Genomic DNA, 72,089 nt, shown 5'->3' on the forward strand with positions numbered 1-72,089 from the left:
AACAGGCTGTGCCTGTGCACCATCGTTCATACATTCATTTTGTCCCCCCACACCAATGGCGATAATGATACGCAGGTAAAAATATCAAAACAAACTCTGATCCAATTATATTAATTTGGGGAGAGGTCGAAAGGCATTAAACATTTATAGCAATTTAGCTAGCTAGTTTGCACTTGCTAGCTAATTTGTCCTATTTAGCTAGCTTGCTGTTGCTAGCTAATTTGTCCTGGGATATAAACATTGAGTTGTTATTTTACCTGAAATGCACAAGGTCCTCTACTCCGCCAATTAATCCACACAAAACGGTCAACCGCATCGTTTCTAGTCATCTCTCCTCCTTCCAGGCTTTTTGTCCTCTTGACTTTATATTGCGATTGGCAACTTTCATAAATTACGTGCATTACCGCCACTGACCTCATTCTTCTTTCAGTCACCCACGTGGGTATAAGCAATGAGGAAATGGCACGTGGGTACCTGCTTCTAAAAACCAATGAGGAGATGGAAGAGGCAGGACTTGCAGCACGATCTGCATCACAAATAGAAGTGACTTCTATTTTAGCCCTTGGCAACGCAGACGCTCGTTGGCACGAGCGAGCAGTGGGGATGCAATAATTAAATGATATAGATTTCTAAATGTATTTTGCAACGCTCACGCACGCAATGCGAACGGTGTGTTCAGCCTGTAATTAACTTATCTTCTGCAGCAGAGGTATCGCTGGGTCTTCCCTTCCTGTGATGGTCCTCATGAGAGCCAGTTCCTGCATAGAGCTTGACGGTTTTTGCGACTGCACTTGACGAAACTTTCAAAGTTCTTAATATTTTCTGTATTGACATGTCTTAAAGTAATGATGGACTGTCGTTTTCTTTTGCTTATTTGAGCTGTTCTTTCCAAAATTTGGACTTGGTCTTTTACCAAATAGGGCTATCTTCTGTATACCACACCTACCTTGTCACAACACAACTGATTGGCTCAAATGCATTAAGAAGGAATGAAATTACACAAATAACATTTTAGGAAAGCACACATGTTAATTGAAATGCATTCCAGGTGACTAAAGCTGGTTGAGAGAATGCCAAGAGTGTGAAAAGCAGTCATCAAGGCAAAGGGTGGAACAATCTCAAATGTAAAATATGTTTTGATTTGTTTAACACTTTGTTGGTTACTATATGATTCCATGTGTTGTTTCATAGTTTTGATGTCTTCACTATTATTCTACAATGTATAAAACAGTAAAAACAAAGAAAAACCCTTGAATGAGGAGTATGTAAACTTTTGACTGGTACTGTATATATACATATATAAATATATATATATGAATATATGTATTTTTTTTTTACTGCAACCGCCAATGACAGGAGCACGAAGGAACCCGCTCTCAGTGTAGACAGTCTGCTGCTGCTGCTTGCTGCTAATCATTATAACATATACGGCAGGAGTCAGAAAGCAGGTGCAGAAGGTGAGTTTTAATACTGAACAAATACAAAAGCACAAACACAGGGCGCGTACTGAACGTGAGAGGAAAAACAATAACACCTAAGGACTGATGACAACAGAGGGCTAAATAAGGGAGAATAAATCAGGGATGTGATTAAGTCCAGGTGTACCTACTGATGAGGCGGAGGTGTGCGTAATGAAGGTTGCCTGGTGTGCGTAATGAAGGTTGCCTGGTGTGCGTAATGATTGGTTGCCAGGACCGGTGGTTAGTAGACCAGAGACGTCAAGCATCAGAGAGGGGGAGTGGGAGTAGACCTGACAATCGTAAGATTGGGGGAGGAGAAGAGGTAGGGTAACCACGTGGGTAACTGGGGGACAATGCCTTGATGGATAACTGATTAAGAAAAAATAAACAAATCAACTGCATAATAAATAAATGTTACTGGCCAGTTGTGTGAGTCAGGTGCTGGGCCCAAGCCCAAGAGGCAAAAACATATAATAAAAAGTATTTTTTATCCAACCACAGGAGCTCACTCTACATTTTCAAAATACACCAGAGAGCATCATTTAGCCACAGAGGATCAATAGTTTCAAAAAAGAACTGTGGAAGTTTACATTTTATCACAAGCAAATACAGGTAACTACATAATGTTGAGATGGAATTGTCAATCCGTAACGCAGAAGCCAAGGGGTTAATAAAACACATGGCAAGAGTTGTGGAACAAGGAGAGAAAGGGAAGACACCTGATGAGATCCAGGGAGAGAAAGGGAAGACACCTGGATGAGATCCAGGAACAGGAGAGAAAGGGGAAGACACCTGGATGAGATCCAGGGGAGAGAAAGGGAAGACACCTGGATGAGATCCAGGAACAGGGAGAAAAGGGAAGACACCTGGATGAGATCCAGGAACAGGGAGAGAAAGGGAAGACACCTGGATGAGATCCAGGAACAGGAGAGAAAGGGAAGACACCTGGATGAGATCCAGGAACAGGAGAGAAAGAAGACACCTGGATGAGATCCAGGAACAGGGAGAGAAAGGGAAGACACCTGATGAGATCCAGGAACAGGAGAGAAAGGGAAGACACCTGGATGAGATCCAGGAACAGGGAGAGAAAGGGAAGACACCTGGATGAGATCCAGGAACAGGGAGAGAAAGGGAAGACACCTGGATGAGATCCAGGAACAGGAGAGAAAGGGAAGACACCTGGATGAGATCCAGGAACAGGGAGAGAAAGGGAAGACACACCTGTATGAGATCCAGGAACAAGGAGAGAAAGGGAAGACACCTGGATGAGATCCAGGAACAGGGAGAGAAAGGGAAGACACCTGTATGAGATCCAGGAACAGGGAGAGAAAGGGAAGACACCTGGATGAGATCCAGGAACAGGGAGGGAGAAGAAGAGAAAGGGAAGACACCTGGATGAGATCCAGGAACAGGGAGAGAAAGGGAAGACACCTGGATGAGATCCAGGAACAGGGAGAGAAAGGGAAGACACCTGGATGAGATCCAGGAACAGGGGGAGAAGACAATGGAAGACACCTGGATGAGATCCAGGAACAGGGAGAGAAAGGGAAGACACCTGGATGAGATCCAGGAACAGGGAGAGAAAGGAAGACACCTGGATGAGATCCAGGAACAGGGAGAGAAAGGGAAGACACCTGATGAGATCCAGGAACAGGGAGACACCTGGATGAGATCCAGGAACAGGGAGAGAAAGGGAAGACACCTGGATGAGATCCAGGAACAGGGAGAGAAAGGGAAGACACCTGGATGAGATCCAGGAACAGGGGAGAAGAAAGGGAAGACACCTGGATGAGATCCAGGAACAGGGGAGAAAGGGAAGACACCTGTATGAGATCCAGGAACAGGGAGAGAAAGGGAAGACACCTGGATGAGTCCAGGAACAGGGAGAGAAAGGGAAGACACCTGGATGAGATCCAGGAACATGGAGAGAAAGGGAAGACACCTGTATGAGATCCAGGAACAGGGAGAGAAAGGGAAGACACCTGGATGAGATCCAGGAACAAGGAGAGAAAGGGAAGACACCTGTATGAGATCCAGGAAAAGGTGGGGGCAGGGAGGTCCTCAGGCTGAGAGAGAAGGGAGGAATGGTTGTCACAAGGCTGAGAAACACAAGGCTCAATAGTACATTGAAATTGGTTGGGAGACATCTGACTGGGAGGTGTGATCATTCCTAGAAATATGTGAGGGAAAGGGAGCGATTGTTATTAGTTTTGAGGAGTAATGGGGTTGATGAGCCAGGATTAAGTGAACTGCTGGAGAAATCTTCCTGGAGAAATCTTCAGGGGATGAAGAAGAAAAAAGAGAGCAAACTAGAAGCTATTAGGCCCTAAACAGAGTGGACACAGTGGCAGAATACCTGACCTCTGTGACTGACCCAGAATTAAGGAAATATTGTACTATGTACAGACTCAGTGAGCATAGCCTTGCCATTGAGAAAGTCCGCCGTCGGCAGACATGGCTCTCAAGAGAAGACAGGCTATGTGCACAATGCCCACAAAATAAGGTGGAAACTGAGCTGCACTTGCTAACTTCCTGCCAAATGTATGACCATATTAGAGACACATATTTCCCTTAGATTAAACAGACCCACAAAGAATTAGAAAACAAATACGATTTTGATAAACTCACATATCTATTAGGTGAAATGTCACAGTGTGTGCAATCGCAGCAGCAATGAAGAACAAACACCATTGTAAATACAACCTATATTTATGTTTATTTATTTTTTATGTTGTACTTTAACTATTTGCACATCAACACTGTATATAGACATAATATGACTTTTGAAATGTCTTCATTCAATTTGACCTTTTGTGAGTGTAATGTTTACTGTTCATTTTTTTATTGTTCATTTTCCTTTAGTTTATTATCTATTTTACTTGCTTTGGCAATGTAAACATATGTTTCTCATGCCAATAAAGCACCTTCAATTGAAATTGAGGGAGCGAGAGAGATAAAGAAAAGAGAGAGCGAGAGAGAGAGAGAGAGAGAGAGCAGGGTTGTGCACAGAAGTTAGATGGGAATGCAATACGTACATTCCAAAATGGTGACAAATACTGACATTTAATCCATTACAAATGATATGACCTTCCCCTGGACTGAATATAAAACACTAAACCCTCTCCCTGACTGAAATGGAAAAAGCATGACCCTCCCCCATTTCTTAAAGGAAATAGAGTAAGTACATACATTACATACATGCAACTATACATAAATATCGTACATTTCATTGCTCTTATGCCTAAAACAAATGCAATATAGACAAAAACAAATAATAATTAAATATCCATATAAATATGTATTAGTTTATTTTCCTCCATTAAAAACACTTACATATCTGTCTGGGTTGGAACTGTTGCTGTTAAAATACAATCAGTAATTTTCATTCTTAACTGGAATTGATCACATCACACAGATGAATAACAGAACACACACACACTGTACATATTACTGTAGAAATTAAAATGATCAGGCCTACTGTACATCTTACTGTAGAAATTAAAGTTATCAGGCCTACTGTGCATCTTATTGTAGAAATGCATTTACATTACATTTAAGTCATTTAGCAGACGCTCTTATCCAGAGCGACTTACAAATTGGAAATGATTGTTGAAAGAAAGTCTAGGTTGGAACTGTTGCTGTTAAAATACAATACATGTGTTTTTATTCTGACCTGGAATAAAGTGACTGATCACATCTGTAGACCAGAAAACCCCCACACAGTCCTAATGAGAGCAGGTCTATTCTGGGCTCTGTTTTTAACAGTGCAACACTGAGGTCAAGCTCAGCCTTGAAACTGTTTCTGTACATGTTTTATAAGTGTCAGAGTTGAGAACCCTGACTCACATAGGTATGTGGTGCCAAACTGGACCAGAACATCTACTGCTTTCTCAGTCAGGCAGGAGACCGCTTCCTACTGTACATGAACAACCCAGAACTGTGTGTTTGCCTCCAAAAGCATCTTGCTTCAATCAGTTCATTCCAGTTAAGAATAACCATTATTATTGTATTTTAACAGCAACAGTTCCAACCTAGACTAGTTTTCAACAAAACAAAAATCATTTTTCATCTTCGTCTGTACTGTTATTTAGGGTTACAGTATCAGTAGCTATCTTGTTTTGGCGAATGTGAGCTATTAGCCGTGTACAAGGCCAGGGGATTGTTTGAAAGAGAAACTCACATCTACTACTATGAGAGTTCCTGAAGCCTTCTACCCTGTTCTGAAAGAACTCCCTGGGTTTACCATCATCAGAACCTCATCGCTGTATATGCGTTTCATGACAATTGAGCTCAGTCAGAACCTATGGCTAGCATGAGTCCATTTGATGATGACGACGGCGAGTAGGAATGACAAGTCAGTGGCTGACAGCGCTTCATCTGCTGCCTGAACGACGGCACTGCGTCGTGTGTGTCGCGGAGTGATCTTCAAGAAAACTGCAGAAAAAGAGATCCGGTAAACCCGGAAGCACAAAAGGCATCTCTCACTCGCGCAGCTGCCAAACTGAGCAGAGACCGCTGCTTAATTAAGCAGAAAGCACAGATGCACTTGGCCAAATCAATAACAGTAATTAATGTAAAAATTATAAATATACACTGACACGCCGCGACCCACCATTAACAGGTCGCGACCCATACTGTAAACAAGGCGGCCCTAAAGTGTAATGGATTTATCCAATAGTCCAGTTGGGGGCGATAATGCAAAATATTGGTTGACACACAACTGAAGAAGAAAAAGCAGAACAATTTTGTCTTTACAAATATTTTCCTGTATGTGAGATAATTTCCTTGTTCTCTGTAATATCCTATAGATTTGGAATCGTGACATTATCTACGGTGGAGGAAAATATGCATGTTTCTCGACTCATACCCTGACTATGAGAAAGGGTTGAGTGACGATTCGTTTAGCAACCTTGTGACCCAGCATGACACCGTGAACAAGATTGGTCGACCGTCTGCTGGGTGAGGCGATATACGTTCCTCCATTCATTAACGAATGGGGTTCCTATATTCTAATTTCTTTAAATATCTCTACTATGAACTCTTAAATCGAGAAAGCTGTGTATTTTACTACTGCATGGCCAGTGTGAGTCAGAATACTAACTAGCCAGCCTGTTGTTCTTTCTAATGCGATGGTCAGTGGGTAAACTGGCTCTGAGTTGGACATATGTCAGAAAACGAACTAGTAGCCAGTTGTTGTTGCCCATGGTGGAATAATATCAAACCCACAGACTCCTGAAGCACATATGTCCCACACGAACTCCCGAGTCTAGTTAGCATTTCGCTACCTAGCTAGGCTATTTTATGACAAAACGGATGATCTGAATCAAACACTAACGTTAGTTAGCCATCCTCGGCGAGAATATTATTGTGGCGCAGGAATGTCAGATGTGTTTTAAGTTGAACTGGCATTGATGTTTTTGTTTACTACTGGTTTCAGATCCGAAGCAAGATACATTGTCGCCATGTTTTGTGTTTCGTTAAGGACTCAGAGTGGCCTTCCTGCGGAAGGAAATGTCGACTCCCGGAACACTTAAAACAAAGTAACTGTACTACTGTAGCCAACACACTTAGAAAATAAGACAAGCGAAGAAATGCATAGTTTCCACAATGGATCCGGTAAGTCTGATTTCCTTTTAACAGTATAGGCCAGATGTGCTATATAAAATGTCTAGGCCTAGTATTCATAATCTGTGATCCACCACATCCCTGTGGATTGTGTTAATGGATGGACAAAAACGACGGTAAAACTTGTTGGAATTTGTTTTCCTTCGGCAAAGTAACCTACTACTTTATCATGTTTAGGAATCTGTGTCTATTACTTAATTATCTCTCCTTCCTCCTGTTCACCTCCACTGATTTGAAAGTTTGATGATCCATTATGTGACCAGATACTCACTCTACGATGAAAAGACATCATCTTCTGTGGGGTTTATCGGCTATTGGCATCCAACGTTATGGTGCATTAGGCCACCTACTGTACTGTGGGCCAGCGACAGGGATCAAGGAACTAAATCCTATCTGCACCTGCCAGCCCTGTTTCTCTTAAAAAATACAAATATTTGTGACTATCTAATGATGTTCTACTCAGTATGCTTATCAAACTCAATTCCTGTATCCCGTTCTCCCTCATACTAGATCAGTCTCTCTTTCCCTATCATACTGCCCACACTGTATCAGTACATTCTCCACTGTCTCTGTTTCCCTATCATACTGCCCACACTGTATCAGTACATTCTCCACTGTCTCTGTTTCCCTATCATACTGCCCACACTGTATCAGTACATTCTCCACTGTCTCTGTTTCCCTATCATACTGCCCACACTGTATCAGTACATTCTCCACTGTCTCTGTTTCCCTATCATACTGCCCACACTGTATCAGTACATTCTCCACTGTCTCTGTTTCCCTATCATACTGCCCACACTGTATCAGTACATTCTCCACTGTCTCTGTTTCCCTATCATACTGCCCACACTGTATCAGTACATTCTCCACATTCTGCCCACACTGTATCAGTCTCTGTCTCTGTTTCCCTATCATACTGCCCACACTGTATCAGTACATTCTCCACTGTCTCTGTTTACTGCCCACCTATCATACTGTCTCTGGTTCCCACACTGTATCAGTACATTCTCCACTGTCTCTGTTTCCCTATCTATGCCCACACATACTGTCTCTGTTTCCCTATCATACTGCCCACACTGTATCAGTACATTCTCCACTGTCTCTGGTTCCCTATCATACTGACCACACTGTATCAGTACATTCTCCACTGTCTCTGTTTCCTGGCAGTAATCACATCTTCCTGTTGAATGATTTCCTATCACATTTAATCACTTATTCAGCTGGCTGTGTCCTACTCTTAGCCTTGTAAGGAAAGCCTCCTCTCTTCTGTCCATTACTACCATCCTCCACTACTTTACTCTGTACCTGGAATAGGGGTGGCAGGTAGCCTAGTGGTTTATAGCATTGGGCCAGTAACCTGAGCCGACTAGGTGAAAAATCAAATGTCAATGTACCTTTGAGCAACTTAACCCTAATTGCTCCTGTAAGTCGCTCTAGATAAGAGTTTCTGCTAAATGACTCAAATATAAACAATGAATAGAGAGAGGCCTGCCCTTATTGTCACTGTTCCACTGCTCCTGCCATCTCTGCATCACCACTGTGAATAGAGGCCTGCCCTTATTGTCACTGTTCCACTGCTCCTGCCATCTCTGCACCACCACTGTGAATAGAGGCGTGCCCTTATTGTCACTGTTCCACTGCTCCTGCCATCTCTGCACCACCACAGTGAATAGAGGCCTGCCCTTAGTGTCACTGTTCCACTGCTCCTGCCATCTCTGCACCACCACAGTGAATAGAGGCCTGCCCTTATTGTCACTGTTCCACTGCTCCTGCCATCTCTGCACCACCACTGTGAATAGAGGCCTGCCCTTAGTGTCACTGTTCCACTGCTCCTGCCATCTCTGCATCACCACAGTGAATAGAGGCCTGCCCTTAGTGTCACTGTTCCACTGCTCCTGCCATCTCTGCACCACCACAGTGAATAGAGGCCTGCCCTTAGTGTCACTGTTCCACTGCTCCTGCCATCTCTGCATCACCACAGTGAATAGAGGCCTGCCCTTAGTGTCACTGTTCCACTGCTCCTGCCATCTCTGCATCACCACAGTGAATAGAGGCCTGCCCTTATTGTCACTGTTCCACTGCTCCTGCCATCTCTGCATCACCACAGTGAATAGAGGCCTGCCCTTAGTGTCACTGTTCCACTGCTCCTGCCATCTCTACACCACCACTGTTAATAGAGGCCTGCCCTTAGTGTCACTGTTCCACTGCTCCTGCCATCTCTGCATCACCACTGTGAATAGAGGCCTGCCCTTAGTGTCACTGTTCCACTGCTCCTGCCATCTCTGCACCACCACTGTGAATAGAGGCCTGCCCTTATTGTCACTGTTCCACTGCTCCTGCCATCTCTACACCACCACTGTGAATAGAGGCCTGCTCTTATTGTCACTGTTCCACTGCTCCTGCCATCTCTGCATCACCACTGTGAATAGAGGCCTGCCCTTATTGTCACTGTTCCACTGCTCCTGCCATCTCTACACCACCACAGTGAATAGAGGCCTGCCCTTAGTGTCACTGTTCCACTGCTCCTGCCATCTCTGCACCACCACTGTGAATAGAGGCCTGCCCTTAGTGTCACTGTTCCACTGCTCCTGCCATCTCTACACCACCACAGTGAATAGAGGCCTGCCCTTAGTGTCACTGTTCCACTGCTCCTGCCATCTCTGCACCACCACTGTGAATAGAGGCCTGCCCTTATTGTCACTGTTCCACTGCTCTTGCCATCTCTGCACCACCACTGCCCATATCATTCCCTTAGCCTCTGCTTTGCTCATTGGCTCCTCCACCTCCTGTCTCCTAAGGACGTGTTTAACTAGCACATCTACTTCCTCATTCCCTTCCACCCCCACATGGGCTGGGACCCGAGCAAAGCTTATGTGGACACCCATCTGTCTCACCCGGGCATGAATTTGAATTCCCTCATGTAGTGCTCCTTGTCTGCTATGTGAGCTAAATGATTGTAGACTCATCAATGCAGCACATGAGTCAGAACATATAACTACACTGTCTGGTTTGACTTCTTCCGCCCACTGCAGTACGGCCATCAGCTCTGCCATGTACACAGCCAGGTGGTCTGTAATACGTCTCCTGACAGCCACCTCACTTTCCTGTTCAACAAAGGCTGGTCCAGTCTGACCTGTCCTTGGGTCTTTTGATCCATCTGTATTTATGGGCAAAATAATACTGATTTACAGTTTCCAGTCACCTTTTAAAGAACTGTCATGTATCAACCCCCTCCCTGTCTTTCTTTACTCTCTCCAACATGTGTAAATCAACTACTGGAGGTGGGAGGAGCCATGGTGGACTCAGTGATAGGTACTGTGGGGCTAAAGTCCCTGCAATACAATCCCATCTGCCTCTTCTGGTTCTCACCCACCCATCCAAAGCTTTTATTCTGTCCACATTCATTCTCCTAACTTGGTGGAAACTAGCCCATGCCTCCACCAACCCAATACTATTAGATTAGTGGGAAGTAGTGAACGATTGAACATTTTAGGAAAAGGAGTTATTCTAGGGATACACCCAAATCAATCAGAGTTGTAGACTAAATGAATCAAATATTTAGTTTAATAATTAACTATGATTAATATTTCTTGTGTCCAACAGGACAAAGCTATTCCGTTCCCCTCTACACTCCCGGAGTCCCCAGGTCAAACGTCTCCCGGGACCGCTTTACTGCTGGGTCTGGTTGACTGCAGGAAAACACCGGGGCAGAATGGAACTGAGAGAGGAGAAGATAAGGAAGATGGAGATTTCATTTCATTAAGTAAGAACCATGGTGTGTAGATTAGACTACAGTCTGCTTCTGAAACGATAGCGGAGGTGCATAAAGATGGCGGCCTGCATTACTTACCACAAATTACTCATTTTGCTGAGTTCACTGTATTCTACTTTGCTGTCCTTTACTGTTGGTATGGTCATTAGCACAGTAAACATGATCCCAATTTTAGCTTCAAGATGTCGGCAATTTGAAAAAACAAAAAAATAGATTGTTCCAATAAATCAACACAATGTTGCGCACCATTGTTTCAGAACTCAGTGGATAGTGCTAAAACAATGACGTCATATCAGAATTCTGCCATCTTTATGAACTTTAGTCATTAATTGAATAATTATATATTGATGAAAATGTCAGTCATTCCACCGATTTAATTTTGTATTTTTTTGAAGTGTACCTTGGTCCAAAAATATTTTTCACCTAATTTTAACATTCTGTCATGTACATTTCCCATTTCAAAACATTGAATTAAAATATTACTGTGCCTATGTGCCAAATAAAGTAACATGCTGACCACACTGCTCGCGTCACATGCACATAAATGTTGTTCAATCATTGCACCAACGCTGCTCGCGGGCGTCAGCGATCGTCAAATAGAATTGGTTCAATTTGTGACACTCAACTGCCTGCAAGTTCGGCATTTCCCATCTCCTCATTGGTTTTTAGGAGCATATCCCACGTGGGTGATTGAAAGATGAATTTAGTTCCACACTCCGGTAGGTTGTAGTAATGTTGTAAACTTGGTTGCCAACCGCCATATAAAGTTCAAATAAGAAAAAGAAGCCTCAAGGAAGGATGAAAGATGACGAGAAATGAATTCGGTTTACCATTTTATCTGTGGATTAATTGTCAGTTGCATTTCCGGTAAATAACCCAATGTTTATACAGTGGGGCAAAAAGCAGCAGCAAGCTAGCTAGCTAAATTGCCAAACATGTTTAATGCTTTATGACCTGTCCCCAAATTAATATAATTGGTTAATTTTGTTTTCATATTTCAACCTGCGTGTCCTGATCGCTTCTGGTGTGGGTGAACAAAATCAACGCACACGTGATGGAGCGCGCAGGTACACACGTGTCTGGTTTGGTCAGCATGTAACAGGGTTGCTTTGGTCAGCATGTAACAGGGTTGACCGTAACAGGGGACTACTGAAAACAACAAAACCAGCCGATTACATGGTTAAAATAGTGCTTTAAAGGATCCAGAAAAATGCATGTGACATGGGGAATGGAAGGTTGTTTTGTGCAACAGGGAGTGGCAATTGAATGCAATCTTCACAACAACAAAAAAATATGTTAAAACATTGGTAGCATGTCTGTCTGGATAGAGGGGTTGACTTGCTCAGTTCTCCAACACAAAACAGCAGTAAATTGACACAAAGTAGAACCAGCTCACCTGCTTTTACTCTGATTTTACTATTAATGTTCAATGTTTATTTTTTCTTTAAAAGGAATAGTTAAACCATATTAAAACGAGAGTTCAGTTCATGTAACAGGTTTGACCTTAAAATGAGGGTCACTAATCACATTGATAATAATCTCCAAAAAGGACTTTATCAAAGCAACAAAATAACTAGTGCTCCTACAATGAGTGTGTTTACATGCACACATCATTTGACATTCAACTAGTTATGGCAGTTGGCCCGAGTATGGCAATAGTCGTAAATATCTTAATTGGCTTACGGTCATAATCGAGGTAAGCATACGCCTTTAAAAACACCTGGTTTTCTGAGCAATCTTGAATTCATTAGGACATTAGGGCCTTCATCAGATTCATAGAGGAATATTTAATCTGTGCATGTGCTAGCACGAGCAGCGCACGTGTCATTATTTTGCACGAATTCACTGTCGTGACATGACTAATGTGTTGACTGCTATTTTATCAAAACAATTAACTATGTTTAATCATTATGTGATTAAATTAATCATGTAACAATTAACTCAGTAGTAACTTGGGGCACCACGGGAGAAGTTATTTAGCAAGTTACTACCTCCCGACTAAACTCTATAGATATAAATATCTTTTACCTCAATCACAGTCAATTATTAAGTCTTACCTCATCAGTTTCATTCTGAATTCAGTGATACACAAATTGGCTAATTTATTTACTAACTACCACATAGAAATACATACTCACACAGTATAGGTTGAATTAATTACTAACATCATGCAAGGAAAAGTCCCTAGTTGACTAACCCGATATGACGGCTTGTCACACAATGAAAGGAAGGGGCAAGATAAAGAGAGCGGGAGAGACCAAGAGTGTGGGCTGGTATATACATGTGGAAGCTATGCTCATGAGAATGAATACTTTGCACATGAATAACTGATCATTCGAAAATAATTGCAATGTATATATTTACACTTGTATGTCTTGGTCGTCTCTCTGTTGAAAACACACTGTTCGTCTAAATGGGGAGTAGTTCGATTGAAGTATCTGGTTGTCCACCAGAGGTCACAGTGTCCTTAGTTGTAGTCATAGGCTTCTTTGTTCTGGAAATGTGTTTTAGAATGGATACATCAGAGTACCACACGGTGGTGGGAGGGAAATGTTCTTCCCCTCTCGGCTTCAATAGACTGGATCCTTCAATAGCGGTGGTCCTCGGTCGAGTTTACTAAAGTACTTAAACAGCTGCAGACTGAATGTTCCGACGTTGTCTTTATGTTACCATTTTCTGGTCTTGTAGAGTCTTACCATTTGTGATGTCCAGCTCAACACTGTCCGTATACTGGTCTCAATGGTTGATTATTCAGGGTACAGCTACGACCACTCTCCACACCGGCAGCAACCCCGGCATGTTTTGGTCTCTTTTTAAATTGCAACCATTTCAACGTGTTTCACCGCTCCACATTGTCTGGTCTAATGTACATTTTGTTAGGAGTCCTTTTATGCACTCGCATTGGAGGGTGGTTCCATCACGTTGCCACAATGTCTGCTCACGTGGGCGTGGTTACAGACTTGGCAAAAGTTTATATGGGAACAATTATCTCATTTAGAAGGCTAAAATCGCATTTCACCTTCTCACAAATAGTTTAATATTTAATCATAAGTTTTACAGCATTTAGATGTAAACCTGACCCATTGAATGCGTACACATTCAGAGATACAGTTACAGTTGAAGTCGGAAGTTTACATACACTTAGGTTGGAGTCATTAAAACTCGTTTTTCAACCACTCCACAAATTTCTTGTTAACAATCTATTGTTTTGGCAAGTCTGTTGTGTCATGCACAAAGTAGATGTCCTAAGTCATTTTTCCAACAATTGTTTACAGACGGATTGTTTCACTTATAATTCACTGTATCACAATTCCAATGGGCCACAGGTTTACATACACTAAGTTGACTGTGCCTTTAAACAGCTTGGAAAATTCCAGAAAATGATGTCATGGCGTTAGAAGCTTCTGATAGGCTAATTGACATCATTTGAGTAAATTGGAGGTGTACCTGTGGATGTATTTCAAGGCCTACTTTCAAACTCAGTGCCTCTGCTTGACATCATCGGGGGGAAAAAAGAAATCAGTCAAGATCTCAAAGGAAAATGTAGACCTCCACGAGTCTGGTTCATCCTTGGGAGCAATTTCCAAACGCCTGAAGGTACCACGTTCATCTGTACAAACAATAGTATGTAAGTATAAACACCATGGAACCATGCAGCCGTCATACCGCTGAGGAAGGAGACACATTCTGTCTCCTATAGATGAACGTACTTTGGAGTGAAAAGTGCAAATCAATCTCAGAACAACAGCAAAGGACCTTGTGAAGATGCTGGAGGTACCAAGTATCTATATCCACAGTAAAACGAGTCCTATATCAACATAACCGCTCAGCAAGGAAGAAGCCACTGCTGCAAAACCGCATAAAAAATCCAGACTCTGGGGACAAAGGTTGTACTTTTTGGAGAAATGTCCTCTGGTCTGAGGAAACAAAAATAGAACTGTTTGGCCATAAAGACCATCTTATGTTTGGAGTAAAAAGGGGGAGGCTTGCAAGCCGAAGAACACCATCCCAACTGTGAAGCTCGGGGGTGGCAGCATCATGTCGTGGGGTGCTTTGCTGCAGGAGGGACTGGTGCACTTCACAAAATTGATGGCATCATGAGAAAGGAAAATTATGTGGATATATTGAAGCAAGACATCAGTCAGGAAGTTAAAGCTTGGTCGCAAATGGGTCTTCCAAATGGACAATGACCCCAAGCATACTTCCAAAGTTTTGGCAAAATGGCTTAAGGACAACAAAGTCAAGGTATTGGAGTGGCCAACACAAAGCCCTGACCTCAATCTTATTGAACATTTGTCGGCAGAACAGGAAAAAGCATGTGTGAGCAAGGAGGCCTACAAATCTGAATTCACCCAACTTATTGTGGGAAGCTTGTGGAAGGCTACCCAAAATGTTAAACAATTTAAAGGCAACGCTACCAAATACAAATTGAGTGTATGTATACTTCTGACCCACTGGGAGTGTGATGAAAGAAATAAAAGCTGAAATAAATCATTTTCTCTACTATTATTCTGACATTTCACATTCTTAAAATAAAGTGGTGATCCTAACTGATCTAAGACAGGGAATTTTTACTTGGATTAAATGTCAGGAATTGTGAAAAACTGAGTTTAAATGTGTTTGGGTAAGGTGTATGTAAACTTCAGACTTCAACTGTATTTAGTTATACGCAAAACAACTGTTGATATGATTATTGTTTGAATCCCCACCAACCATTTCCCACATTCTTTATGGGAGAAATATTGTTTCATTATCCACTTTTGGATGTTGGCGTTTTGGCGGCAAATTCTCTCTCTACACACAAAGGATTTTTGACTTCTCGATACTGCCGCGCACGAGAGAGAGAGAGTTTACGACCGGTCGTTAAAGTCCTAGAAACCCCCCTCCCTTCCTCTCGGGGGGGCACTCTTTGATCATCAACCAGGAGGGAAAGTCATGACAGCAGTGAGTTAGGAAAACTGAAAGTTTGAATCTTAGAAATAGTTTTCACATAATTCATGTCTGAATTTCAGAATCAAATATGCTAATCAAATAAGAAATGGTCGCACGCAATTTTCTGCATTTATCAAAGTCCCATTGGTTAACCTGCTATTCATTATCTTTGTTTCACAGCGGACAGCCCTAACCGTTGCTCTCTCAGTGGGAGGGGCTTATCATCTGGGGAGCCTCAACAACAACATGATGCTGACAAGACGTCTCTCCAGAAGAGTCTCTCCAGATCAGAACATCTTAGTAAACACCAGCAGAAACTTACAGGGAAGAAACCACACCACTGCTGTTCTGACTGTGGGAAGAGTTTTGCTAAACAGACAGAATTGATAATTCACCAGCGGATTCACACTGGGGAGAGGCCTTATAGCTGTGATCAGTGTGGGAAGAGCTTCAATCAATCAGGACACCTGACTACACACCAACGCATACACACAGGAGAGAAGCCTTATAGCTGTGATTGGTGTGGGAAGGGCTTCAATCAATCAGGAGCACTGACTACACACCAACGCATACACACAGGAGAGAAGCCTTATAGCTGTTATCATTGTGGGAAGAGCTTCAGGATGTCAGGAGATCTGACTGCACACCAGCACATACACACAGGACAGAAGCCTTATAGCTGTGATCAGTGTGGGAAGAACTTCAATCGTTCAGGACAACTGACTACACACCAGCGCATACACACAGGAGAGAGGCCTTATGGCTGTGTTCAGTGTGGGAAGAGCTTCAATCGTTCAGGACACCTGACTACACACCAGCGCATACACACAGGAGAGAAGCCTTATAGCTGTGATCAGTGTGGGAAGAGCTTCAATCATTCAGGATCCCTAATTACACACCAGCGCATACACACAGGAGAGAAGCCTTATAGCTGTGATCAGTGTGGGAAGAGCTTCATTCTTTCAGGATCCCTAATTACACACCAGCGCATACACACGGGAGAGAGGCCTTATGGCTGTGATCAGTGTGGGAAAAGCTTCAATCATTCAGGACACCTGACTACACACCAACGCATCACACACAGGAGAGAAGCCTTATAGCTGTGATCAGTGTGGGAAGAGCTTCAATCAATCAGGACACCTGACTATACACCAACGCTTACACACAGGAGAGAAGCCTTATAGCTGTGATCAGTGTGGGAAGAGCTTCAATCAATCAGGAGACCTAACTGCACACCAGCGCATACACACAGGCGAGAAGCCTTACAGCTGTGATCAGTGTGGGAAGAGCTTCAATCGTTCAGGAAACCTGACTGCACACCAGCGCATACACACAGGAGAGAAGCCTTATAGCTGTGATCAGTGTGGGAAGAGTTTCAATCATTCAGGAGCCCTGATTACACACCAGCGCATACACACAGGAGAGAAGCCTTATAGCTGTGATCAGTGTGGGAAGAGCTTCAATCGTTCAGGATACCTGACTATACACCAGCGCATACACACAGGCGAGAAACCTTATAGCTGTGATCAGTGTGGGAAGAGCTTCAGGAATTTAGGACACCTGACTATACACCAGCGCATCCACACAGGAGAGAGGCCTTATAGCTGTGATCAATGTGGAAAGAGTTTTGCTCGAGATTTCACCCTGACCAAACACCATCTCACACACACTGGAGAGAAACCTTATAGCTGTGATCAGTGTGGGAAGAGTTTCAGGACGTCAGAACACCTGACTAAACACCAACGCATACACACAGGAGAGAAGCCTTATAGCTGTGATCAGTGTGAGAAGAGTTTTTCTCAAGATTCCAGCCTGACTACACACCAGCTCACACACACTGGAGAGAAACCTTACTCTTGTCTATGTGGAAAGAGCTTTGCTTATTCAGGGTCATTGAAAAAACACCAGAAAGCTCAAACATGTTTTCTTTCATCTCCCTCCTCTCTGGCACCGGTTCCAGATCCCTAAAAGTTTAATAGAAAACATCTGTGAAGAGTCATCCAACTCCCATTCTCTAACTGTTTAAGTCTGATTACCATGGTAACGTGTAGATAATATGCAGCTCTGGATCCATATGTGTCAAGCGTCTCGGAGTAGGAGTGCCGTGTGTGGGGTGGGGGGGGGTTCAGAGCTGTATCTTATTTAATTAATTCCTATTATCCATTAAATAACTTTTATGTAGAATAATATTTCAACAATACCAGGTGTGTATTCATGTGTGGGGCAAATGTTGTCTGAAGAGAAATTGTTCATCTTGTCTTATACAATCATTGGTTCCTGTAGATGCTAGGTAGATAAGTGAGGAGGGAGATGGTCATGAACCCTCAGACCTTTTGGCCAGAAGAGGTTGTATAAGTTAAGATAGATGACGCCAGTCACATGCATGAACCAAATGTTAATGATGAATTCATGATGAATAATGTAAATCATGCAAATATAACTTGTCTGTGTAAGCAGTATATTAGAGAACTAACGGGACTGCCCCGAAAGAGCTCCTGACCGATGTGTACTCTGGTGCATTATGTTTGTTGCAATCTCTCCAGCTTGCTGATAATAAATAATTATTCATTAAAGTTTGACTGAGTTCCTGGTAGTAATTTCCACGATACATGTATTCAATACAAAAACACATTAAATCCTTTATCTTATGGGAAGGAGATGTCGCACTGCATGAGGACAATGGTCACACCATTCATGTGTGGGGTTGCTTCTCAGCCAAGGGAGTGGACTCACTCACAATTTTGCCTAAGAACACAGCCATGAGTAAAGAATGGGACCAACATATCCTCCGAGAGCAACTTCTCCCAACCATCCAGGGAACAGTTTGGTGACGAACAATGCCTTTTCCAGCATGATCCTGGAGCACCTTGCCTTAAGGAAAAGTGGCTCGGGGAACAAAACATCGATATATTGGGTCCATGGCCAGGAAACTCCCCAGACCTTAATCCCATTGAGAACTTGTGATCAATCCTCAAGAGGCGGGTGGACAAACAAAACCCCACAAATTCTGACAAACTCCAAGCATTGATTATGCAAGAATGGGCTGCCATCAGTCAGGATGTGGCCCAGAAGTTAATTGACAGCATGCCAGGGCGGATTGCAGAGGTCCTGAAAAAGAAGGGCCAACACTGCAAATATTGACTCTTTGCATCAACTTCATGTAACTGTCAATAAAAGCCTTTGACACTTATGAAATGCTTGTAATTATACTTCAGTATTCCATAGTAACATCTGACAAAAATATCTAAAGGCACTGAAGCAGCAAACTTTGTGGAAATTAATATTTGTGTCATTCTCAAAACTTTTGGCCACGACTCTATGTAAAAACTGCATCCAGAAGCCATGGATTACAGGCAACATCTGCACTGAACAAAAGGGTGGAGCTGCCGCTTTCAAGGAGCGAGACTCTAACCCGGAAGCTTATAAGAAATCCCGCTATGCCCTCTGATGAACCATCAAACAGGCAAAGCATCAATACAGGACTAAGATCGAATCGTACTACTCCGGCTCTGATGCTCATCGGATGTGGCAGGGCTTGAAAACTATTACGGACTACAAAGGGAAACCCAGCAGCGAACTGCCCTGTGACTTGAGCGTACCAGACGAGCTAAATGCCTTTTATGCTCGCTTTGAGGCAAGCAACACTGAAGCATGCATGAGAGCACATGTTGTTCCGGATGACTGTGTGATCACGCTCTCCGTAGCCAATTTGAGCAAGACCTTTAAACAGGTCAACATTCACAAAGCTGCTGGGCCAGACGGATTAGCAAGATGTGTACTCAAAGCGTGTGCGGACAAACTGGCAAGTGACTTCAGTGACATTTTCAATCTCTCCCTGACCGAGTCTGTAATACCTACATGTCTCAAACAGACAAGCATAGTCCCTGTGCCCAAGAAAGGTAACCTGCCTAAATGATTACCGCCCTGTAGTACTCACGCCGGTAGCCATGAAGTGCTTTGAAAGGCTAGTCATGGCTCACATCAACACCATCATGCCAGAAATCCTAGACCCACTCCAATTCGCATACCGCCCCAACAGATCCCCAAATGATGCAATCTCAATCGCATTCCACACTGCCCTTTTCCACCTGGACAAAATGAACAATTCCTATGTGAGAATGCTGTTCATTGACTATAGCTCAGCGTTCATCATCATTGTGCCCACAAAGCTCATCATGTAAGCTAATCACCCTGGGACTGGGCACCTCTCTCAGCAACTGGATCCTGGACATCCTGACGGGCTGCCCCCATGTGGTAATGGTAGGCAACAACACATCTGCCACGCTGATCCTCAACACTGGGGCCCCTCAGGGGTGCGTGCTTAGTCCCCTCCTGTACTCTGTTCACCCACGACTGTGTGGCCAAGCACGACTCCAACATCATCATTAAGTTTTCTGACGATACAACAGTGGTAGGCATGATCACCGACAATGAAGAGACAGCCTATATGGAGGTCAGAGACCTGGCAGTGTGGTGCCAGGACAACAACCTCTCCCTCAATGTGAGAAAGAGGAAGGAGCTGATCGGAGACTATAGGAAAAGAAGGGCTGAACAGGCCCCCATTAACATCAACAGTGCTGAAGTGGAGCGGGTCGAGAATTTCAAGTTCCTTGGTGTCCACATCACCAACAAACTATCATGGTCCAAACACACCAAGACCGTTGTGAAGAGGGCACGACAAAACCTTTTCCCCCTCACAACACTGAAAAGATTTGGCATGGGTCCCCAGATCCTCAAAACGTTTTACAGCAATTAATCAAATGGCCACCCAGACTATTTACATTGACCCCCCCTTCCTGTTTTTACACTGCTGCTATTCGCTGTTTATTATCTATGCATAGTCACTTTACAAATGACCTCAACTAACCTGTACCCCCGCACATTGACTCAGTACCGGTGTCCCTTGTATATAGCCTCATTATTATTATTTAAATTTCTTGTTACTTTTTTTTACATTAGTTTATTTAGTAAATCTTTTCTTAACTCTTTCTTGAATTGCATTGTTGGTAAGCATTTTACTGTAAGGTGTTGTATTCTGCGGATGTGACAAATACCATTTGATTTGAGTTAGGCAGGTTAGGATAATTAACGTGTCAGGTTAGGATAACTAACCTAGCAGGTTAAGAAAAGAGGTAGGCTTAGTTAAAATGCTACAAGGAAGCAGCAAGCAGTCACTTTAAACAGTCTTTGGTGGCAACCAATCTGCCAAATTAGCGGTTAGGATTCAATACACCCACTGCTGTTGAGCCTCCCACTTGTTTCAGAACGCCCACTTCCAGACACAGTCCACGAATGCAGTTACCCATGACTCTGTGTGTGTCTCTCTCCAACAGAGAGTGCGCCTGATCCTAACAGTGACACATACACCGCTCTGAGCATGAGGACCATGTCACCAGAGTACGACCCCACAGCAAGTCCCTTATGATGTAGGGAGTGAGTGACAAAGGGGCAGAGGAATCTGACACTGACCTGTAGCACCACCTGTACTCTGACAACTCCACCTACATCTGGTACACCAACTCAAAGTGACCTGTAGCACCACCTGTACTCTGACAACTCCACCTACATCTGGTACACCAACTCAAAGGGACCTGTAGCACCACCTGTACTCTGACAACTCCACCTACATCTGGTACACCAACTCAAAGGGACCTGTAGCACCACCTGTACTCTGACAACTCCACCTACATCTGGTACACCAACTCAAAGTGACCTGTAGCACCACCTGTACTCTGACAACTCCACCTACATCTGGTACACCAACTCAAAGGGACCTGTAGCACCACCTGTACTCTGACAACTCCACCTACATCTGGTACACCAACTCAAAGGGACCTGTAGCACCACCTGTACTCTGACAACTCCACCCACATCTGGTACACCAACTCAAAGTGACCTGTAGCAAGCACCACCTGTACTCTGACAACTCCACCTACATCTGGTACACCAACTCAAAGTGACCTGTAGCACCACCTGTACTCTGACAACTCCACCCACATCTGGTACACCAACTCAAAGTGACCTGTAGCACCACCTGTACTCTGACAACTCCACCTACATCTGGTACACCAACTCAAAGTGACCTGTAGCACCACCTATACTCTGACAACTCCACCTACATCTGGTACACCAACTCAAAGACCCAGTCAGCAGTGAGGATGCAGGCAGATACTCCTAAACAGTAGAAGGACCTGAATTTCTCCAGTCTCCTGGACAGGTGAGTCTGTTGGAGTCAGTTGACTGAGAGCTACAGTGGTCTGTGTGGAGATGGACTCAATGACTGTGGAATGACAACATCAGTGTAGCCTGGCGAAAGTAAACCCAGCACAGGACACAACTCATTTGGGTTTGTTCATTTTGTCAAAGCTTACATTTAAAATAGGATAATGTAAGGTGAAGTCACCATAAAGTAAAGTTCAGTCTAAATCACCATCAAGTGAAAAAAATCTGTTAGTAAAGTGCATAAAAACAATATGTACAATAAGTACAAAATGAACTGCAGAAAGAGTAGTGGCTCTGCTTTCAACAACAGAAATACAGAAAATACAAAGACCACAAAGTTCACAGTTAGAATGGACTTTCTAGCGTTTCAAATGTCTGAGTACAAGATTTCCATCAACAAAAAACTCAAATCCATTCTGTCATCAATTACAATAGGAATACTTACACGCTGTCCACGTGCTACCCTAACCCCATATGGAACAGTAGATCCTCATCTCTCCACAACGTGGTTCTGAGAGCCCTGGTATTCAGCTAGCAAGAAGCTAACATCCTCATGTCAATCTGAAAGTATCAACAGGATAACATGACCATCTGGCATTTAAATATTACAAAACAAACTCTTATACATTGCAGATGTAAAATATGAGATACCCATCCAAATTATTTACCCATCTCAAATCAAATGTTGTATAGGTCACATACACATATTTAGCAGATGTTATTGCAGGTGTAGCCAAATGCTTGTGTTCCTAGCTCCAACAGTGCAGTAGTATCTAACTAAATGCTTGTGTTCCTAGCTCCAACAGTGCAGTAGTATCTAACTAAATGCTTGTGTTCCTAGCTCCAACAGTGCAGTAGTATCTAACTAAATGCTTGTGTTCCTAGCTCCAACAGTGCAGTAGTATCTAACTAAATGCTTGTGTTCCTAGCTCCAACAGTGCAGTAGTATCTAACTAAATGCTTGTGTTCCTAGCTCCAACAGTGCAGTAGTATCTAACTAAATGCTTGTGTTCCTAGCTCCAACAGTGCAGTAGTATCTAACTAAATGCTTGTGTTCCTAGCTCCAACAGTGCAGTAGTATCTAACTAAATGCTTGTGTTCCTAGCTCCAACAGTGCCGTAGTATCTAACTAAATGCTTGTGTTTCTAGCTCCAACAGTGCCGTAGTATTTAACTAAATGCTTGTGTTCCTAGCTCCAACAGTGCCGTAGTATCTAACTAAATGCTTGTGTTCCTAGCTCCAACAGTGCAGTAGTATCTAACTAAATGCTTGTGTTCCTAGCTCCAACAGTGCAGTAGTATCTAACTAAATGCTTGTGTTCCTAGCTCCAACAGTGCCGTAGTATCTAACTAAATGCTTGTGTTTCTAGCTCCAACAGTGCAGTAGTATCTAACTAAATGCTTGTGTTCCTAGCTCCAACAGTGCAGTAGTATCTAACTAAATGCTTGTGTTCTTAGCTCCAACAGTGCAGTAGTATCTAACTAAATGCTTGTGTTCCTAGCTCCAACAGTGCAGTAGTATCTAACTAAATGCTTGTGTTCTTAGCTCCAACAGTGCAGTAGTATCTAACTAAATGCTTGTGTTCCTAGCTCCAACAGTGCAGTAGTATCTAACTAAATGCTTGTGTTCCTAGCTCCAACAGTGCAGTAGTATCTAACTAAATGCTTGTGTTCCTAGCTCCAACAGTGCAGTAGTATCTAACTAAATGCTTGTGTTCCTAGCTCCAACAGTGCAGTAGTATCTAACTAAATGCTTGTGTTCCTAGCTCCAACAGTGCAGTAGTATCTAACTAAATGCTTGTGTTCCTAGCTCCAACAGTGCAGTAGTATCTAACTAAATGCTTGTGTTCCTAGCTCCAACAGTGCAGTAGTATCTAACTAAATGCTTGTGTTCCTAGCTCCAACAGTGCAGTAGTATCTAACTAAATGCTTGTGTTCAGTGCAGTAGCTCCAACAGTGCAGTAGTATCTAACTAAATGCTTGTGTTCCTAGCTCCAACAGGGCAGTAGTATCTAACTAAATGCTTGTGTTCCTAGCTCCAACAGTGCAGTAGTATCTAACTAAATGCTTGTGTTCTTAGGTCCAACAGTGCAGTAGTATCTAACTAAATGCTTGTGTTTCTAGCTCCAACAGTGCAGTAGTATCTAACTAAATGCTTGTGTTCCTAGCTCCAACAGTGCAGTAGTATCTAACTAAATGCTTGTGTTCTTAGGTCCAACAGTGCAGTAGTATCTAACTAAATGCTTGTGTTTCTAGCTCCAACAGTGCAGTAGTATCTAACTAAATGCTTGTGTTCCTAGCTCCAACAGCGCAGTAGTATCTAACTAAATGCTTGTGTTCCTAGCTCCAACAGCGCTGTAGTATCTAACAATTCACAACAATACACAAATCTAAAAGTAAACGAATGGAATTAAATAATAAATAAATATTAGGACAAGCAATGTCGTAGTGGCATTGACTAAAATGCAGTGGAATAGAATACAGTATATACTGTTAGGTTCTAATTTTTCAGAGTAAATAACTCACCGACACTAGAGAAGCTTAACCAAGTTCAATTCTTCCCAAAGGGTCATTACAGCTGTAATTCAGACCCCCAAAAAATCTCACACAAGTACTGATATTTAACTCTTTCTCCTAGGCTGAGTCTCCTCCTCCACAACCGAACAGCCAATGCATCCCTGTTGCTCGACAGAACCTTAGTGATATCTGTTCTTCCTCACTTCGTCTAACCTGAACTCTACCCCAAACTCTACTCTACCCCACTATATACCTTCCTCCTATAACCCTTCACTTCTGGTGTAGAGCCTCTAAACCTCAGCACTCCATCAGTGACATGAATAACTAACATTTCATATTCTCAGAACCCAACAATACATATGAAATGAGTAAAGCAGTACAATATGTAAACAGTATTAAAGTGACTAGTTTTCCATTATTAAATTGACCAGTGATTCCATGTCTATATAGGGCAACAGCCTCTAAGGTGCAGGGTTGAGTAACCGGGTGGAGGCCAGCTAGTGATGGCTGACTAAAAGTCCACTCCGAATAACTCTTCTCCGCCAGCGACATCTTGGAGCAGCCTCTGGGATAAGTTCAATTGCCCTGGGGGGTACGAACAAAGGATCCAATTCGGGAAAGTTGTATTCCTGGTCATAATGCTGGTGAGTTACATTGGACCCATAATAAGTCATATTGGACCCATAATGGATTACAACAGCTCTCCAATGTAATTTCTTGCTCTCGCTCTTACACAATGTGCAGGCGCAATCCCATAACAGAATGTACACATTATTTACTGATCTCTTAAATGGACAGTTTCATCTAGTGGATAGAAATGAATACAGCAATGTGTTTTAACCACCTGGCTACATCAGGCCATGACCCCTACTGCAGCAAAGAGAGTGGACACAGGCGAGCAGGATGATGTTCACTACACAGGCGAGCAGGATGATGTTCACTACACAGGCGAGCAGGATGATGTTCACTACACAGGCGAGCAGGATGATGTTCACTACACAGGCGAGCAGGATGATGTTCACTACACAGGCGAGCAGGATGATGTTCACTACACAGGCATCCACCACAGAAACCAGGAAGTGCCTGTCTGTTGCAAAATAGACTGTTTTTGAGAAACATTGATGGCTGTTGTGTTGTTGAGATGCCAGTAGAGAGCGCTGTAGTACAGTCCACTGGAAACAACATGTTTTAGTGTAGCTGGTGAGACCTACAGAAGTGCAGAGAAACCACAGGCCTATTGATACGGTCCAATTATGTTCACATGTTGTTCATAAGCACTTCAGTGACGTGTTGGTTGTCAGGAAAAGGCATCATGGGTACAGGAAGCCAGCTGTGCATCAACATCTTAGACCTTCAGTACATCTGGTTGGTGTCAACCACAGAACTCACACTCTTCTGTTTCACACAGCCAGTATAAGGTCTCCTACCAAACTCCTCTCTTCACTCTGTAAGTACCTTTTACATTACCATTCTACTTGTTCTTGGTGGTTTGTTCTGCAGAATGAACACCTTCCTAATATTGAGTTGCACCCCCCCCCCCCCCATTTACGCTCAGAACAACCTCAATTCATCGGGGCATGGACTCTACAAGGTGCCGAAAGCCTTCCACAGGGATGCTGGCCCATGTTGACTCCAATGCTTCCCACAGTTGGCTGAATGTCCTTTGGGTGGTGGACTATTATTGATACACAAGATAAACTGTTGAGAGTGAAAAGCCCAGCAGTGTTGCCGTTGTTGACACAAACCAGTGCGCCTGGCACCTACTACCATACCCCGTTCAAAGGCACTTAATGAATATTTTGTCTTGCCCATTCAGCCCCTCTGAATGGCACACGTACACAGTCCATGTCTCAATTGTCTCAAGGCTTTAAAATCCTTCTTTAACCTGTCTCCTCCCCTTCATCTACACTGATTGAAGTGGATTTAACAAGTGACATCAATAAGGGATCATAGCTTCCCCTGGTCACCTGAGCAGGTGTTCCTAATGTTTTGTATACTCGGTGTAGACAGTCTTAAAAAGGAAGTATAGTTCTGTATCAGCTACTTGTGTCCTGACCCATGTTCCCTCTAATGTTTTGTATACTCGGTGTAGACGGTCTTAAAAAGGAAGTATAGTTCTGTATCAGCTACTTGTGTCCTGACCCATGTTCCCTCTAATGTTTTGTATACTCTGTGTAGACGGTCTTAAAAAGGAAGTATAGTTCTGTATCAGCGACTTGTGTCCTGACCCATGTTCCCTCTAATGTTTTGTATACTCGGTGTAGACGGTCTTAAAAAGGAAGTATAGTTCTGTATCAGCTACTTGTGTCCTGACCCATGTTCCCTCTAATGTTTTGGGGCACTGAGCAAATTTGAGGTCTTCTGAGTGGAAACTTGAACATTGTGAGAATTGTGGTGAACTTCCAGCACATTTACAGTGAACACTGAGGCTTTACCCTTACAGTTACAGACCAAGTCAAATATGAATGAATTCATGTCAAGCCTTTCATGAGGTAAAAACACATTTAAACGTCTCATGTAATGTAGGCCTGCATTGAACACCACATATAGCCTACTAGCCGGCTATTGTGGTTATTGGAGCATAAAGTAGGCCTACCAACAAAACCAATGGAGCAAATCCTATAACATTTTCACATGGAAATAGCTTTTAATTTCTATGATATAGCCTACAGTAGCCCGTTCAATGCAGGACTATATTGCATGAGACTTAAATTCTTCTTAATCTAACTGCACTGTCCAGTTTACAGTAACTATTACAGTGAAATAATACCATGGTATTGTTTGAGGAGAGTGCACAGTTATGAACTTGAGAATGTATGAATAAACCAATTTGGCACATTTGGGCAGTCTTGATACAAGACCCCCCCCCCCCCCCTCCCAGAAATGCATGCGTTTGTCTTTGTGTTGTCTTTTACCAGATCTTTACCATTTTACCAGATTCACATTTCCACAAGCTTCAAAGTGTTTCCTTTCAAATGGTATCAAGAATATGCAGAAACTTGCTTCAGGTCCTGAGCTACAGGCAAATAGATTTGGTATGTCATTTTAGGAGAAAATTGAAAAAAAGGGTCCGATCCTTACGAGGTTTTAAAGACCTCTTGAAGTGTATTCTACACGTTCTGAGAATAAAACAGATTCAGACCAATACATGAATAATCATGCTGTGTGTCACGTCGGCTCCTCTCCTTGTTCAGGCGGTGTTCGGCGTCACCGGCTTTCTAGCCATCACCGCTCCATTTTTCTTATTTCCATTTGTTTTGTCTTGTTCCATACACACCTGATCCCTAATCACATTGCATGTATTTAGTCCTCTGTTCCCCTCCATGTCTTTGTGTGAAATTGTTGTATGTTATGTGGGTATTTACTACGCGCCTGATTTTTTGTTCATGTTCCGTGTTTTGGGCACGTTTATTGTATTCTGTGCTGTCGTTTTGGATCGGAATAAAAGTGTGCCTGTTACTACACGCTACTCTCCTGCACCTGACTTCGCCTCCCTTACACACCCTTAACACTGTGTGCTAAGTATCAGGTGTAGTTATTTCACCAGTTATCAAGTGTTTTAGTTGTCTACCTTTGTCTAAGACTGCAGGGTGGGAGATGCAACAATGGCCTTGAGAACAGCAGGAAGTGTGTTGGTGGTCTTTCTCTGGTCTGTGGCAGGTATGGACTCATTCATTTCTTACCCTCTTTCTCTGTATTGTTCAATCTACATATAGTGCCTTCAGAAAGTCTTCACACCCCTTGACTTTTTTTCACATTTTGTTATCACAGCCTGAATTTAAGATTCATTGAGATTGAGATTTTGTGTCCTACATACAATACCCCATAATTTCAAAGTGGAATTATGTTTTAAGAAAGTTTTACAAATGAATAAAAAATGAAAAGCTGAAATGTCTTGTGTCAACAAGTATTCATTTGTTATGGAAAGCATAAATATGTTCAGGGGTAAAAATGTGCTTCAGTTGCATGGACTCACTCTGTGTGCAATAATAGTGTTTAACGTGATTTTTAGAATGACTACCTCATCTCTTTACCCCACACATACAATTCATTATCTGTAAGGTCCCTCAGTCGAACACGGAATTTCAAACACACTGAATTTCAAACACAGATTCAACTACAAAGACCAGGGAGGCTTTCCAATGCCTCGCAAAGAAGGGCGCCTATTGGTAGGTGGAAAAAAATACAAATCAATGGAATATCCCTTTGAGTGTGGTGAGGTTATTAATTATACTTTGGATGGTGTATCAATACACCCAGTCACTATAACGATATAGGCGTCCTTCCTAACTCAATTGCCGGAGAGGAAGGAAACCGCTCAGGGATTTCAACATGAGCTAATGGTGAGTATAATGGTTGTGATGGTTGTGATTGGAGAAAACCGAGGATGGATCAACAACATTGTAGTTCATCTACAATACTAACCTAAATGACAGAGTGACAAGAAGGAAGCCTGAAAGGAATAAAAAATATTCCAAAATGTGCATCTTGTTTGCAATAAGGCACTAAAGTAAAACTGCGAAACAAATGTGACAAAGAAATGTACTTTGTTCTGAATACAAAGTGTTATGTTTGGGGCAAATCCAACACAACACATCACTGAATACCACTTGTGGTGGAGTCTAGGGATATGGCTTTTGCTGTTCTGTTCAGTGACTTATATATATATATATTGTTTTACTTTTACCACTTTTTCTCCGCAATTGGTAGTTACAGTCTTGTCCCATTGCTACAACTTCCATACGGACTCCGGAGAGGCGAAGGTCGAGAGCCATGCGTCCCCCCGAAACACACACAACCCTGCCCAGCCGCACTGCTGCTTTCTTCAGGGACTTTCCAAGACCACTATGAGCCCGGTGACGTCGCGACCGGCTAAAAGGACCTGGGGAGAGGTGGCGCGAGTGAGTGCGTAGGCGGGTGTGTTGCAGAAGGAGAAGAACGATAACGAGTAGAGAAGAGCCGAATTCAGAAGGTAACATACATTGGAATAAGAGGACGTACTATATCTGGACGAGGATTGTTCCATACCCCAGAATGACTGTCATTTTCGCCTTTGGTTTTAACGTAAATTCAATCGATGGCGGTAGCTACCACTAAAGTTACCAGCCAGAGTGGTGTTAGCTCGTTACCCACCGGAGTGGGTAGCTACCGCCATCGATTGGCGTGATGGACATCACACTGCTGTTGTTTTTGTCGCACGGCTTTGTCTTGGCCAGGTCGCAGTTGTAAATTAGAACTTGTTCTCAACTGACCTACCTGGTTAAATAAAGGTCAAATAAAAATGATATTAAACAATCTGAGGGGCTGCTACAGTCGTTTTTTAAAATTGTTTTTACTTTTCACCCTATACTATTAGGAATGGTGCCACTACTATTAAGTACTGTGGTGAGGTTAAATGTGTTGGGCAACAGGGACACAGCTCTGTTTGTTACTCAACCTCCCAGGGCTGATCTGAGAGAGACTTGTTGTCTAGCAATAATGAACAAACTATTTGGCAGAGCTTGAAGATAAAAAAATATATATAATGGTCAAATTGTACAATCCAGGTGTGCTAAGCTCTTAGACTTACCCAGAAAGACTCACAGCTGTAATCACTGGCAAAGGTTCTGCAACAAAGTATTGACTCAGGGGTGTGAATACTTATGTAAATTAGATATTTCTGTATTTCATTTTCAATACATTTGCAAATATTTCTAAAAACGTGTTTTCACTTTCATTATGGGGTATTGTGTGTAGATGGGCGAGAAACAAATGTAGTTAATCCATTTATAATTTAGGCTGTAAAACAACAAAGTGGAATAAGTCAAGGGGTATGAATAGGTTCTGAAGGCCCTGTATATATCTACCTACAGTACGCTAGACTAACCAAGGCAAGGGGTATGAATAGTTTCTGAAGGCCCTGTATATATCCACCTACAGTACGCTAGACTAACCAAGGCAAGGGGTATGAATAGTTTCTGAAGGCCCTGTATATATCTACCTACAGTACGCTAGACTAACCAAGGCAAGGGGTATGAAATAGTATTCTAGACTAACCAAGGCAAAGGCCTGAAGGTATATATCTACCTACAGTACGCTAGACTAACCAAGGCAAGGGGTATGAATAGTTTCTGAAGGCCCTGTATATATCTACCTACAGTACGCTAGACTAACCAAGGCAAGGGGTATGAATAGTTTCTGAAGGCCCTGTATATATCTACCTACAGTACGCTAGACTAACCAAGGCAAGGGGTATGAATAGGTTCTGAAGGCCCTGTATATATCCACCTACAGTACGCTAGACTAACCAAGGCAAGGGGTATGAATAGTTTCTGAAGGCCCTGTATATATCCACCTACAGTACGCTAGACTAACCAAGGCAAGGGGTATGAATAGTTTCTGAAGGCCCTGTATATATCTACCTACAGTACGCTAGACTAACCAAGGCAAGGGGTATGAATAGTTTCTGAAGGCCCTGTATATATCTACCTACAGTACGCTAGACTAACCAAGGCAAGGGGTATGAATAGTTTCTGAAGGCCCTGTATATATCTACCTACAGTACGCTAGACTAACCAAGGCAAGGGGTATGAATAGTTTCTGAAGGCCCTGTATATATCTACCTACAGTACGCTAGACTAACCAAGGCAAGGGGTATGAATAGTTTCTGAAGGCCCTGTATATATCTACCTACAGTACGCTAGACTAACCAAGGCAAGGCAAGGGGTATGAATAGTTTCTGAAGGCCCTGTATATATCTACCTACAGTACGCTAGACTAACCAAGGCAAGGGGTATGAATAGTTTCTGAAGGCCCTGTATATATCTACCTACAGTACGCTAGACTAACCAAGGCAAGGGGTATGAATAGTTTCTGAAGGCCCTGTATATATCTACCTACAGTACGCTAGACTAACCAAGGCAAGGGGTATGAATAGTTTCTGAAGGCCCTGTATATATCTACCTACAGTACGCTAGACTAACCAAGGCAAGGGGTATGAATAGTTTCTGAAGGCCCTGTATATATCTACCTACAGTACGCTAGACTAACCAAGGCAAGGGGTATGAATAGGTTCTGAAGGCCCTGTATATATCTACCTACAGTACGCTAGACTAACCAAGGCAAGGGGTATGAATAGTTTCTGAAGGCACTGTATATATCTACCTACAGTACGCTAGACTAACCAAGGCAAGCTAGCTTTACCATAGACCTACATACACAATTCGAAAATGTCATTAAACAATTAAGGACTTTCACACCTCACTGAGTGACACTTCTCTATGGATTCTTATGACACTCAAATCAGCAACTACGGCAACAAAGTGTGGACAAAAAAGCCAAGTTATGGTGTCTCCCAGCAACGCAGTGTGGGGACAGAGGGTAACACTGACCTGTAGAACTACCTGTCCTCTGAGTGACAACCCCAACCCCACCTACATCTGGTACAGGAATGAACAACGTCTAGATGAACCCACCATTCAACAATACTCTGTTATCAGTTATTTTACACAGTTACTCCTGTGCTGTAAAAGGCCACGAGGATCTGCACTCTCCTGCAGTGTGTGAGTCTGTAACTACAGTATTTTTTGCAAAAGATTATTAGTATTATTCATATTTTTAAAATTAGCATCTTACCACGATTCTTACTATCACTGAAGTGTTATTGTTCAGTCCTGAATGAACTGATTTAAAGATAATTGACTAATTGATGAAACCGATGGGTTACTTTGGTATTTTAGGTGTTCTGGGAAAGAACTGTTTCAACGTGACTTTTACACCCATCAGAGTATCTGTGCCTTGAAGGGATCAACAGTGGAACTGCCCTGCACATATCAACATCCAAGTTATCGTGTAGTCTCAGAACCAAACTGGTATATCCAAGAGAAATATAATGAAGCGCCTAAAATCCTGAGCTCGGTGCCAGAGTATGCAGGTCGTGCTGAGTACCTTGGGAATAAAGAGAAAGACTGCACCCTGAGAATCACAGACCTGAGAGAGAGTGACTCAGCTGAGTACTGGTTCACATTCAAGACTCGGACGCAACTCGATTGGTATAATTTCCTTCAAAGAGAGGAGCGTGTCAGGCTGTCTGTCACAGGTACACCATTATGTGATGCCTAATCAGTTACATTCAAGTATGTTGACCTTAGTGGGAATGACAGTCTGTATAATATGAATGTTTTATATGAGTAGAGTTGTTGTGAAGGAACGTACTAGGGTATTGTTAATCCCAGGCCTGCAGGTGAAGGCGTCTTCTGCCATGGTGACCGAAGGAAAGGCGGTGATACTGACCTGTAGAACCACCTGTACTCTGACTGACAACCCAAACCGCACCTACATCTGGTACAAGAACGGACAACTCGTGAACACCCAAGATAACTACCTGTTCCTAGACCCAGTCAGCAGAGAGGATGCAGGCAGCTACTCCTGTATTGCAAAAGGATATGAGAATCTCCACTCTGCTGACGAGACTCTCACTGTCATTTGTAAGTATTTGTAAATAAATGACCGTTTTAAACTTCACTTGTACTGTGTGTGCTCTTGTATTGAGTTGAGTTCTTTTAAACTCCTGAACTTGAAATACCCCCAAACCGCACAATGAATTTGCTCGCTTTTTGGTGCTGCAGATGGTTAATAGATTAAGATCAATGTCACGTGTTTGCAAGAAAGAGGACCAGAGATCTAGTCTCATCGAATCTAATCTAATTGAATTTGCACCAAATACAACAGGTATTACCCAACAATGCCGTTCAAGAAATAGAGTTAAGAAAATATTTACTAAATTAACAAAGTCAAAAATAAAAGGTAACGCATAAAATGACATAACACTAATGAGGCTCAATAAAGGGGGTACCGGTACCGAGTCAATGTGCGGGGTACAGGTTAGTCAAGGTAAATTGTACGTGTAGGTAGGGATAAAGTGACTATGTATAGGTAATAAACAGCTAGTAGCTGTAAATAGTCCAGGTGGCCATTTGATTAATTGTTCAGCAGTCTTATGGCTTGGGGGAAGAAACTGTTAAGGAGCCTTCTGGACCTAGACTTGGCTCTCCGGTACCGCTTGCCGTGCAGTATCTGAGAAAACAGTCTATGACTTGGGTGACTGGGGTCTTTGCCAATTTTTGGGGCCTTCCTCTGACACCGCCTAGTATATAGGTTCTGGATGGCAGGAAGCTTGGCCCCAGTGATGTATTAGGCCGTACGCACTACCCTCTGTATCGCCTTATGGTTAGATGCCGAGCAGTTGCCAGACCAGGCGGTGATGCCACCGGTCAGGATGCTCTCGATGGTGCAGCTGTAGAACTTTTTGAGTATCTGGGGACCCATGCCAAATCTTTTCAGTCTCCCGAGGGGGAAAAAGTGTTGTTGTGCCCTCTTTAAGACTGTCTTGGTGTGGTTACGTCAGAACCTATTGTTGAAGTGGCAGCATGATGTTGACTGTGTACACTTACCCCTCTGTCTTCGTCAACACCAGATGCCCCCAAAAACACCTCAGTGTCAGTCAGTCCCTCTGGTGGAATAGTGGAGGGCAGTTCAGTGACTCTGACCTGCAGCAGTGATGCCAACCCACCTGTGGACAAATACACCTGGTACAAGAAGAATGTAACCACACCAAAAGCATCAGGACAGAGTTACAGCATCACTAACCTAATCTCTGAGGACAGAGGAGAATACTACTGTGAGGATGTGAATGAAGTTGGTGCCCAGAATTCTACATCTCAATTGATAATTATAGCAGGTCAAATATGGTTTAATCATTCAAATATTTCCGGCTACGCTATATGGTACACGTGTATTCATGTTGTCCATGTTGGTTTAGGGAAAGAAACATCTGTGAAGAATGCAGCTACAGGTATCACAGTGCTTGTTCTGGTTCTCATCCTCTGTCTCTCTGGACTCATGTGGTTCAGGTGAGCATCTTGTCATTTCACTTTATCATTCTGATATGTTACTATCTTAATTGTTGTTTATTCATTCGTTCTGTCAATTACTCCCACGTTCATGTGCGAAACAGGAAGAAGGCCTCCACATCCACCTCTGTCAGGAGGGACACAGCAGACAATGGACAGGTGAGTTAAGATCACATAATATTGTTTTGTTTTCTTTCAGATACTGCGCTTGATTAGGCTTCTCTAGCACAATGGAACAAATGGAATTTTGTTTCCCCATCAGGTAAACTCAAGTCTTGTTCATGTCAACGTCTCAGGCATGGCCATGACCCCTACTGCAGCACAGAGAGCAGACACAGACAGCCAGGATGATGTTCACTACGCCAGCATCTACTTCTCTGGCTCCAGTATCCATGAAGTGCCTCTGTACTCAACCATCCAACTGCCTCGACCCCAGAAAGAGGATGTCCTGTACGATGTTGTGAAATTCAACCGCGTCAGTGCTGCCACCCAGTGAGCCAGTCCAGCCATTACATCAAATCAGAAAATCTCATAATTAAATGGTCCTTGTACTTGACAGTTAGGAATGCATATAACACTTGTATGTTATGCAGACCAGAAGCTGCGTGGTTTAAATGTATTAAGATATACAATGATTTAAAAGTTGTTTATTTGAAATGTATTAGCATCTATACAGACTATACGGTGCCTGAGGAAGGCCCCCAGCATCATCAAGGACCCCACACACCCCAGCCACGAGCTGTTCACACCCTTACCGTCGGGCTGACGGTATCGGAGCATGAGGTCTGATACCAACAGGCTCAGAGACAGTTTCTATCTACAATCCATCAGAGTGCTTAACACTTGAACTGGACTGACCACTGTCACACGGTTTCTTTGCACACTGAGAATAATGGCGCCAGAGGGGATGGCTGCCATTTTACAGGCTCCTAACCGATTGTGCTATTTTGTGTGGGGGTTTTTTCACGCTGTTTGTAACTTATTTTGTACATAATGTTTCTGCCACCGTCTCTTATGACCGAAAAGAGCTTCTGGATATCTGAACAGCAATTACTCACCTCGAATTGGAAAAAGTTTTTTCGTTAATGAGTCTGACGCAAAGGATATACTGCTGCTGCCGGACCAGGACCAAATCCCGTCATTCGCATGAAGAGGAGACAGAGACAGGGGCCACAGATCCAGGTGCCTTGTGCGGGATGTCTAATATTAAAGAAGTCTCAAGGTTTTGCTCACCAGAGGTAGAGTACCTTATGATAAGCTGTAGACCCCCCTATCTACCAAGAATCGTTGTCTATATTTTTCATAGCTGTCTATTTACTGGCACTAATACCACACTCAGCGAGCTGTATAGGGCCATGAGCAAAAAAGAACATCCTCCTCCAGAAGCGGCGCGCCTAGTGGCCGGGGACTTTAATACAGCAATACTTAAATCAGTTTTTACCTCATTTCTACCAGCATGTCACATGTGTAACCAGAAGAAGAAAAAACCTGTTGACCACCTTTACTCCACACAGAGATGCGTACAAAGCTCTCTCTCGCCCTCCATTTGGCAGATCTGAGCCTAATTCTATCCTCCTCGTTTCTGCACTGTGGTAATTATTATTTGAACCTGCTGGTCATCTATGAACATTTGAACATCTTGGCCATGTTCTGTTATAATCTCCACCCAGCACAGCCAGAAGAGGACTAGCCACCCCTCATAGCCTGGTTCCTCTCTAGGTTTCTTTCTAGGTTCTGACCTTTCCAGAGAGATTTTCCTAGCCCCGTGCATCTACACCTGCATTGCTTGCTGTTTGGGGTTTTAGGCTGGGTTACTGTACAGCATTTTGTGACATCAGCTGATGTAAGAAGGGCTTTATAAATACATTTGATTTGATGATGATTTGCTTACAAGCAAAAACAAAAGCAGGAAGTACCAGTGAGTCGCTCAATACGGAGGTGGTCAGATAACATGGATGCTAAGCTACAGGACTGTTTTAATAGCACAGACTGGAATATGTTCCCAGATTCATCCGATGGCATTGAGGAGTACACCACCTCAGCCACTGGCTTCATCAATAAGTGCATTGCTGACGTCATCCCCACAGTGACTGTATGTACATATCCCAACCAGAATCCATGCATTACAGGCAACATCCGCACTGAGCTAAAGGCTAGAGCTGCCACTATCAAGGAGCAGGAAACCAATCCAGACGCTTATAAGAAATCCCTCTATGCCTTTGAACCATCAAACAGGAAAAGCGGCTCTGACGATCATTGGATGTGGAAGGGCTTGCAAACTATTAGACTACAAAGGGAAACACAGGCACGAACTGCCCAGGCAGGCTAAATGCCTTTTATCCTCGTTTCGAGGCAAGCAACACTGAAGCTTGCATGAGAGCACCAGCTGTTCTGGACAACTGTGTGATCACGCTCTCTGTAGCAGATGTGAGCAAGACCTTTAAACAGGTCAACATTCACAAGACCGCGGGGCCAGACGGAGTACCAGGATGTGTACTCACAGCATGCGCGGACCAACTGGCAAGTGTCTTCACTGACATTTTCAACCTCTCTGTAATACCTACATGTTTCAAGCAGACCACCATAGTCCCTGTGCCCAAGAATGCCAAGGTAACCTGTCTGTAGCACTCACCTCTGTAGCCATGAAGTGCTTTTAAAGGCTGGTCATGGCTCACACCAACACCATCATCCCGAAAACCCTAGACCCACTTCAATTTGCAAAAGGCACTCCTATGTGAGGATACAGCTCAGAGTTCAACACCATAGTGTCCACAAAACTCATCACTAAAGACCCTGGGACAAAACACCTCCCTCTGCAACTGGATCCTGGACTTCCTAACGGGCTGCCCCCAGGAGGTAAGGGTAGGCAACAACACATCTGCCGCTGATCCTCAACACTGGACCCCTCAAGGGTGCGTGCTTAGTCCTCTCGTGTACTCCCTGTTAACCCACGAATGCATGGCCAAGCATGACTCCAACACCATCATTACGTTTGCAGATGACACAACAGTGGTAGGCCTGATCACCGACAACACTGAGACAGCCTATAGGGAGGAGGTCAGGACAACAACCTCTCCCTCAATGTGAGTGAGACAAAGGAGCTGATTGTAGACTACAGGAAAAGGACGGCCGAACACGCCCCCATTCATATGAACATAGCTGTAGTTGAGTGTGTCGAAAGCTTCAAGTTCCTTGGTGTCCACATCACCAACAAACTATCATGGTCCAAACACACCAAGACAGTTGTGAAGAGGGCACGACCATGCCTATTCCCCCTCAGGAGACTAACAAGATTTAGCATGGGTCCCCAGATCCTCAAAAAGTTCTACAGCTGCACCATTGAGTGCATCTTGACAACTGCTCTGCATCTGACCGTAAGGTGCTAAAGAGGGTAGTGCGTACGGCCCAGTACATCACTGGGGCCAAGCTTCCTGTCATCCAGGACTATACTAGGCGCTGTCAGAGGAAGGCCCAAAACATTGTCAAAGACTCCAGCCACCCAAGTCATTGACTGTTGTCTCTGCTACTGCATGGCAAGTGGTACCGAACGCCAAGTCTAAGACCAAAAGGCTCCTTAACAGATTCTACCCCCAAGCCTTAAGACTGTTGAACAATTAAACAAATGGTTACCCGGACCATTTGCACTTTACCCCTACCTACAGTACATGTACATATTACCTCAATAACCTCGACTAACCTGTACCCCTGTATAGCCTCGTTATTGTTATTTTTATAGTTTTTTAAATTTTATTTTTTACTTTAGTTTATTTTTCTTCCTCTATTATACTTATGCTAAAATCTTTGTTCTATTTTTCTGAGACATTTACTTTCTGTTCGTATTGTTATCTGTTATTATGTCTTACTGTTGTTGCATTATTGAGAAGGAACCTGCCAGTAAGCATTTAGTTGGACAGTGTATACCACGTGTATCCTGTACATACGACTAATATAACTTGAAACAATGACTTTAAATGAGACCCCAGAAGTGAGGTTTGATGACAACATGTTGCCTCCTTTCTCATCAGACCTCTCTCACAGGAGGACCTCTCTGTGGTTTATAGCACTGTCAACACACCCGGAAGCAAGTTGACCTGAATGAAAGGAGACCTGAACACAACAAGAAGTGCTGAACACAAGATGACTCTGCTTGGGATTCAATTGAAAGCACATAGTCAACAAACATACTACACTTGAATTTTAAAGGTGATTTAAGCCAACATCCGCAGCATTTACCACAAATATGATCTCTGCAAACATCAGGAAAATTCTGGAAAAACTGCATTGTCAGCAGAAGACACTTTTTAGACATATTTACTTTATATGACTAAATATAGGGTCTACTATAGGGTTTAATATAGTATAATATAGGGTTCAATATAGTATACTATAGGGTTTAATATGGTATAATATAGGGTTTAATATAGTATAATATAGGGTTTAATAAAGTATAATATAGGGTCTAATATAGAGTTTAATATAGTATAATATAGCATCTTGGCCTATTTCTACATGTCTCATGGCTTGAGACTGAGCTTTGCTTTGTATAACTGAAAGGGGACAAGACAATACCAAACTTGTCATTAAGCAGTATTTCTTTAGCTCTTTGCGTGAGGTTTAGCGAGAGGAAAATGTTGCCCTTAATGCTTTAGGTCGTCATGGGTGGTGGCACAACAAATTGGGGAATAATTACTGTAGCTTCAGTACTGTTAACAATTAATGTACAAGACTGTACAACCACACTGTTATTCACTTCAGGCCCTATTCATACTGGAGATAATTTCACTTCACATGGACTTAAGTCACAATGTTGAGTCTACTCATCTCAAGTCTGAATCGGGCCCTTCAATCACATGTTGCTATTTAATATCTTTTTTTTTTTGTTCTTTGTAAAACGCTTTTATAAAATGCAATATCATTACTCAATTAGAATGACTTTGATTTAGGGTTGAACTATCCTCTTAAATAAAAGTATATGCTAAAACTGAGCTTGATTTCACTAAGTATGCTCCATGTATTAAATAAGACAACATTTAATGAGGCCTAATAATAAATGTACACAGTGATTTAAACATCCCATCCATACACCACACTAAACCTACACATAGTCTGTGTCTGGAAAGGCATCCTATTCCCTAACTACTGTGACACTGCAGACACAGCTATCCTCTCTTTAACAGTTAGGAGCCAAACGAATGTGGCCAAGAACTCTAAATGTAATTATGTCACTCTTGTGACTTGCTGATGCAATGATGTCACACACAAATCATCATCACCATGGTGATGCGCCATGACATAATTTCTTCAGACGGTTGAAATGCTGTTGTCGAGGGGGCGTGACCACACTACCCTGCAGGTGTCACGTGTTTAACCAAAGTCTTATAATCAGTGACATCATCATAGATGACATCATCATCGCCTTCTCCATGGCGACTACGTTGTCGCTCCTGGCAACGGCTCACGGTTTGGAGCACGGTCACTAGGCGACGGTCCAGGGCAGAGAGGTGCAGCTCTGAGAGGAGGGGGGCCACGGAGAATAGAGGATCATGGGAAAGGGAGTCCCTCATGACATCACTGAGACGGTACTGGGGCAGGGAGAGGAGACGCAGATGTAGGAGGGTGGAGCGACGGATCCTAGAGAGAGAGAGAGTGATGGAGTGAGAGCTATGAGACAGAAGAGGAATATATGATGATGCTGGGGTAGTGATGGGGGTTCTACTAAGATAACATACTAAATTGTTTTAAGATGGTCATTTAGGTATTTTATTTCGAATTTTAGGACCTCTTGGTATATATAAAATAAATTGTTACTATCCTACAGAACCACATTGAATAACAGATTCATACATGGAAAAACAATGCAGCAGAAGGAAGTTTGTTTTCAAGTGTCTCCTTTATCTGAGAGTTATGAGAAAGATACGGAATTATTCTATTGTTTTTTACACATGTTTAACCCCTTTGGTTAAAACACCATCGTGTTCCTGAGTCTTATCTTTCCATAGAGTGGTCACATTACTTTGTTAGAACACCATCGTGTTCCTGAGTCTTATCTTTCCATAGAGTGGTCACATTACTCTGTTAGAACACCATCGTGTTCCTGTTGAACACCATCGTGTCTTATCTTTCCATAGAGTGGTCACATTACTCTGTTAGAACACCATCGTGTTGCTGAGTCTTATCTTTCCATAGAGTGGTCACATTACTCTGTTAGAACACCATCGTGTTCCTGAGTCTTATCTTTCCATAGAGTGGTCACATTACTCTGTTAGAACACCATCGTGTTCCTGAGTCTTATCTTTCCATAGAGTGGTCACATTACGTTGTTAGAACACCATCGTGTTCCTGAGTCTTATCTTTCCATAGAGTGGTCACATTACTCTGTTAGAACACCATCGTGTTGCTGAGTCTTATCTTTCCATAGAGTGGTCACATTACTTTGTTAGAACACCTTATCTGTTCCTGTTAGTCATGTTTATCTTTCCATAGAGTGGTCACATTACTCTGTTAGAACACCATCGTGTTCCTGAGTCTTATCTTTCCATAGAGTGGTCACATTACTCTGTTAGAACACCATCGTGTTCCTGAGTCTTATCTTTCCATAGAGTGGTCACATTACTCTGTTAGAACACCATCATGTTCCTGAGTCTTATCTTTCCATAGAGTGGTCACATTACTCTGTTAGAACACCATCATGTTCCTGAGTCTTATCTTTCCATAGAGTGGTCACATTACTCTGTTAGAACACCATCGTGTTCCTGAGTCTTATCTTTCCACTCTGTTAGAACACCAGTGGTCACATTACTTTGTTAGAACACCATCATGTTCCTGAGTCTTATCTTTCCATAGAGTGGTCACATTACTCTGTTAGAACACCATCGTGTTCCTGAGTCTTATCTTTCCATAGAGTGGTCACATTACTCTGTTAGAACACCATCGTGTTCCTGAGTTTTATCTTTCCATAGAGTGGTCACATTACTTTGTTAGAACACCATCGTGTTCCTGAGTCTTATCTTTCCATAGAGTGGTCACATTACTTTGTTAGAACACCATCATGTTCCTGAGTCTTATCTTTCCATAGAGTGGTCACATTACTCTGTTAGAACACCATCGTGTTCCTGAGTTTTATCTTTCCATAGAGTGGTCACATTACTTTGTTAGAACACCATCATGTTCCTGAGTCTTATCTTTCCATAGAGTGGTCACATTACTTTGTTAGAACACCATCATGTTCCTGAGTCTTATCTTTCCATAGAGTGGTCACATTACTCTGTTAGAACACCATCGTGTTCCTGAGTCTTATCTTTCCATAGAGTGGTCACATTACTTTGTTAGAACACCATCATGTTCCTGAGTCTTATCTTTCCATAGAGTGGTCACATTACTCTTTTAGAACACCATCATGTTGCTGAGTCTTATCTTTCCATAGAGTGGTCACATTACTCTGTTAGAACACCATCGTGTTCCTGAGTCTTATCTTTCCATAGAGTGGTCACGTTACTCTGTTAGAACACCATCATGTTCCTGAGTCTTATCTTTCCATAGAGTGGTCACATTACTCTGTTAGAACACCATCGTGTTCCTGAGTCTTATCTTTCCATAGAGTGGTCACATTACGTTGTTAGAACACTATCGTGTTCCTGAGTCTTATCTTTCCATAGAGTGGTCACATTACGTTGTTAGAACACTATCGTGTTCCTGAGTCTTATCTTTCCATAGAGTGGTCACATTACTTTGTTAGAACACCATCATGTTCCTTAGTCTTATCTTTCCATAGAGTGGTCACATTACTCTGTTAGAACACCATCATGTTGCTGAGTCTTATCTTTCCATAGAGTGGTCACATTACTCTGTTAGAACACCATCGTGTTCCTGAGTTTTATCTTTCCATAGAGTGGTCACATTACTTTGTTAGAACACCATCATGTTCCTGAGTCTTATCTTTCCATAGAGTGGTCACATTACTCTGTTAGAACACCATCGTGTTCCTGAGTCTTATCTTTCCATAGAGTGGTCACATTACTCTGTTAGAACACCATCGTGTTCCTGAGTTTTATCTTTCCATAGAGTGGTCACATTACTTTGTTAGAACACCATCGTGTTCCTGAGTCTTATCTTTCCATAGAGTGGTCACATTACTTTGTTAGAACACCATCATGTTCCTGAGTCTTATCTTTCCATAGAGTGGTCACATTACTCTGTTAGAACACCATCGTGTTCCTGAGTTTTATCTTTCCATAGAGTGGTCACATTACTTTGTTAGAACACCATCATGATCCTGAGTCTTATCTTTCCATAGAGTGGTCACATTACTTTGTTAGAACACCATCATGTTCCTGAGTCTTATCTTTCCATAGAGTGGTCACATTACTCTGTTAGAACACCATCGTGTTCCTGAGTCTTATCTTTCCATAGAGTGGTCACATTACTTTGTTAGAACACCATCATGTTCCTGAGTCTTATCTTTCCATAGAGTGGTCACATTACTCTTTTAGAACACCATCATGTTGCTGAGTCTTATCTTTCCATAGAGTGGTCACATTACTCTGTTAGAACACCATCGTGTTCCTGAGTCTTATCTTTCCATAGAGTGGTCACGTTACTCTGTTAGAACACCATCATGTTCCTGAGTCTTATCTTTCCATAGAGTGGTCACATTACGTTGTTAGAACACTATCGTGTTCCTGAGTCTTATCTTTCCATAGAGTGGTCACATTACTCTGTTAGAACACCATCGTGTTGCTGAGTCTTATCTTTCCATAGAGTGGTCACATTACTTTGTTAGAACACCATCATGTTCCTGAGTCTTATCTTTCCATAGAGTGGTCACATTACTCTGTTAGAACACCATCGTGTTCCTGAGTCTTATCTTTCCATAGAGTGGTCACATTACTCTGTTAGAACACCATCGTGTTCCTGAGTCTTATCTTTCCATAGAGTGGTCACATTACTTTGTTAGAACACCATCATGTTCCTGAGTCTTATCTTTCCATAGAGTGGTCACATTACTCTGTTAGAACACCATCATGTTGCTGAGTCTTATCTTTCCATAGAGTGGTCACATTACTCTGTTAGAACACCATCGTGTTCCTGAGTCGTATCTTTCCATAGAGTGGTCACATTACTCTGTTAGAACACCATCATGTTCCTGAGTCTTATCTTTCCATAGAGTGGTCACATTACTCTGTTAAAACACAATCATGTTCCTGAGTCTTATCTTTCCATAGAGTGGTCACATTACTCTGTTAGAACACCATCGTGTTCCTGAGTCTTATCTTTCCATAGAGTGGTCACGTTACTCTGTTAGAACACCATCATGTTCCTGAGTCTTATCTTTCCATAGAGTGGTCACATTACGTTGTTAGAACACTATCGTGTTCCTGAGTCTTATCTTTCCATAGAGTGGTCACATTACTCTGTTAGAACACCATCGTGTTGCTGAGTCTTATCTTTCCATAGAGTGGTCACATTACTTTGTTAGAACACCATCATGTTCCTGAGTCTTATCTTTCCATAGAGTGGTCACATTACTCTGTTAGAACACCATCGTGTTCCTGAGTCTTATCTTTCCATAGAGTGGTCACATTACTCTGTTAGAACACCATCGTGTTCCTGAGTCTTATCTTTCCATAGAGTGGTCACATTACTTTGTTAGAACACCATCATGTTCCTGAGTCTTATCTTTCCATGGAGTGGTCACATTACTCTGTTAGAACACCATCATGTTCCTGAGTCTTATCTTTCCATAGAGTGGTCACATTACTCTGTTAGAACACCATCGTGTTCCTGAGTCTTATCTTTCCATAGAGTGGTCACATTACTCTGTTAGAACACCATCGTGTTCCTGAGTCTTATCTTTCCATAGAGTGGTCACATTACTTTGTTAGAACACCATCATGTTCCTGAGTCTTATCTTTCCATAGAGTGGTCACATTACTCTGTTAGAACACCATCATGTTGCTGAGTCTTATCTTTCCATAGAGTGGTCACATTACTCTGTTAGAACACCATCGTGTTCCTGAGTCGTATCTTTCCATAGAGTGGTCACATTACTCTGTTAGAACACCATCATGTTCCTGAGTCTTATCTTTCCATAGAGTGGTCACATTACTCTGTTAAAACACAATCATGTTCCTGAGTCTTATCTTTCCATAGAGTGGTCACATTACTCTGTTAGAACACCATCGTGTTCCTGAGTCTTATCTTTCCATAGAGTGGTCACGTTACTCTGTTAGAACACCATCATGTTCCTGAGTCTTATCTTTCCATAGAGTGGTCACATTACGTTGTTAGAACACTATCGTGTTCCTGAGTCTTATCTTTCCATAGAGTGGTCACATTACTCTGTTAGAACACCATCGTGTTGCTGAGTCTTATCTTTCCATAGAGTGGTCACATTACTTTGTTAGAACACCATCATGTTCCTGAGTCTTATCTTTCCATAGAGTGGTCACATTACTCTGTTAGAACACCATCGTGTTCCTGAGTCTTATCTTTCCATAGAGTGGTCACATTACTCTGTTAGAACACCATCGTGTTCCTGAGTCTTATCTTTCCATAGAGTGGTCACATTACTTTGTTAGAACACCATCATGTTCCTGAGTCTTATCTTTCCATGGAGTGGTCACATTACTCTGTTAGAACACCATCATGTTCCTGAGTCTTATCTTTCCATAGAGTGGTCACATTACTCTGTTAGAACACCATCATATTGCTGAGTCTTATCTTTCCATAGAGTGGTCACATTACTCTGTTAAAACACCATCGTGTTCCTGAGTCTTATCTTTCCATAGAGTGGTCACATTACTTTGTTAGAACACCATCGTGTTCCTGAGTCTTATCTTTCCATAGAGTGGTCACATTACTCTGTTAGAACATCATCGTGTTCCTGAGTCTTATCTTTCCATAGAGTGGTCACATTACTCTGTTAGAACACCATCGTGTAGATGAGGAAGGCCAACACCGCTGTGGCTCTGCCACCTCCCACTGTAGATGAGGAAGACCAACACCGGTGTGGCTCTGCCACCTCCCACTGTAGATGAGGAAGACCAACACCGGTGTGGCTCTGCCACCTCCCACTGTAGATGAGGAAGACCAACACCGGTGTGGCTCTGCCACCTCCCACTGTAGATGAGGAAGACCAACACCGGTGTGGCTCTGCCACCTCCCACTGTAGATGAGGATGACCAACACCGGTGTGGCTCTGCCACCTCCCACTGTAGATGAGGAAGACCAACATCGGTGTGGCTCTGCCACCTCCCACTGTAGATGAGGAAGACCAACACCGGTGTGGCTCTGCCACCTCCCACTGTAGATGAGGAAGACCAACACCGGTGTGGCTCTGCCACCTCCCACTGTAGATGAGGAAGACCAACACCGGTGTGGCTCTGCCACCTCCCACTGTAGATGAGGAAGACCAACACCGGTGGATGGGGTGGATTGAGACGCAGCCCATGCAAAAACAGATATCTCTATCAGAAACAGATATCTCTATCAGAAACAGATATCTCTATCAGAAACAGATATCGCTAACAGAAACAGACATCTCTATCAGAAACAGATATCTCTATCAGAAACAGATATCTCTATCAGAAACAGATATCTATCAGAAACAGATATCTCTATCAGAAACAGATATCTATCAGAAACAGATATCTCTATCAGAAACAGATATCTATCAGAAACAGATATCTATCAGAAACAGATGGATTTTTATGGAGATGTTTTTAATATGTTACTTAGATTCCTGCGGGGGTGCGGACATCGAGTCTTGGGGCTTAATTATGCACCCCATGTTATACCTGCAGCACTGCTCCAGAGGTGTCAGGATAGAGGGTTCATCTGTAGAGTGACGTCCAAACCTGTAGTCAGCACACAGTGTCAATGTTACAATCAACTAACATTAGTTAAACCTGTAGTCAGCACACAGTGTCAATGTTACAATCAACTAACGTTAGTTAAACCTGTAGTCAGTACACAGTGTCAATGTTACAATCAACTAACGTTAGTTAAACCTGTAGTCAGCACACAGTGTCAATGTTACAATCAACTAACGTTAGTTAAACCTGTAATCAGCATACAGACAGGGTCAATGTTACAATCAACTAACGTTAGTTAAACCTGTAGTCAGCACACAGTGTCAATGTTACAATCAACTAACGTTAGTTAAACCTGTAGTCAGCACACAGTGTCAATGTTACAATCAACTAACGTTAGTTAAACCTGTAGTCAGCACACAGTGTCAATGTTACAATCAACTAACGTTAGTTAAACCTGTAGTCAGCATACACACAGGGTCAATGTTACAATCAACTAACGTTAGTTAAACCTGTAATCAGCATACAGACAGGGTCAATGTTACAATCAACTAACGTTAGTTAAACCTGTAGTCAGCACACAGTGTCAATGTTACAATCAACTAACGTTAGTTAAACCTGTAGTCAGCACACAGACAGGGTCAATGTTACAATCAACTAACGTTAGTTAAACCTGTAGTCAGCACACAGACAGGGTCAATGTTACAATCAACTAACGTTAGTTAAACCTGTAGTCAGCACACAGACAGGGTCAATGTTACAATCAACTAACGTTAGTTAAACCTGTAGTCAGCACACAGTGTCAATGTTACAATCAACTAACGTTAGTTAAACCTGTAGTCAGCACACAGACAGTGTCAATGTTACAATCAACTAACGTTAGTTAAACCTGTAGTCAGCACACAGTGTCAATGTTACAATCAACTAACATTAGTTAAACCTGTAGTCAGCATACAGACAGTGTCAATGTTACTATCAACTAACGTTAGTTAAACCTGTAGTCAGCACACAGTGTCAATGTTACAATCAACTAACATTAGTTAAACCTGTAGTCAGCACACAGTGTCAATGTTACAATCAACTAACGTTAGTTAAACCTGTAGTCAGCACACAGACAGGGTCAATGTTACAATCAACTAACGTTAGTTAAACCTGTAATCAGCATACAGACAGGGTCAATGTTACAATCAACTAACGTTAGTTAAACCTGTAGTCAGCACACAGACAGGGTCAATGTTACAATCAACTAACATTAGTTAAACCTGTAGTCAGCACACACACAGTGTCAATGTTACAATCAACTAACGTTAGTTAAACCTGTAGTCAGCACACAGTGTCAATGTTACAATCAACTAACGTTAGTTAAACCTGTAGTCAGCACACAGTGTCAATGTTACAATCAACTAACGTTAGTTAAACCTGTAGTCAGCACACAGTGTCAATGTTACAATCAACTAACATTAGTTAAACCTGTAGTCAGCATACAGTGTCAATGTTACAATCAACTAACGTTAGTTAAACCTGTAGTCAGCACACAGTGTCAATGTTACAATCAACTAACGTTAGTTAAACCTGTAGTCAGCACACAGACAGTGTCAATGTTACAATCAACTAACGTTAGTTAAACCTGTAGTCAGCACACAGTGTCAATGTTACAATCAACTAACATTAGTTAAACCTGTAGTCAGCACACAGTGTCAATGTTACAATCAACTAACGTTAGTTAAACCTGTAATCAGCATACAGACAGTGTCAGTGTTACAATCAACTAACGTTAGTTAAACCTGTAATCAGCACACAGACAGTGTCAATGTTTCAATCAACTAACGTTAGTTAAACCTGTAATCAGCATACAGACAGGGTCAATGTTACAATCAACTAACGTTAGTTAAACCTGTAGTCAGCACACAGTGTCAATGTTACAATCAACTAACATTAGTTAAACCTGTAGTCAGCACACAGTGTCAATGTTACAATCAACTAACGTTAGTTAAACCTGTAATCAGCACACAGACAGTGTCAATGTTACAATCAACTAACGTTAGTTAAACCTGTAGTCAGCACACAGACAGGGTCAATGTTACAATCAACTAACGTTAGTTAAACCTGTAATCAGCATGCAGACAGTGTCAATGTTACAATCAACTAACGTTAGTTAAACCTGTAGTCAGCACACAGTGTCAATGTTACAATCAACTAACGTTAGTTAAACCTGTAGTCAGCATACAGACAGTGTCAATGTTACAATCAACTAACGTTAGTTAAACCTGTAATCAGCATACAGACAGTGTCAATGTTACAATCAACTAACGTTAGTTAAACCTGTAGTCAGCACACAGTGTCAATGTTACAATCAACTAACGTTAGTTAAACCTGTAGTCAGCACACAGTGTCAATGTTACAATCAACTAACGTTAGTTAAACCTGTAGTCAGCACACAGTGTCAATGTTACAATCAACTAACGTTAGTTAAACCTGTAGTCAGCACACAGTGTCAATGTTACAATCAACTAACGTTAGTTAAACCTGTAATCAGCACACAGTGTCAATGTTACAACCAACTAACGTTAGTTAAACCTGTAATCAGCACACACACAGTGTCAATGTTACAATCAACTAACGTTAGTTAAACCTGTAGTCAGCACACAGACAGTGTCAATGTTACAATCAACTAACGTTAGTTAAACCTGTAATCAGCACACAGACAGTGTCAATGTTACAATCAACTAACGTTAGTTAAACCTGTAGTCAGCACACAGACAGTGTCAATGTTACAATCAACTAACGTTAGTTAAACCTGTAGTCAGCACACAGACAGGGTCAATGTTACAATCAACTAACGTTAGTTAAACCTGTAGTCAGCACACAGTGTCAATGTTACAATCAACTAACGTTAGTTAAACCTGTAATCAGCACACAGACATAGTGTCAAACACACACATGCACGCACACACCATTAAGAAAAACAGATCATCAATTTCATTGTCAGGATACTCACGCCCTCCCGTTGTCTAAGTGCAGAAGGAAAGTGTTGTTGCCAAACTTCTCAAACGTCTCATAGTGGTGTCGGTCCATATTACCTGGATCAAAATAGTTTGTGTTGAACGCGTGTTTGTTTGTTTTATTTTCAGCTTTTTCCTCTTTCTGCTAATTGAAAAGACTTTGGTCTCCATGAACAGCACAATAGAAAGGTATTACTATTACAGTCTCATTACTATTATAGTTCTAATATATTATTATGTCCTGACCCAGACCGACCCATGAGGAAGTCTAGTATAGTCATGTCTATCAGGTCCACCAGTCTCCCTCCCCAGCCCAGACCTACCCATGAGGAAGTCTAGTATTGTCATGTCTATCAGGTCCACCATTCTCCCTCCCCAGCCCAGACCTACCCATGAGGAAGTCTAGTATTGTCATGTCTATCAGGTCCACCATTCTCCCTCCCCAGCCCAGACCTACCCATGAGGAAGTCTAGTATTGTCATGTCTATCAGGTCCACCATTCTCCCTCCCCAGCCCAGACCTACCCATGAGGAAGTCTAGTATTGTCATGTCTATCAGGTCCACCAGTCTCCCTCCCCAGCCCAGACCTACCCATGAGGAAGTCTAGTATTGTCATGTCTATCAGGTCCACCATTCTCCCTCCCCAGCCCAGACCTACCCATGAGGAAGTCTAGTATTGTCATGTCTATCAGGTCCACCAGTCTCCCTCCCCAGCCCAGACCTACCCATGAGGAAGTCTAGTATTGTCATGTCTATCAGGTCCACCATTGTCCCTCCCCAGCCCAGACCTACCCATGAGGAAGTCTAGTATTGTCATGTCTATCAGGTCCACCAGTCTGGTTCCCTTGTTGTATGGTGGGGTCTTCTTCACTGTGTCACAGTAGTCTGGGTCTTTCTCCCACCTGCAACATGACAACAGGGTTAGAGTTGAGACTAGTGTTAGAGTTAGGAATGAGGGTTAGAGTTAGGGTTGAGGGTTAGAGTTAGGGTTGAGGGTTAGAGTTAGGCTTGAGGGTTAGAGTTAGGGTTGAGGGTTAGAATTAGGGTTGAGGGTTAGAGTTAGGGTTGAGGGTTAGAGTTAGGGTTGAGGGTTAGAGTTAGGGTTGAGGGTTAGAGTTAGGGTTGAGGGTTAGAATTAAGGTTGAGGATAGGGTTAGAGTTAGGGTTGATGGTTAGAATTAGTTTTGAGGGTTAGAGTTAGGGTTGAGGGTTAGAGTTAGGATTGAGGCTAGGATTAGATTTAGGGTTGAGGGTTAGAGTTAAAGTTGAGGCTAGGGTTAGAGTTAGGGTTGAGAGTTAGGGTTAGAGTTGAGGCTAGGGTTAGAGTTGAGGCTAGGGTTAGAGTTAGGGTTGAGGTTAGGGTTAGAGTTGAGGCTAGGGTTAGAGTAAAGGCTAGGGTTAGAGTTGAGGCTAGGGTTGGAGTTGGAGTTGAGGCTAGGGTTAGAGTTATTATCTATCTATAGATATAGCTATAGACTCTATACCCACACTGCCAGTTTGCTGCGGCTGTAGGAGCGTTTCCAGGGAGACCTCCAGCTACGTCTGGTAGCCAAGGAGGTGTCCGGCAGCATCATGGCCAGGGAGGCCTCAAGGTTCTGGGGTCGACCACACACAGCGTGCTCCGTACTGCAGTAGTAGGAACACTGGCCATAGAAACACACATTATTCACTAGGGGAGATAGAAGGGGATGGAGGGGGAGAGGAGAGGAGAGTTTGAGTGCACTCTTCTCTTCATCATCAGTGTAGATGACAGGAGAGGCAGCAATTCAAGAGCTGACAGAGAGAAAGATTGAAAATTAAAGAAATTTATTCAGCAAAAATTGCCTTTCCGCTGAATAATATGCAGCATCTATTTTCATATTCCCCACTAGAGAAAACAGAGATGTGAAACATGTAATATAAGGAGAGAGTTGGTAAAGAAAGAGGAGTGAGAGAGAGGGAGATGGGGTGAGTGTGATAGAGGGATAGAGTGAAGGAAGGAAGGAGTGAAATAATGATAAACAGACCAGGAGAGGTGAAGAAGGTCCGGGCCAGTTTGTGGTCAGTGGTGATGTCTTTGATCTCTGTTACCACGTCAACCAGCCTCCCAACGGCTGGGGGGATCCGCCTGTAACCCAACACCCTGAGAGAGAGGGGAGTGAAGAGGAGAGGAGGGACAGGGGAGAGAGATGGGAGAGGGAGAGGTGGGGGGGTGTAGAGAGAGGGAGAGGAGAGAGGCAGAAAAAGATGGGAGGAGAGAGAGAGAGAGGAGTCCATATTTAATGCTTCTCAATGTCTTCTCATCATTCTCCACCATTTCAGTCAGTGGTGTGGTATGCTATATACTCCCTGACTGTTGCTATATACTCCCTGACTGTTGCTATATACTCCCTGACTGTTGCTATATACTCCCTGACTGTTGCTATATACTCCCTGACTGTTGATATATACTCCCTGACTGTTGCTATATACTCCCTGACTGTTGCTATCAAGGTGAGAAACAGACTCATTGTTTACCTGTCCAGGTGAAAAGCAGCGATCTCTGCGTTGTGTCTCTCAAAGTCAGAGAAGTAGTAGAGGTTGAAGTTGGTCTCCTCATCACGCTCTTGTCTGACAGAGACACAGTCAACACAGGAACACAACTATACAGACCATACACAGTCAACACAGGAACACAGCTATACAGACCATACACAGTCAACACAGGAACACAACTATACAGACCATACACAGTCAACACAGGAACACAACTATACAGACCATACACAGTCAACACAGGAACACAGCTATACAGACCATACACAGTCAACACAGGAACACAACTATACAGACCATACACAGTCAACACAGGAACACAACTATACAGACCATACACAGTCAACACAGGAACACAACTATACAGACCATACACAGTCAACACAGGAACACAGATATTCAGACTATACACCCCAAACCATCACAATTGGGTTGAGGTCGGGTGATTGTGGAGGCCAGGTCATCTGATGCAGCACTCCATCACTCTCCTTCTTGGTCAAATAGCCCTTACACATCTTCATCTTAGAACTACCCATCCCGGATCCGGTATAATTGTCATCAGCAACGCTGAATAGCATAGCGCTACAGTCAAATAATATTACTAGAAAATATTCATATTCATGAAATCACAAGTGAAATATAGCGAAACACAGCTTAGCCTTTTGTTAATCACCCTGTCGTCTCAGATTTTGAAATTATGCTTTACAGCGAAAGCAATACAAGCATTTGTGTAAGTTTATCGATAGCCTAGCATAGCATTATGTACACTTAGCATCAGGAAGCTTGGTCACGAAAATCAGAAAAACAATCAAATTAACCGTCTCCTTTGATGATCTTCGGATGTTTTCACTCACAAGACTCCCAGTTAGACAGCAAATGTTCCTTTTGTTCCATAAAGATATTTTTCATATCCAAATACCTCCGTTAGTTTGTTGCGTTATTCTCAGGAATCCACCGGAATTAGCGGTCACGGCAACGCAGACAAAAATTCAAAATTATATCCATAATGTCGACAGAAACATGGCAAACGTTTTTTATAATCAATCCTCAAGGTGTTTTTCAAATATCTATTCGATAATATATCAACCGGGACAGTTGGCTTTTCACTAGGACGGGGAGGAACAATGGCTGCCTCTCTCTTTTGCGCAAGAATCACTCTGAGAGCCCCCACCTATCCACTTATGCAATGTGGTCGTTCACGCTCATTCTTCAAAATAAAGGCCTGAAACTACGTCTAAAGGCTGTAGACACCTTAGGGAAGCCATAGAAAAAGGAATGTGGTTGATATCCCTTTCAATGGTCAATAGGGATGCATAGGAACACAATGGTTTCAAAATAAGAGTCACTTCCTGATTGGATTATTCTCAGGCTTTCACCTGCAATATCAGTTCTGTTATACTCACAAACATTATTTTTACAGTTTTGGAAACTTTAGAGTGTTTTCTATCCTAAGATGTCAATTATATGCATATTCTAGCATCTGGTCCTGAGAAATAGGCCGTTTACTTTGGGAACGTTATTTTTCCAAAAATAAAAATAGTGCCCCCTAGCTTCAAGAGGCTTTAGGTGTGTTTTGGGTCATTGTCCTTTTGAAAAATAAATTATAGTCCCACTAAGAACAAACCAGATGGGATGGTGTATCGCTGCAGAATGCTGTGGTGGCCATGCTGGTTAAGTGTGCCTTGAATTCTAAATAAATCACTGACAGTGTCACCAGCAAAGCACACCCACACCATCACACCTCCTCCTCCATGCTTCACGGTGGGAACCACACATGCAGAGATCATCTGTTCATCTACTCTGCGTCTCACAAAGACACGCCGGTTGTAACCAAAAATCTCAGATTTGCACTCATCAGACCAAAGGACAGATTTCCACCGGTCTAATGTCCATTGCTCGTGATTCTCGGGCCAAGCAAGTTGCTTCTTATTATTAGTGTCCTTTAGTAGTGGTTTCTTTGCAGCAATTCGACCATCAAGGCCTGATTCACACAGTCTCCTCTGAACAGTTGATGTTGAGATGTGTCTGTTACTTGAACTCTGTGCTTGATGGTTCTTGCGACTGCACTTGAAGAAACTTTCGGAGTTCTTGAAATTTTACGGATTGACTGACCTTCATTTCTTAAAGTAATGATGGACTGTCGTTCTCTTTGCTTATTTGAGCTGTTCTTGCCGTAATATGGACGTGGTCTTTTATCAAATAGGGCTATCTTCTGTATACCACCCCTACCTTGTCACAACACAACTGATTGGCTCAAACACATTAAGAAGGAAAGAAATTCCACAAATTAACATGAACAAGGCACACCTGTTAATTGAAATACATTCCAGGTGACTACCACATTAAGCTGGTTGAGAGAAACCCAAGAGTGTGCAAAGCTGTCATCAAGGCAAAGAGTGGCTACTTTGAAGAATCTCAAATATAAAAGATACTGTTCAACACTTTTTTGGTTACTACATGATTCCACTTGTGTTATTTCATAGTTTTGATGTCTTCACTATTATTTTGCAATGTAGAAAATAGTACAAATTAAGTGAAAACCCTTGAGTGAGTAGGTGGGTCCAAACTGTTGGTACTGTACGTGTGTACGTGTGTGCGTGTGTGTCTAAGTCTCTCACTTCATTGGTTTGAGGATGGCCTGTCCGTAGTTAGGAAATGACATCACCAGCTTCAGCTGTGTCCCTCCAGACTTCTGCACTGAGAGAGAGAGAGAGAGAGACAGGTTACCATAGCAACACTTGAACTTCACATACTGAGTACACACTGAGCTCTCTCTATCACACACACACACACACACACACACACACACACACACACACACACACACACACACACACACACACACACACACAAACACACACACACAGGGTTCCCCTGTTTGAAACTAAATAAGGTCATCCAGTGTGTATGTTTTCATCCTGCAGTTCTACATTAATCCACTAGTGGTCTCCTCATACCTGACTCTAAACGTCACAACAGAGACTACCTCCCAGCTATGGGAGAATCTCAACTGCATTGCTTTGATTCCTCACGTCCTCTCTCTTCACCTCCTTCTCAAAACGCATCGGATGAGAAGAGGGGAGGGATTAAGGAAATGCAATTGCAATTCTCCCAATCTGCCCTTCCTCCCAAAGTGTGCACCTGTTCACTTCCCTTCACTAATTTGAAAGGACATGACTGGTATAAGAAATATGTTGGAAACTCCCACTAGCCCATGCCTCCACCAATCCAATGCTTTTGGTGTAATAGTATACGAGTGTACACTACAGGAGATATTATTGGAACTCACCCAGCGATTTTAACAGTAGGGCACTGGTGTAGTAAACTACATAGTGTTCTAGGGTGCTACTTCATTCTCTGTGTGTACAGGACATAATGCCCCCATATCTCCCACCCCCAACAATCAGGCTCCCAAGACCCCTCCCCAAAACACACACCACCCAAACACACCACCCACCCACCCACACACACCACCCACACACACTCCAGGGTGAAGTTTCCCTTTGACAGACATCTAGGATCAGCTTCCCCTCCCCCAATTCTAACCTTAACCCCCTCAAAACTGTTCGCTGCTCTGGCCCCCCAATGGTGGAACAAACTCCCTCACGACGCCAGGACAGCGGAGTCAATCACCACCTTCCGGAGACACCTGAAACCCCACCTCTTTAAGGAATACCTAGGATAGGATAAAGTAATCCCTCTCACCCCCCCTCCCCCTGAAAAGATTTAGATGCACTACTGTTCCACTGGAGGTCATAAGGTGAATGCACCAATTTGTAAGTCGCTCTGGATAAGAGCGTCTGCTAAATGACTTAAATGTAATGTAAATGTAGTGGGGAAATTGCTATACTGATCCAAGATCAGTGTCAAAGAGGAACTTCCCCCTATTCCACCACACACACACACACCACACACCACACGCACACCTGCGCTGACGATACGGTGTGTGCTGAGCTGCTGAGCAAGAGGTGCCATGTTGGGGTCCAGGTGGGGGTAGAGCTGCCAACGGGAGATACCAAGATGGAACCTCAGCCAGGGGGGGTGGCTGTCACTGCTCCTGTTCCAATGGGCTGAGTCATCGCCGATGTCACTGTCACTCACCCTGGGGAGGGTGGAGGGGGAAAGAGAGGGAGAGGAGAAGAGGATTGGAGACACAAGAGGAGAGGACAAGAGAGAAGTAGTTCAGAGGAGGAGACGACAGGAGGAGAGGACAAGAGAGAAGTAGTTCAGAGGAGGAGACACAAGAGGAGAGGACAAGAGAGAAGTAGTTCAGAGGAGGAGACGACAGGAGGAGAGGACAAGAGAGAAGTAGTTCAGAGGAGGAGACACAAGAGGAGAGGACAAGAGAGAAGTAGTTAAGAGGAGGAGACACAAGAGGAGAGGACAAGAGAGAAGTAGTTAAGAGGGGGAGACGACAGGAGGAGAGGACAAGAGATAAGTAGTTCAGAGGAGGAGACGACAGGAGGAGAGGACAAGAGAGAAGTAGTTCAGAGGAGGAGACGACAGGAGGAGAGGACAAGAGAGAAGTAGTTCAGAGGAGGAGACGACAGGAGGAGAGGACAAGAGAGAAGTAGTTCAGAGGAGGAGACGACAGGAGGGGAGGACAAGAGAGAAGTAGTTCAGAGGAGGAGACGACAAGAGGAGAGGACAAGAAAGAAGTAGTTTTAAGAGGAGGAGACGACAGGAGGAGAGGACAAGAGAGAAGTAGTTCAGAGGAGGAGACGACAGGAGGAGAGGACAAGAGAGAAGTAGTTCAGAGGAGGAAGTGGAGGAGACGCCAGGAGAAATAGGAGGGATATTTGCCCTAATGAACTAAAGGATCATGCAGCATGCGTCTGTTATTTCAGAACAATCACACTACTTCCCTAAACTCACCACATCTGTGTGCTCATCTCGCCCGCCGTCCCTTTGGGCTTCACCTTCAGCAGCCAATCATCTTCATGGATGGGCGGGGTTGGCATGTTGTAGAGCGGGTGGCTAAAAAGAGCCTCTAATTTCGACATCCCGGATCCCATAGGCTTAATCCCCATCGAGCCAAACTTTCCTACCCTTACCGTCATGGTGAGTGAGTCTACAGGCCCTTCCTCCTTATGTCCATGACCTACCTTGACGGCCATTTTGGTTGTGACAGCGTCCTTTTCTGACATTTTTTGAGGGCCATTGCTGTCCATATGGGAAGAGTTCACTTTTCTGGTGTCCGGGGGTGTCTTGGCATAGCTGGCGTGGTTGTCCGACATCCTGGAGGTGTAGTTGGTATCCACCAGGGCTCGGAGGGTGTTGAGGTGTGTCTGACGAGGGGAGGGGGCATCACAGTGGTTCTGGTAGACGGAGCGAGATAGTACGGTGAGGAGGAGATGGAGAGAGAGGGAGGCAACGACCAGCGATAGACAGACAGTCCGAGAGCGACGGCGCGTATACCACCTCATCGTTCTGAGGGAGAGAAACAGTTGGAGAAAGACTGAGAGATAAAAATATGTAAAGGAGGAGAAAAAAGGAAGAGAGAGAGAGAGTAGGTGGAAGAGGAGAGAAACTGGATAAATAGAGGTGAAAGGACGAGGGAGGATTGGAGAGAGAAAGAAGAGGAGGAGGATGAGTAGGAGAGGTTGAGGGGTGAATGTGGGAGAATGAGAGAGAAAGTTAGAGGAACGAGGGAAGGAAAGAGTCTCAGAAACAGCATAGAGAAAGAGATAGAAAGAAGCCCATAGAGACTGGACCTTTCAAAAGTCAGAGCAGCCCTCTATTCTGGTATAGATACCTCCAATACAACTACCTAGATACCTCCAAAACAACTACCTAGATACCTCCAAAACAACTACCTAGATACCTCCAATACAACTACCTAGATACCTCCAATACAACTACCTAGATACCCCCCAATACAACTACCTAGATACCTCCAATATAACTACCTAGATACCTCCAAAACAACTACCTGGAAACCCTCCAATACAACTACCTAGATACCTCCAAAACAACTACCTAGATACCTCCAATACAACTACCTAGATACCCCCCAATACAACTACCTAGATACCCCCCAATACAACTACCTAGATACCTCCAAAACAACTACCTAGATACCCATCAATACAACTACCTAGATACCCCTCCAATACAACTACTTAGATACCCCCCAATACAACTACCTAAATACCCTCCAATACAACTACCTAGATACCCCCCAATACAACTACCTAGAACCTCCCAATACAACTACCTAGATACCCATCAATACAACTACCTAGATACCTCCAAAACAACTACATGGAAACCCTCCAATACAACTACCTAGATACCTCCAAAACAACTACCTAGATACCTCCAATACAACTACCTAGATACCCCCCAATACAACTACCTAGATACCTCCAAAACAACTACCTAGATACCTCCCAATACAACTACCTAGATACCCCCAATACAACTACCTAGATACCTCCAAAACAACTACCTAGATACCTCCCAATACAACTACCTAGATACCTCCAATACAACTACCTAGAACCCCCAATACAACTACCTAGATACCCCTACCAATACAACTACCTAGATACCCCCAATACAACTACCTAGATACCCCCAATACAACTACCTAGATACCCCCAATACAACTACCTAGATACCCCCAATACAACTACCTAGATACCCCAAAACAACTACCTAGATACCCCCAATACAACTACCTAGATACCCCCAATACAACTACCTAGACAACTACCTAGAACCTCCAATACAACTACCTAGATACCCCCAATACAACTACCTAGATACCCCCAATACAACTACCTAGATACCCCCAATACAACTACCTAGATACCCCCCAATACAACTACCTAGATACCCTCCAATACAACTACCTAGATACCCCCAATACAACTACCTAGATACCCCCAATACAACTACCTAGATACCTCCCAATACAACCAATACAACTACCTAGATACCCCAATACAACTACCTAGATACCCCCAATACAACTACCTAGATACCCTCCAATACAACTACCTAGATACCCTCCAATACAACTACCTAGATACCCCCAATACAACTACCTAGATACCCCCAATACAACTACCTAGATACCCTCCAATACAACTACCTAGATACCCCCAATACAACTACCTAGATACCCTCCAATACAACTACCTAGATACCCTCCAATACAACTACCTAGATACCCCCAATACAACTACCTAGATACCTCCAATACAACTACCTAGATACCTCCAATACAACTACCTAGATACCCCCAATACAACTACCTAGATACCCCCAATACAACTACTTTCTTTACCTAGATACCCCCAATACAACTACCTAGATACCCCCAATACAACTACCTAGACACCCCCAATACAACTACCTCTTTCTTTACCTAGATACCCCCAATACAACTACCTAGATACCCCCAATACAACTACCTAGATACCCCCAATACAACTACCTAGATACCCCCAATACAACTACCTAGATACCCCCAATACAATGACCTATATACCCCCAATACAACTACCTAGATACCTCCCAATACAACTACCTAGATACCTCCAATACAACTACCTAGATACCCCCAATACAACTACCTAGATACCTCCCAATACAACTACCTATTTCTTTACCTAGATACCCCCAATACAACTACCTAGATACCCCCAATACAACCACCTAGATACCTCCAATACAACTACCTAGATACCCCCAATACAACTACCTAGATACCCCCAATACAACTACCTAGATACCCCCAATACAACTACCTAGATACCACCAAAACAACTAACTAGATACCCCCAATACAACTACCTAGATACCCCCAATACAACTACCTAGATACCCCCAATACAACTACCTAGATACCCCCCAATACAACTACCTAGATACCCCCCAAAACAACTACCTAGATACCTCCAATACAACTACCTAGATACCCCCCAATACAACTACCTCTTTCTGTACCTAGATACCTCCCAATACAACTATCTCTTTCTGTACCTAGATACCTCCCAATACAACTACCTAGATACACCCCAATACAACTACCTCTTTCTGTACCTAGATACACCCCAATACAACTACCTCTTTCTGTACCTAGATACCTCCCAATACAACTACCTAGATACACCCCAATACAACTACCTCTTTCTGTACCTAGATACCCCCCAATACAACTACCTAGATACCTCCCAATACAACTACCTAGATACCTCCAAAACAACTACCTAGATACCCATCAATACAACTACCTAGATACCCCTCCAATACAACTACCTAGATACCCCCCAATACAACTACCTAAATACCCTCCAATACAACTACCTAGATACCCCCCAATACAACTACCTAGAACCTCCCAATACAACTACCTAGATACCTCCCAATACAACTACCTAGATATCCCCAATACAACTACCTAGATACCCCCCATTACAACTACCTAGATACCCTCCAATACAACTACCTAGATACCCTCCAATACAACTACCTAGATACCCCCAATACAACTACCTAGATACCCTCCAATACAACTACCTAGATACCCTCCAATACAACTACCTAGATACCCCCAATACAACTACCTAGATACCCCCAATACCAACTACCTAGATACCCCCAATACAACTACCTCTTTCTTTACCTAGATACCCCCAATACAACTACCTAGATACCCCCAATACAACTACCTAGATACCCCCAATACAACTACCTAGATACCCCCAATACAAACGACCTAGATACCCCCAATACAACTACCTAGATACCTCCCAATACAACTACCTAGATACCTCCAATACAACTACCTAGATACCCCCAATACAACTACCTAGATACTTCCAAAACAACTACCTAGATACCCATCAATACAACTACCTAGATACCCCCCAATACAACTACCTAAATACCCTCCAATACAACTACCTAGATACCCCCCAATACAACTACCTAGAACCTCCCAATACAACTACCTAGATATCCCCAATACAACTACCTAGATACCCCCCATTACAACTACCTAGATACCCTCCAATACAACTACCTAGATACCCTCCAATACAACTACCTAGATACCCCCAATACAACTACCTAGATACCTCCAATACAACTACCTAGATACCTCCAATACAACTACCTAGATACCCCCAATACAACTACCTAGATACCCCCAATACAACTACCTCTTTCTTTACCTAGATACCCCCAATACAACTACCTAGATACCCCCAATACAACTACCTAGATACCCCCAATACAACTACCTAGATACCCCCAATACAACGACCTAGATACCCCCAATACAACTACCTAGATACCTCCCAATACAACTACCTAGATACCTCCAATACAACTACCTAGATACCCCCAATACAACTACCTAGATACTTCCAAAACAACTACCTAGATACCTCCCAATACAACTACCTAGATATCCCCAATACAACTACCTAGATACCCCCCATTACAACTACCTAGATACCCTCCAATACAACTACCTAGATACCCTCCAATACAACTACCTAGATACCCCCAATACAACTACCTAGATACCCTCCAATACAACTACCTAGATACCCTCCAATACAACTACCTAGATACCCCCAATACAACTACCTAGATACCTCCAATACAACTACCTAGATACCTCCAATACAACTACCTAGATACCCCCAATACAACTACCTAGATACCCCCCAATACAACTACCTCTTTCTTTACCTAGATACCCCCCAATACAACTACCTAGATACCCCCAATACAACTACCTAGATACCCCCAATACAACTACCTAGATACCCCCAATACAACGACCTAGATACCCCCAATACAACTACCTAGATACCTCCCAATACAACTACCTAGATACCTCCAATACAACTACCTAGATACCCCCAATACAACTACCTAGATACTTCCAAAACAACTACCTAGATACCCATCAATACAACTACCTAGATACCCCCCAATACAACTACCTAAATACCCTCCAATACAACTACCTAGATACCCCCCTATACAACTACCTAGAACCTCCCAATACAACTACCTAGATACCTCCCAATACAACTACCTAGATATCCCCAATACAACTACCTAGATACCCCCCATTACAACTACCTAGATACCCTCCAATACAACTACCTAGATACCCTCCAATACAACTACCTAGATACCCCCAATACAACTACCTAGATACCTCCAATACAACTACCTAGATACCTCCAATACAACTACCTAGATACCCCCAATACAACTACCTAGATACCCCCAATACAACTACCTCTTTCTTTACCTAGATACCCCCAATACAACTACCTAGATACCCCCAATACAACTACCTAGATACCCCCAATACAACTACCTAGATACCCCCAATACAACGACCTAGATACCCCCAATACAACTACCTAGATACCTCCCAATACAACTACCTAGATACCTCCAATACAACTACCTAGATACCCCCAATACAACTACCTAGATACTTCCAAAACAACTACCTAGATACCCCTCCAATACAACTACCTAGATACCCCCCAATACAACTACCTAAATACCCTCCAATACAACTACCTAGATACCCCCCAATACAACTACCTAGAACCTCCCAATACAACTACCTAGATACCTCCCAATACAACTACCTAGATATCCCCAATACAACTACCTAGATACCCCCCATTACAACTACCTAGATACCCTCCAATACAACTACCTAGATACCCTCCAATACAACTACCTAGATACCCCCAATACAACTACCTAGATACCCTCCAATACAACTACCTAGATACCCCCAATACAACTACCTAGATTCCCTCCAATACAACTACCTAGATACCCTCCAATACAACTACCTAGATACCCCCAATACAACTACCTAGATACCTCCAATACAACTACCTAGATACCTCCAATACAACTACCTAGATACCCCCAATACAACTACCTAGATACCCCCCAATACAACTACTTCTTTCTTTACCTAGATACCCCCAATACAACTACCTAGATACCCCCAATACAACTACCTAGACACCCCCCCCCCCAATACAACTACCTCTTTCTTTACCTAGATACCCCCCAATACAACTACCTAGATACCCCCAATACAACTACCTAGATACCCCCAATACAACTACCTAGATACCCCCAATACAACTACCTAGATACAATACCCCAATACAACGACCTAGATACCCCCAATACAACTACCTAGATACCCCCAATACAACTACCTAGATACCTCCAATACAACTACCTAGATACCCCCAATACAACTACCTAGATACCTACCAATACAACTACCTAGATACCTCCCAATACAACTACCCAATACAACTACCTAGATACCTCCCAATACAACTACCTAGATTTCTTTACCTAGATACCCCCAATACAACTACCTAGATACCCCCAATACAACTACCTAGATACCTCCAATACAACTACCTAGATACCCCCAATACAACTACCTAGATACCCCCAATACAACTACCTAGATACCCCCAATACAACTACCTAGATACCCCCAAAACAACTACCTAGATACCCCCAATACAACTACCTAGATACCCCCAATACAACTACCTAGATACCAATACAACTACCAGATACAAAACAACTACCTAGATACCCCCAATACAACTACCTAGATACCCCCAATACAACTACCTAGATACCTCCAATACAACTACCTAGATACCCCCAATACAACTACCTAGATACCTCCAATACAACTACCTAGATACCCCCCAATACAACTACCTAGATACCTCCCAATACAACTACCTCTTTCTTTACCTAGATACCCCCAATACAACTACCTAGATACCCCCAATACAACCACCTAGATACCTCCAATACAACTACCTAGATACCCCCAATACAACTACCTAGATACCCCCAATACAACTACCTAGATACCCCCAATACAACTACCTAGATACCCCCAATACAACTACCTAGATACCCCCAATACAACTACCTAGATACCCCCCAATACAACTACCTAGATACCCCCCAAAACAACTACCTAGATACCTCCAATACAACTACCTACTATCACACTCAACTGAACGTCGTGATTAGTGTAGTGTTAGCTAGCTACATAGCTAGCTACATAGTTGTCTTTGCTGTCTTCGTATCCAAGATAATTGTGTAGCTTAGAGTGTGGAGTCTTAGAGTGATAATTGCGTTATTATCGTATTTCGTCGCCCTCCTATCTGCCTACCAGCTAGCATACGTTCACCGGCTACCGTAGCACTGTAGTAACTATCACACTCAACCGAACGACTTGATTAGTGTAGTATTAGATAGCTACATAGTTGTCTTTGCTGTCTTCGTATCCAAGATAATTGTGTAGTTTAGAGTGTGTAGTCTTAGAGTGATTATCTTAATTCACCGAGGTTAGCTAGCCAGCTATTTTGTCGTCCTTAACGTAGGAGACACTCCTAGCTAGCCAATAGCCAGCCAACGTCTACTGAATAGAACTTTCGCATTCCGGTCGCATTCCGCGTCGCTCCACAGGTAGTATCACTTTTTCACTTCATTTCATTACAGTCCCAACGGTGTGATTTGTTTGATCGTAGCTAGCTACATAGCTAGCTACATAGCCGTCTTTGTTTCAAAGATAATTGTGTAGTCTAGAGCGATTTTCTAGGTTAGCTAGCCAGCTATTGTCGTTCTCCTACGCAACGTAACGTAACCAACACTGCTAGCTAGCCAGCTAGCTCCCGATAAGCAGCATTGTAGAAACTTCACACTCAACGGTACGACTTGATTAGGGTAGTGTCAACAACGCAGCTAGCCTACCCCAGCAGTACTCTATCATTTTAATCATTTTAGTCAATTAGATTCTTGCTACGTAAGCTTAACTTTCTGAACATTCGAGACGTGTAGTCCACTTGTCATTCCAATCTCCTCTGCATTAGCGTAGCCTCTTCTCTAGCCTGTCAACTATGTGTCTGTCTATCCCTGTTCTCTCCTCTCTGCACAGACCATACAAACGCTCCACACCGCATGGCCGCAGCCACCCTAATCTGGTGGTCCCAGCGCGCACGACCCACGTGGAGTTCCAGGTCTCCGGTAGCCTCTGGAACTGCCGATCTGCGGCCAACAAGGCAGAGTTCATCTCAGCCTATGTCTCCCTCCAGTCCCTCGACTTCTTGGCTCTGACGGAAACATGGATCACCACAGACAACACCGCTACTCCTACTGCTCTCTCTTCGTCCGCCCACGTGCTCTCGCACACCCCGAGAGCTTCTGGTCAGCGGGGTGGTGGCACCGGGATCCTCATCTCTCCCAAGTGGTCATTCTCTCTTTCTCCCTTACCCATCTGTCTATCGCCTCCTTTGAATTCCATGCTGTCACAGTTACCAGCCCTTTCAAGCTTAACATCCTTATCATTTATCGCCCTCCAGGTTCCCTCGGAGAGTTCATCAATGAGCTTGATGCCTTGATAAGCTCCTTTCCTGAGGACGGCTCACCTCTCACAGTTCTGGGCGACTTTAACCTCCCCACGTCTACCTTTGACTCATTCCTCTCTGCCTCCTTCTTTCCACTCCTCTCCTCTTTTGACCTCACCCTCTCACCTTCCCCCCTACTCACAAGGCAGGCAATACGCTCGACCTCATCTTTACTAGATGCTGTTCCTCCACTAACCTCATTGCAACTCCCCTCCAAGTCTCCGACCACTACCTTGTATCCTTTTCCCTCTCACTCTCATCCAACACTTCCCACACTGCCCCTACTCGGATGGTATCGCGCCGTCCCAACCTTCGCTCTCTCTCCCCGCTACTCTCTCCTCTTCCATCCTATCATCTCTTCCCTCTGCTCAAACCTTCTCCAACCTATCTCCTGATTCTGCCTCCTCAACCCTCCTCTCCTCCCTTTCTGCATCCTTTGACTCTCTATGTCCCCTATCCTCCAGGCCGGCTCGGTCCTCCCCTCCCGCTCCGTGGCTCGACGACTCATTGCGAGCTCACAGAACAGGGCTCCGGGCAGCCGAGCGGAAATGGAGGAAAACTCGCCTCCCTGCAGACCTGGCATCCTTTCACTCCCTCCTCTCTACATTTTCCTCCTCTGTCTCTGCTGCTAAAGCCACTTTCTACCACTCTAAATTCCAAGCATCTGCCTCTAACCCTAGGAAGCTCTTTGCCACCTTCTCCTCCCTCTTGAATCCTCCTCCCCCCCCCCCCTCCTCCCTCTCTGCAGATGACTTCGTCAACCATTTTGAAAAGAAGGTCGACGACATCCGATCCTCGTTTGCTAAGTCAAACGACACCGCTGGTTCTGCTCACACTGCCCTACCCTGTGCTCTGACCTCTTTCTCCCCTCTCTCTCCAGATGACATCTCGCGTCTTGTGACGGCCGGCCGCCCAACAACCTGCCCGCTTGACCCTATCCCCTCCTCTCTTCTCCAGACCATCTCCGGTGACCTTCTCCCTTACCTCACCTCGCTCATCAACTCATCCCTGACCGCTGGCTACGTCCCTCCCGTCTTCAAGAGAGCGAGAGTTGCACCCCTTCTGAAAAAACCTACACTCGATCCCTCCGATGTCAACAACTACAGACCAGTATCCCTTCTTTCTTTTCTCTCCAAAACTCTTGAACGTGCCGTCCTTGGCCAGCTCTCCCGCTATCTCTCTCAGAATGACCTTCTTGATCCAAATCAGTCAGGTTTCAAGACTAGTCATTCAACTGAGACTGCTCTTCTCTGTATCACGGAGGCGCTCCGCACTGCTAAAGCTAACTCTCTCTCCTCTGCTCTCATCCTTCTAGACCTATCGGCTGCCTTCGATACTGTGAACCATCAGATCCTCCTCTCCACCCTCTCCGAGTTGGGCATCTCCGGCGCGGCCCACGCTTGGATTGCGTCCTACCTGACAGGTCGCTCCTACCAGGTGGCGTGGCGAGAATCCGTCTCCTCACCACGTGCTCTCACCACTGGTGTCCCCCAGGGCTCTGTTCTAGGCCCTCTCCTATTCTCGCTATACACCAAGTCACTTGGCTCTGTCATAACCTCACATGGTCTCTCCTATCATTGCTATGCAGACGACACACAATTAATCTTCTCCTTTCCCCCTTCTGACGACCAGGTGGCGAATCGCATCTCTGCATGTCTGGCAGACATATCAGTGTGGATGACGGATCATCACCTCAAGCTGAACCTCGGCAAGACGGAGCTGCTCTTCCTCCCGGGAAGGACTGCCCGTTCCATGATCTCGCCATCACGGTTGACAACTCCATTGTGTCCTCGTCCCAGAGCGCTAAGAACCTTGGCGTGATCCTGGACAACACCCTGTCGTTCTCAAATAACATCAAGGCGGTGGCCCGTTCCTGTAGGTTCATGCTCTACAACATCCGCAGAGTACGACCCTGCCTCACACAGGAAGCGGCGCAGGTCCTAATCCAGGCACTTGTCATCTCCCGTCTGGATTACTGCAACTCGCTGCTGGCTGGGCTCCCTGCCTGTGCCATTAAACCCCTACAACTCATCCAGAACGCCGCAGCCCGTCTGGTGTTCAACCTTCCCAAGTTCTCTCACGTCACCCCGCTCCTCCGCTCTCTCCACTGGCTTCCAGTTGAAGCTCGCATCCGCTACAAGACCATGGTGCTTGCCTACGGAGCTGTGAGGGAACGGCACCTCACTACCTCCAGGCTCTGATCAGGCCCTACACCCAAACAAGGGCACTGCGTTCATCCACCTCTGGCCTGCTCGCCTCCCTACCACTGAGGAAGTACAGTTCCCGCTCAGCCCAGTCAAAACTGTTCGCTGCTCTGGCCCCCAATGGTGGAACAAACTCCCTCACGACGCCAGGACAGCGGAGTCAATCACCACCTTCCGGAGACACCTGAAACCCCACCTCTTTAAGGAATACCTAGGATAGGATAAAGTAATCCTTCTCCCCCCTTAAAAGACCTAGATGCACTATTGTAAAAAGTTCCACCTAGATGCACTATTGTAAAGACTTAAATGGCTGTTCCACTGGATGTCATAATCTCTTTCTGTACCTAGATACCTCCCAATACAAAAGCACCAATTTGTAAGTCGCTTTCTGGATAAGACCTCTTTCTGCGTCTGCTAAATGACTTAAATGTAATGTAAATGTAAATGTACCCCCCAATACAACTACCTCTTTCTGTACCTAGATACCTCCCAATACAACTATCTCTTTCTGTACCTAGATACCTCCCAATACAACTACCTAGATACACCCCAATACAACTACCTCTTTCTGTACCTAGATACACCCCAATACAACTACCTCTTTCTGTACCTAGATACCTCCCAATACAACTACCTAGATACACCCCAATACAAACCTCTTTCTGTACCTAGATACCCCCAATACAACTACCTAGATACCCCAATACAACTACCTAGATATCCCCAATACAACTACCTAGATACCCCCAATACAACTACCTAGATACCCCCAATACAACTACTTCTTTCTTTACCTAGATACCCCCCAATACAACTACCTAGATACCCCAATACAACTACCTAGATACCCCCAATACAACTACCTCTTTCTTTACCTAGATACCCCCAATACAACTACCTAGATACCCCCAATACAACTACCTAGATACCCCCAATACAACTACCTAATACAATACAACTACCTCTTTCTGTACCTAGATACAACTACCTCTTTCCCAACTCCCAATACAACTACCTAGATACCCCCAATACAACTGTACCTAGATACCCCCAATACAACTACCTAGATACCACCAATACAACTACCTAGATACCCCCAATACAACTACCTAGATACCCCCAATACAACTACCTAGATACCCCCAATACAACTACCTAGATACCCCCAATACAACTACCTAGATACCCTCCAATACAACTACCTAGATTCCCTCCAATACAACTACCTAGATACCTCCAATACAACTACCTAGATACCCCCAATACAACTACCTAGATACCCCCAATACAACTACCTAGATACCCCCCAATACAACTACCTAGATACCTCCCAATACAACTACCTAGATACACCCCAATACAACTACCTCTTTCTGTACCTAGATACACCCCAATACAACTACCTCTTTCTGTACCTAGATACACCCCAATACAACTACCTCTTTCTGTACCTAGATACACCCCAATACAACTACCTCTTTCTGTACCTAGATACACCCCAATACAACTACCTCTTTCTGTACCTAGATACACCCCAATACAACTACCTCTTTCTGTACCTAGATACACCCCAATACAACTACCTCTTTCTGTACCTAGATACCCCCCAATACAACTACCTCTTTCTGTACCTAGATACCTCCCAATACAACTACCTCTTTCTGTACCTAGATACCTCCCAATACAACTACCTAGATACACCCCAATACAACTACCTCTTTCTGTACCTAGATACACCCCAATACAACTACCTCTTTCTGTACCTAGATACCTCCCAATACAACTACCTAGATACACCCCAATACAACTACCTCTTTCTGTACCTAGATACCCCCCAATACAACTACCTAGATACCTCCCAATACAACTACCTAGATATCCCCAATACAACTACCTAGATACCCCCAATACAACTACCTAGATACCCCCCAATACAACTACTTCTTTCTTTACCTAGATACCCCCAATACAACTACCTAGATACCCCCAATACAACTACCTAGACACCCCCAATACAACTACCTCTTTCTTTACCTAGATACCCCCCAATACAACTACCTAGATACCCCCAATACAACTACCTAGATACCCCCAATACAACTACCTAATACCCCCAATACAACTACCTAGATACCCCCAATACAACTACCTAGATACCTCCAATACAACTACCTAGATACCCCCAATACAACTACCTAGATACCCCCCAATACAACTACCTAGATACCACCAAAACAACTACCTAGATACCCCCAATACAACTACCTAGATACCCCCAATATAACTACCTAGATATCCCCAATACAACTACCTAGATACCCCCAATACAACTACCTAGATACCCTCCAATACAACTACCTAGATACCTCCAATACAACTACCTAGATACCTCCAAAACAACTACCTAGATTCCCTCCAATACAACTACCTAGATACCTCCAATACAACTACCTAGATACCCCCAATACAACTACCTAGACCCCCAATACAACTACCTAGATACCCCCCAATACAACTACCTAGATACCTCCCAATACAACTACCTAGATACACCCCAATACAACTACCTCTTTCTGTACCTAGATACACCCCAATACAACTACCTCTTTCTGTACCTAGATACACCCCAATACAACTACCTCTTTCTGTACCTAGATACACCCCAATACAACTACCTCTTTCTGTACCTAGATACACCCCAATACAACTACCTCTTTCTGTACCTAGATACACCCCAATACAACTACCTCTTTCTGTACCTAGATACACCCCAATACAACTACCTCTTTCTGTACCTAGATACACCCCAATACAACTACCTCTTTCTGTACCTAGATACACCCCAATACAGCTACCTCTTTCTGTACCTAGATACCCCCCAATACAACTACCTCTTTCTGTACCTAGATACCTCCCAATACAACTACCTCGTTCTGTAGGGAATAGGGTGCCATTTGGTTTGCAGTAATAGACAACGGTCAACTCAGTCCTAAGGACAAAGCACAGACTCCCCGAGGCACGACCACTTCCCCCTTTATAGAGGGTCACTGAAACCAATGAGGGAAGAAGGTATAATTTTACCACCTCTCTTTCTCCTCCCTCCTTTTTCCTTCTCTTGTTACTCGCCTTTCTTTCTTTAAAGGTTTCCTCCCTTATGTTCTCCTCCTTCTTCTTTCTTGGTTTTTCTTGTTTCCTCACTATCCGGAATGAGACAGAGCTCTGATATCTTGTCAACCTATATTAATCTGTTTTCTCTCAATCTCTCTATCCCTTCCATCACTCTATATCTCTGTCCCCTGGCATAGGCAGGGAGGTGTGCCAGGTTAGAGTGACCCGAGTGCTGTTAGAGCAATAACGTTGTTTACTCATCCCTCTTTCTCTCTATCTTTCCCTGTACATGTCTGTCTGTCTGTCTGTCTGTCTGTCTGTCTGTCTGTCTGTCTGTCTGTCTGTCTGTCTGTCTGTCTGTCTGTCTGTCTGTCTGTCTGTCTGTCTGTCTGTCTGTCTGTATGCTTATCTGTGTGTCTGTCTGTCTATCTGTCTGTCTGTATGCTTATCTGTCTGTCTGTCTGTCTGTCTGTCTGTCTGTCTGTCTGTCTGTCTGTCTGTCTGTCTGTCTGTCTGTCTGTATGCTTATATGTGTGTCTGTCTGTCTGTCTGCCTATCTGTCTGTCTGTCACCTTGTCTGTCTGTCTGTATGCTTATCTGTGTGTCTGTCTGTCTGTATGCTTGTCTGTGTGTCTGTCTGCGTGCGTGCGTGGGTGCGCGCATGCGTGGGTGGGTGCGCGCGTGCGTGGGTGGGTGCGGTGTACGTGCGTGGGTGGGTGCGGTGTACGTGTGTGGGTGGGTGCGTGCATGGGTGGGTGCGTGGGTGGATGGGTGCGTGGGTGGATGGGTGCGTGGGTGGATGGGTGCGTGCCTGCGTGGGTGCGTGGGTGTGTGTGTACGTGCGTGGGTGGGTGGGCGTGTGGGTGGATGCATGCGTGCGTGGGTGGGTGCGTGCGTGCGTGGGTGGGTGCGTGCGTGCGTGGGTGGGTGCATGCGTGGGTGCGTGGATGGGTGCGTGGGTGGAAGGGTGCGTGGGTGGATGGGTGCGTGCGTGGGTGCGTGGGTGGATGGTGTTGGATCCTGTATTTTACATTATAGCCATTAGATATATATGATTAAATATTATCTGATGTTGGTTGTGTGAGGTGTCTGCATTTGTGCACTGGAGCATCATTATGAGATTAAACAACTGCTTGCTACTTGCCTGTTTGTGTGTGACAAGAACTGAGTAACATGGTGTGACCTGCATGTTGCAAAACGGTAGATAACAGCCCAGCAGATGCTTTGTCCTTGTGTTTGTATGTAACAATATTGAGCACATGGTGTGACTTGCTGTATCTTACAAAGTTGTGATAGGGAGGGGTGGTCATCATGAGGTTTAACTGAGATGGAAAAATACTGAACAACACAATAGCAGGAACTGAGCAACTGTTCTAACTAGGCTGCGATACCAGAACAGTAAGGATCTATACATCGACGGAGGGAGGACTCCAAGAAGCGCCAAGAGGCGGGGACCCGCCTGAGCGCCTGCAATAGGCTGGGCAAGTTTAAACCACACCCAGCCTCTACTGTGATAGGCCAACAGACGGGTTGGAACTATGTCTATCACAGTATAAAGAATACTGTTTTACATA

The 72,089-nt window shown here is 43.5% G+C and overlaps 3 protein-coding genes and 1 long non-coding RNA gene across 4 annotated transcripts; 3 read left to right on the forward strand and 1 right to left on the reverse strand.

Annotated features, from left to right (window-relative positions):
• Positions 1-6,143: 6,143 nt before the first annotated feature.
• On the forward strand, positions 6,144-16,979 carry LOC115117158 (zinc finger protein 239-like). Its single transcript, XM_065001129.1, has 4 exons — positions 6,144-6,419; positions 6,898-7,076; positions 10,689-10,860; positions 15,970-16,979. The coding sequence occupies exons 2-4, from the start codon at positions 7,068-7,070 to the stop codon at positions 16,887-16,889; spliced, it is 1,101 nt and encodes a 366-aa protein (XP_064857201.1). The 5' UTR covers positions 6,144-6,419; positions 6,898-7,067; the 3' UTR covers positions 16,890-16,979.
• A 7,065-nt stretch (positions 16,980-24,044) lies between these two features.
• On the forward strand, positions 24,045-29,824 carry LOC135560075 (uncharacterized). The gene is made up of 2 exons (XR_010458672.1): positions 24,045-25,974; positions 28,110-29,824. It is a non-coding gene; the product is annotated as an uncharacterized LOC135560075 (long non-coding RNA).
• A 1,962-nt stretch (positions 29,825-31,786) lies between these two features.
• On the forward strand, positions 31,787-39,398 carry LOC115117070 (B-cell receptor CD22-like). Its single transcript, XM_065000664.1, has 8 exons — positions 31,787-31,886; positions 32,431-32,604; positions 32,741-32,992; positions 33,982-34,245; positions 34,327-34,417; positions 34,522-34,576; positions 34,680-34,909; positions 38,443-39,398. The coding sequence occupies exons 1-8, from the start codon at positions 31,787-31,789 to the stop codon at positions 38,510-38,512; spliced, it is 1,236 nt and encodes a 411-aa protein (XP_064856736.1). The 3' UTR covers positions 38,513-39,398.
• A 10-nt stretch (positions 39,399-39,408) lies between these two features.
• Positions 39,409-57,169, reverse strand: fam20cl (family with sequence similarity 20 member C, like). Its single transcript, XM_065001119.1, has 10 exons — positions 56,619-57,169; positions 55,670-55,845; positions 54,362-54,440; positions 51,726-51,818; positions 51,236-51,351; positions 50,718-50,898; positions 50,022-50,131; positions 49,226-49,307; positions 46,213-46,272; positions 39,409-40,048 (listed from the first exon to the last, which is right to left on the reverse strand). The coding sequence occupies exons 1-10, from the start codon at positions 57,167-57,169 to the stop codon at positions 39,760-39,762; spliced, it is 1,737 nt and encodes a 578-aa protein (XP_064857191.1). The 3' UTR covers positions 39,409-39,759.
• Positions 57,170-72,089: the final 14,920 nt, after the last annotated feature.

The sequence above is a fragment of the Oncorhynchus nerka genome, linkage group LG15 (genome assembly GCF_034236695.1).
Source record: "Oncorhynchus nerka isolate Pitt River linkage group LG15, Oner_Uvic_2.0, whole genome shotgun sequence".
Lineage (NCBI taxonomy): Eukaryota > Metazoa > Chordata > Actinopteri > Salmoniformes > Salmonidae > Oncorhynchus > Oncorhynchus nerka.

What these genes read in the sequence shown, in the direction of transcription:
- LOC115117158 (XM_065001129.1), top strand. An exon ending in TTCATTAAGTAAGAACCATG is followed by an intron (nt 10,861 to 15,969) that starts GTGTGTAGATTA and finishes TTTGTTTCACAG; the next exon opens with CGGACAGCCCTAACCGTTGC.
- LOC115117070 (XM_065000664.1), top strand. Translation starts at nt 31,787, where the DNA reads ATGGATTCTTATGACACTCAAATCAGCAACTACGGCAACAAAGTGTGG. An exon ending in TGTCAGGCTGTCTGTCACAG is followed by an intron (nt 32,605 to 32,740) that starts GTACACCATTAT and finishes TGTTAATCCCAG; the next exon opens with GCCTGCAGGTGAAGGCGTCT. An exon ending in CGAGACTCTCACTGTCATTT is followed by an intron (nt 32,993 to 33,981) that starts GTAAGTATTTGT and finishes CGTCAACACCAG; the next exon opens with ATGCCCCCAAAAACACCTCA.
- fam20cl (XM_065001119.1), bottom strand. Translation starts at nt 57,169, where the DNA reads ATGAGGTGGTATACGCGCCGTCGCTCTCGGACTGTCTGTCTATCGCTG. An exon ending in AATACTAGACTTCCTCATGG is followed by an intron (nt 49,308 to 50,021) that starts GTAGGTCTGGGC and finishes ATTTTGATCCAG; the next exon opens with GTAATATGGACCGACACCAC. An exon ending in CACTTAGACAACGGGAGGGC is followed by an intron (nt 46,273 to 49,225) that starts GTGAGTATCCTG and finishes TGCTGACTACAG; the next exon opens with GTTTGGACGTCACTCTACAG.